Genomic DNA, 70,026 nt, shown 5'->3' on the forward strand with positions numbered 1-70,026 from the left:
TACATTCTGTGGAAAGATCAGTTACTTTTTGCCACAAAGAAGGAATGATTTGATTGTTTCAAATTTGTTGAAATGTTTAAGCCTTCATTGGTCAGATACATTTATTGCATTTACTGATGGAGTGATTCTATCAGAACACACTTCCTTTCACTCTGAGTGGGAGACTTATTCGCGGTCCCCATCTTTTCCCTCAGAGGTAATCAGTTGAGGTCAGATGTTCTCAGTGGTCCGTCTGTCCAGCAGCATCAAACACACCTGGACTCTGCACTTATGGTATGTAAATGTACAAACACCACTGTCAAGCAGAGCTACTCAAGTGACCTTCTGGTCCCAACAGTGTCAGTGCTGTACTCTGTAGACCCCAAGGGTTTTCAGTGGACCACAAAAGATCTGATGGTGTTTCTACTGCACATGTTGACCTTCAACCCTGTTCCAGCTGCTGGAGGAGAACATGATCAGCTTCGTGAGGAAGGAGATGAAGAGAGTCCAGAGGCTCCTGACTACAGATTACCCAGAGAGCTACTGGAGTCAGACTGAGGACGACGAGGTGCTGGTGGGTGAAGATGAAGAGAAGAGGAAGAGCAGCAGGGAGGCGTTTCTGAAGATCACACTGCACCTCCTGAGGAGAATGAAGGAGGAGGAGCTGGCTGATCGTCTGCAGAGCAGTAAGACTGGAGATTCACCTCATCTCTATTTCAAGTATTAGGATTGTCTCTGAAAGCTGGAGACATCTGGACTGGCTTCAGGTCACCTGGGGATGCTTCAGCTCTCATCAGAAAGACTGGTCCACTTTTATTTCGAATATGAGAGAAAAACATCAGTGACTAATAACACATTTTAGATCACCAAACTTGATCTTGTGATTGGCTTAGAGTAGCTGACACTGGACCTGCTTTGTTTGGTTCTGATCAGTTCCAGTTTGTTGTTCATCATGGTTTCATCTACGATTCTTCATCCAAGATGAAGTCATCTGACTGTCTATTTATCCATCTCCTGGAAAGGTTGAGTTTGTGCTTGTTCACAAAGTATTTATCATTTTCTTTCACATGTTCAGCTTTATCTTTTGGCCCTTCAATCATCTCCAGGTCACTCGTTGTAGGTCCACAGCTTCACACCAGTTCAGTTTTACTTATTTGACAAGTGGTTTCTAAGACCTGAATTACAGACAATCACCACAATGACTCTTTCTTCTCCAGGAACTCGTGCTGCTGGGTGTCAACATGAGCTGAAGTGTAGACTGCAGAAGAACTCTCAGTGTATCTTCGAGGGGATCACCAGAGCAGGAAACCCAACTCTTCTCAATGACATCTTCACAGAGCTCTACATGACAGAGGGAGGGGCTGCAGGGGTCAACGATGAACACGAGGTCAGACAGATTGAAGCAGCATCCAGGAAGTCAACCAGACCAGAAACAACCATCAGACGAGAAGACATTTTTAAAGGCTTACCAGGAAGAGATGGACCAATCAGAACAGTGCTGACAAAGGGAGTGGCTGGTATTGGGAAAACAGTCTTGACACAGAAGTTCACTCTGGACTGGGCTGAAGACAAAGCCAACCAGGACATACAGTTCCTGTTTCCATTCACCTTCAGAGAGCTGAATGTGCTGAAAGGGACAAAGTACAGCTTGGTGGAACTTGTTCATCTCTTCTTCACTGAAACCAAAGAAGCAGGAATCTGCCGTTTTGAAGAATATCAGGTTGCCTTCATCTTAGACGGTCTGGATGAGTGTCGACTTCCTCTGGACTTCAACAACAACAAGATCCTGACTGATGTTACAGAGTCCGCCTCAGTGGATGTGCTGCTGACCAATCTCATCAGGGGGAATCTGCTTCCCTCTGCCCGCCTCTGGATCACCACAAGACCTGCAGCGGCCAATCAAATCCCTCCGCAGTGTGTTGGCATGGTGACAGAGGTCAGAGGATTCACAGACCTCCAGAAGGAAGAGTACTTCAGGAAGAGATTCAGAGATGCAGAGCAGGCCCAAAGAGTCATGAAACACATCAAGACCTCCAGAAGTGTCCACATCATGTGCCACATCCCAGTCTTCTGCTGGATCACTGCCACAGTCCTGGAGGACGTGTTGAAGACCAGAGAGGGAGGAGAGCTGCCCAGGACCCTGACTGAGATGTACATCTATTTCCTGGTTGTTCAGGTCAAACTGATGAACACCAAGTTGAATCAACGACCTGCTACAGATCCACACTGGAATCCAAAGAGCGAACGGATGATCTTGTCTTTAGGAAAACTGGCTTTTGAGCAGCTGCAGAAAGGCAACCTGATCTTCTATGAATCAGACCTGACAGAGTGTGACTTGGATATCAGTGCAGCCTCAGTGTACTCAGGAGTGTTCACACAGATCTTTAAAGAGGAGAGAGGACTCTACCAGGACAAGGTGTTCTGCTTTGTCCATCTCAGCGTTCAAGAGTTTCTTGCTGCTCTTCATGTCAATCTGACCTTCTTCAATTCTGGTGTCAATCTGCTCCCTAAAAAACAAACATCAAGGATGTCTAAAGTCTCTAAGAGTCAACTTGAATTAAACTTCTATCAGAATGCTGTGGAGGCGGCATTACAGAGTCCAAATGGACACCTGGATTTGTTCCTTCGTTTCCTCCTTGGTCTTTCACTGAAGACCAATCAGAAACTCCTTGGACTGGTGACTCAGAAAGGACCTCACTCAGGGACCAATCAGAAAACAATTGGATTCATCAAGGAGAAGATCAGTGACAACTTGTCTCCAGAGAAAAACATCAATCTGTTCCACTGTTTGAATGAACTCCGAGATCATTCACTCGTGGAACAGATCCAACAGCAGCTGAGATCAGGATGTCTCTCAGTAGATCATCTTTCTCCTGCTCACTGGTCGGCTCTGGTCTTCATCCTACTCTCATCTGATGAAGATCTGGACGTGTTTGATCTGAAGAAATACTCTGCTTCAGAGGAGGTTCTTCTGAGGTTCATGCCAGTGGTCAAGGCTTCATGTAAATCTCAGTAAGTGGATGAAATGCTGAGTTTGTGAGGAATTTCAGTTTCCTTTTATAAATCCAAATGAATCCAAATATGAATAATCAAAGGCATTTATGTTCCTGGTTGATTCTTTCATAGACTGAGTGGCTGTAACCTGTCAGAGAGAAGTTGTGAACGTCTGTCTTCAGTTCTCAGCTCTCAGTCCTCCAGTCTGAGACACTTGGATCTGAGTAACAATAACCTGTGGGATTCAGGTCTAGAGCAGTTGTCTGCTGGACTGGAGAGTCCACATTGTCACCTGGAGACTCTCAGGTCAGAATAAAATTTGTCTGAAAATGTATAAATTCTTCTTGATGAGGATTTTCCAGTGTCAAATACTTTTTAAAATAAGTTGCCACCAATTTGTAGCTTTATATTCAAGTTATGTTACTCAAAGTGATTCAATGTGTTACCTAAAATTCAATATTTGACTATTATCATGTGAAGTATAATTCTTCATTTATTGTATTTATTCAGACTGAGTGGCTGTAAACTGTCAGAGAGAAGTTGTGAATGTCTGTCTTCAGTTCTCAGCTCTCAGTCCTCCAGTCTGAGACACCTGGATCTGAGTAACAACCAGCTGGAGGATTCAGGGATAAAGCTGCTGTGTGTCGGACTTCAGAGTCCAAATTGTCACCTGGTAACGCTCAGGTAAACATATTGCCATTTGAGAAACTGAAAAAGGTCTTTGTGAAGACTATTATGGTCAATGGAATTGTATTCAAACTTCATATACACTTCTGATTCAAATTTTGCAACCTTAACATTTATAGGTTATACTGAATTTGCTGGTCAGTGATCTTTTTTTTTTTTCAAATGATGGATGGCAAAAGAAATAGAAAACTCTGAGGTCACTATATAGCGTTTTTTTTTACATGACAAAGATTTTTCATGAGATTATTAGCCAGTGTCATATTTTGTTTAAAAAATCTCCAAATTATAATTATATTCAAAGTAACATTACTATAAGGCGATGAAATGAAAATGCTGTCTCTAATTTCTTGAAAGGTTTTGTTGGTGGTTCGCTGGCATGAATCTAACGTTACTAAATAACTTGTTGTACAAACAGCATTTCTCTCAGAGCACATTAGAATCAAGCAAAATGTTCTGGCTACAAAAATTGATCAAAGAAAGCCACATTAAATACACTGGTTCCTCTGCTGCAACTCAACATCTTTTCAGTGGAACTGGCACACTCAGGGAACTCATGCTGATGGAACCCTCTTCCCTTCCTCTTTCTTCTCGTCATAGACTGAGTGGCTGTAACCTGTCAGCGAGAAGTTGTGAACGTCTGTCCTCAGTTCTCAGCTCTCAGTCCTCCAGTCTGACAGAGCTGGATCTGAGTAACAACGACCTGCAGGATTCAGGTGTAAAGCAATTGTCTGCTGGACTGGAGAGTCCACATTGTCACCTGGAAACTCTCAGGTCAGTAAGCATCTGTTTTATTTTAAGACTGCTATATATTTCTCTTATGATTATTCTCGTCACATGATGATCTTCAATGTCTCCTTTCCAGTCTCTCAGGTTGTCTGATCACAGAAGAAGGTTGTTCTTCTCTGGCCTCAGCTCTGAACTCCAACCCGTCCCATCTGAGACAGCTGGACCTGAGCTTCAACCATCCGGGAGACTCAGGAGTGAAGCTGCTGTCTGCTGGACTGGAGGATCCACACTGGAGGCTGGAGACGCTCATGTAAGAATTCAAGAACTTAAATACTGCAGATGCATAAACATAAAACCACAGTTTTCAACAAGAATTAACATAAACATAGAAATATTTGATTTCAGATGTCTGAGAGGTTCTCAGTCATCCAGGTCATGGTGAATTCTTATCAAAATCTTCTTGTTGTGGCAACTGGACTTGAATTTCTTTACTTTAAGATGTTTCACCCTTCATCCCCCTCATCATGCACCCTCTGAACAGCCAGGAAAGATTCACCACCAGAACCCCAGTAACTTCTGCATGAGCCTCAGTTCATGTGTTCCAACAGGTTTCACTCCTTTAACTTTACCTTTTCACACTCCAATCCAGGTAATCCCAGAAAAGTTGCTTTTCTGTCCCAACGAACAGCAGCCACATTAGCATAGAACACCCTTCGACCAAGTTTCGGAGTTTCTGCCGATCACCTCATACATTTAAATAACAAGCCACCATAACCTAGACCACCCAAAACCGTGGCAGTTAAATTTGCAAACTCTCCACAGGTCATTAGAACTGAAGAAGCCTCTCAGATGAAGTGTGAAACATCTTCAAGTGAAGAAATTCAAGTCCAGTAGCCATGTGAGATGCGGTTCTGGAATAGAATTTGCCCCCAATCCTTGAGTTTTACTTACCTGATCTCAATAAAAACACACTGCTGTGTTGATCCCTCACATCAGCAGGTCCAGATATGAAGTCTTTGTTTGCAAAGCTGAAATAGTGACAGCATTTAGGTTTCACCACTCAAAAGGAGAAATCAGTTTTTGAAAAACAGGTGATGAGATTCTTGTGTTTCTTCCTCCAGGGTGGACCATGGTGGAGAGCACAGGTTAAAACCTGGTCTGAGGAAGTGTAAGTGTGGATTTTCTCTTGATTCATGACAATTAAACACAATCAGCTTTGACTGAAACACAGAGCTGATAGTTGAGGGGTTTCGTGGTTCAATCAGGGTTAACAGTAGATGACTGACAACCTGGACATCATGAGACTTTACAGAGAGTCACATCTCAGGGTTTCAAGGAAAATGAATCAAAGAGATGATTCAAATGATTCATTGTTTTTGTGTCTTATATTCTCTATCAGATTGGTGTGAACTCACATTGGACTCAAACACTGCAAGCAGACGTCTGAAACTGTCTGACAACAGGACAGTGAAAGGCGTAGAAGAACAACAACCATATCCTGATCATCCAGAGAGTTTTGACCAGTGGCCTACGTTGCTGTGTAGAAATGGTTTGACTGGTCGCTGTTACTGGGAGGTGGAGTGGAGAGGAAGTGTTTATGTAGCAGTGACTTACCGAGGAATCAGAAGGAAAGGATTGTGGAGGCACATGTTTGAATGGAACGACCAGTCGTGGAGTCTGTTATGCTCTGCCAGTGGTTACGATGTCTGTCACAATAACACAGTGACAACTATCTCGTCCCCTGTTGTCTCTAACAGAGTTGCAGTGTATGTAGACTGTCCTGCTGGCATTCTGTCCTTCTACAGCGTCTCTTCTGACAAACTGATTCACCTCCACACCTTCAACACCACATTTACCCAACCTCTCCATCCTGGGTTTAGAGTCGATTCTGGTTCCTCAGTGTCTCTATGTTGTTTGCAGGAGGGAGAGTCTTCACTCTGAACATCAGTCTTGTGACTCGGCTGTTAGGTCACAACACTCAGTAAGAATGCTGTCTTTTTCGGTATCTCCCTCGACCAGAACACATGCAGTTGTCAAGTTTAGCTGATGTTGTGTTGTATGTATCACTGAAGTGACAAAATTAAGGGCTTCCTTCTTATTTAATTTTAGAAAGTATAAACCATCAACTTCCTGGTAACATTATATCAAAATATTTATTTGAGCATATGTTGATTTTGGCAGTCGTCCAGGGGTTTCTTTTCTTGTATTTTGATAGTGTAAAACAGATTATGATATTGTTTATTCCAGACCACTATAGCACTCTATCAAAGTCAACTGTAGTTAGTGATGGGACGAGCGACACAGGTGCGTCAGCACTGAGCCGAGAGCCCAAGAGTGAAACCCCGTATCGGTGCGTGTATTGATTTAAGAAAGAATCACGTGACCGATACAGGAACTGTATTGTTTGGATGTGCCTCGCCAGAGTGTGTTTAACATGTCGTGGGTTTGTTGGATGGAGTTTTGCGTCATTATGGATCATTCTAAGACGTTTTCCCCAGTGAGGAATAATTTTGATCTTGTGACGCCAAACAAGGTAAATCTTTTTCTCCTTTGAGCATTGTTTACTGTTATATACTATTTTTTACGGTGGCGCATGTAATATTTCTCAGTTCGAGAGATGTACCGTGTGTACAATGACGATCAGCGGGACGTTGGAACGGGTGGTCGCTTTAATGGCAGAGCATATTCCAGAGTGAGAAGTAGAAGAAGTCTAAGAATACGAAGTCTGAGAAGTAGAAGAAGAAGTGGAGTATCGGTTGGGTGATACCGCTTATATAGTATACGTATCATTGACATTAAAGCATCAACATCAGGGGATCAACATTTAAAGCAACAACATATTCCTACGGAATATTACAGCGCATTGCACTCATTTAGTCAGTTGATCAAGTGAATGACCTGTGATACATATGATAGTCAGTTAAAGAGCCTTACAGTTGCTTTATTCATTTTATCTCGTAAAGGCTATCTCTAAGGCTGGGGAGCTGGTGTCTAAGAGGAGAAATTGCCTTGGAGCAAAGACACCAAAAACTTTTGTTCCTCAATAAAAATTCATAAACCAATGCCGTTTTTGTCTTATTTCATATGATTTAACAGTTATGTTAACAAAAATGTGTACATAAGTTAAAAATTGTAACTCTGATTTGTAACTCAAATTTGCTATATTTTACATACTAACTCAGTTTAGCATTTACATAAACAAGGAATTTCTTTACCTGCAATGATTTTATAACTACTGCAGGTGTCACTATTGGGTGACCAACACAGTATCAATACAGAGCTGACACAGTTTGTATAGTGTGTCAATACACTCCTTGAGGTATCATCGTCCCATCACTACCTTTGGGTCCACGGCCATCAGACTTCACTCTGCCATCTATGTATTTGTAGATGTCTTTTGCTATCTTTTAATTGTCTTCTAATTGTCTCTCTATTTATATCCATATTTATTGATACTATAACGGTCACGCTTCTGTGACAAAAGAATTACCCCTACGGGGATCAATAAGATACTTCTTATCTTAACATAGGGTAACTTGACAGAACACGATGACTCTATTTGTCAGGTCACTTGGCTTTTTACACCTGCATACATTCTCGTATCAGTTTCACCCCATTTTTTCTCTCACATGGTCATGAAATCAAGGTGACAAGGAAGTACAGAGGTTGTTGTTAAGTTGTGGAAGCATGGATTTTAAAGTGAAGAGATGCTGAAGGAATCCGCCTCCATCCTGTTGTCTCTCCAGCTTGAGATCAGTCCAACCACCACTCATCGAACCCACAGGTTACACTAATTTCACACCAGATATCAATCGTACAGGTAAGCCAGCATTGTTGGAGGTGAAAGCTATTGAATCTGTCCATGAAGAAATGAACTCTATTTATAAAAATACCTTCATTTTGTCATTTTTGAGGAATTGTCCATTGTTAGCTTAGCAGGTGATTGGTAACTCAAGGTTAGCCATGTTCAGGAGGCAGGGACCGGCACGTTAACTTAGAATCTGAGCTGACTTCCAATGTAGCTCTCTGCTAATCTCTCTTGCAAACTTCAACCGTCTTTGAACACGAACATGTCAAAGGCTGTCTGCCTCTGGTCCTGAGGAAAGGGAATAACTCTGAGAGAAACATCTGAATCAGGTTTGTCTGGTTTTCACGTCACTCAGGAATCACATGAAAATCTAGACACCAAACACTGCAGGATTTGAAGGTATGACTTCATTCCAAGCAGACTCCGGGAGACAGCAGGACCGCAAGGGAGAGAGAGCAGCATTTGGTCTCGACATGACGGAGGAGTTTCTGCAAGTCGACCCGGAGGGAGTTCAGCAGGTGAGAATCCTAGCTGAGAAATCCACAAAATGTCAGAACTCGATCACTTGGATCACATTTTATGATTTTGTGTTTCATTTTGATCTTCGGACTCTGGGGGACGTCCTGGTTCTTCACAGGAAACGTTGTTTTAAAATAGTCTGTTTATTTCGTTAGACGTCTTCGTAAACTACAGCTTGTCAAGGGTTCTTTCTAAGTGTTTTAGTTTAATACTGCGATACTATGAATTACACAATGTGTTTTGGTGCTTCGTGTGATTTTTAAAAGACAGTAATTGTATCCAGCTGATGAATCAGCCATTTCTTACAGAAATAAAAAAAAGACATTTTAACCATGTACTGGTTTTGATTGGTTTGTCATTGAAGACAAATTAAAATCTGCACCTACTAAAGTATAGACGAAGAAATGCCTTCATTGCCACATTGAGTTCTTTTGACCACACAAGGAACAGCACCAGGGAGCAGTTGGGGGTTCAGTGTGTAGCTCAACAACACTTTGACAGGCTAGGAGGAACCGGGAATTGAACCAGGAATGTTCAGGTCCAAGGACGAATGCTCAAACCCCCCTGAACCATGTTGCCTCATATATATATATATATATATATATATATATATATTCTAGGTGCCAGTTTGATAAAATCAAAATATGAATCCAGGAAGTGCCAGAACTGGTGCCACAGCATTCATTCACCCAGCTTAGTTTTGTTTTGACAGGTTGTGATGCAGGACGAAGGTTCTGAAGTATGAACTGTCAAAGTAAAACAGGAAGTGAGGAGAGGAAGAAACAGAGACAGAAGATAACAGATAAAAAAGTGTAACAACAAATAAAATAAAGACTTTGCCATGAATGAGTGTGAGGACAGAGAGGAGGGAGTCCTTCCATCTAAAATCGCTCTGCATGGAGACGATGATGTCCGGACTGAAGCTCAGAGGTGAGAGGATGATCTCCAACTGTCTGTGACGGATCTCCATGTTAGAGCTCATCTTTATTCACCCTCTCACTTTTGTGTTGAAGTCCTGAGCAGCAGCTCAGACCAGGATCTGGACCCAGTTGTTTGTCCCTCAGAAGTGACTGTTCGATGGACTTGCTAATAGACTTCAAAGGTGGACGTTCCACTGATCAAAGGTCAGAATTAAAAACCAAAGACTATCGAAGTCCAGACAAGCAACCGTCTATGTTTGTTCCTGACGTTGTGATAATTTGTTTGTTCAAATGTTTAATTGCTATGAACGTAGATTTTGGTAATTTAATTTTGCATTGCATGTGATTGATGTATTTGTTATTTCTGATCATTTTGTTGCTCATGAATAATATTCTAAGTTTGAGTGAATTTTATCCTGATGTTTCAAGGCAGGTTTTCAAATCACTTTGATCATTTTTTGATGAAGGAGCTTGAATGAGCAAAAATCACTCCACCATCATTATTCATCCTCTGAATCTGGTTGTGCTGAAGCCCCAAGCAGCAGCTCAGACCCGGACCTGGACCTGAACCTGGATCTGGATCTGGATCTGGATCTGGACCCAGTTGTGTGTCCCTCAGAAGTGATTGTTCGATGGAGCGGCCATTAGACTTCAAAGGTGGACGTTCCACTGATCCAAGGTCAGATTGAAAAACCTAAATTGCTCGACCTCCAGACAAACTGCCTTCTATGTTTTGTTCTGTATTCTATGATATGTATATTACTAACTCTGTCATGATCTTATGACTGTTTATCACTCATATTGCAATTTTCAATTTCAAATACATTCAAATTCAAATTCTCCATTTCTGACCAGTTTGCATTTCATCCAATGGATCCGTGTAGAAAACATGACATACTTTACAGGACAGGTCCTTCCCTTTTCATCGCCTGGCGTCCCCTGTTGTCCAGAGAGTGATGTTACATTCTGTGGAAAGATCACTTACTTTTTGCCACAAAGAATGTTTCAAATTTGTTAAAGTGTTTCAGCTTACAGTGGTCAGATACATTTACTGATGGAGTGATTCTATCAGGATGTAGAAGAAGTTAAATTTGTGTCAGACAGTGAGGTGTTAAATCAACATGAGTTTTATGTTTGGGACAATTCGGGAAATGACTCTTACTCTTTTCCTGACTATACATGTAGAGTGATGTTTGGATGGTATGCAGGATATTAGATTGTAATTTTTAAAATTTCTTTCAAATTAAATTTTGAGGTTTATCAATTATGATGATCTTATTCAGCCAAGACTGTACATACCCTTACCTTTATATTTGAGGATATAATTGTAATGCTGGTTTTTCTGTTTTTAGTTGAGACTTACTGGTTCCTCTCAGTAATGGTCAAGTTCAATAAGAGAGTTTAGAATCAAAGATACCTGATCGGAGACAGGATAAAAGATTTGGTCCAGCAGTGCTGACTCTAGATGATCTACCAAAGGGGTTTCAGACAAATCTGTAGCACAAAGACAATGGAATTAAGTCCAAGACTCAGGGAGTCCATTAGAATCGAAAAAAGTCTAATCTCCCAAGGTTCGGGTTCAGAAATAAAATAAGATGTTGCTGAGAAGATGAAACTCAGAACTTTGAAAATAAAAGAATAATGCTGGGAAATCGGATTAGGGGAGAAAAGTCTAAAAAATAGCAAAGTCCAGTTACTATGACAAGATTTTAACACAATACCGTGTTTGATAAAAAAATCCAGGTTTGGCCTTTTACAATAAAAAACAACCTTCGAATGGAAAATAGAACACCATTCAACCTGGATTCATTGTTTTGAGAACACACTTCCTTTCACTCTGAGTGAGAGAATTACTCGTGGTCTCCATCTTTTCCCCTCAGAGGTGATCAGCTGAAGTCAGATGTTCTCAGTGGTCCGTCTGTGTGCGGAGAGGAATGCTTTATTTAACTTCCGAGCCGCTCAGCAGCATCGCAAGCAAGCACGATGCACTGTATACCGGATCTACTTTCATATTTTGTTTTAAAAAGCTGCCCGCACAAGTGGCCCGCATGATATCAAAATAAAGTCGGGTTCATAAGTAAGGCTCGAGTTTATATATTGACGGTCCGACATGAAGAGGTTTGACTCTGTGCCCGGAGCTGACTGGAGCCGATCCAACGCTCCGAGTTCCTCTCCGATGATTGGAAATAAAAGTGTGCGCGTTGTTTAACTATCAGTTGCTCGTGAAAATCCTCGGTAAATGTCGGCCGCGAAGCGTCTTCATGAGTTTGCGCCGTATTATCCACTGCGATCCACTCTATAATTTAGGAATAAAAATGACAGTGTTTTTAGAAACTACCTTCAACTGCAATCGATACATTTTTAGCTATGCTGTGTTTCGGTTTGATTTTAGCGCCTGCACAACTTTTCTGTTTGGGCTGTTTCGATGAACACACAATGGATATCCTGGCAGTAATGGTAGAAAGACACACACAAAGCTCTTTCTCAAGCTTTACAAGCTGGCAGTATTAATGTTTCTTCCAAATGGTGTGACTTTTTTGATTTAGCTACGAGTTCAGCAACAAGGCATCTAGCTTTGAGGGCTCTCTCGTTTACCTTTGTGGTTTTTCTCCCAAAAATTGCCCGCTATTGGATAGCTTCTCACCACACACCAAGCACAGCGGAGTCGGTGCCGTTGCATCCCCGGTGAAAGTGAATCCAAATGAAAGATAGCTTTCACTGTATTGCCTCGAGCTCACCGTCTTTTCTTTTGACGATCTCCATCACTGTCACTCGCTCGTCTTGCTGTGGCATTGTGTCACTGACGTGATGACGTAGCGAGTGGCGTTCCATTTCTTAGGGAGAGTCGCGTCTTATAATCCAGTGCGCCCTGATAATTGTCAACGGCACACCTGACGATCTCTCACGGCGCACTGGTTGAAAATCACCGCTTGACAGGACCTTCCCTTTTCTTCACCTGCCGCCCCCTGCTGTCCAGAGAGTGATGTTACATTCTGTGGAAAGATCAGTTACTTTTTGCCACAAAGAAGGAATGATTTGATTGTTTCAAATTTGTTGAAATGTTTAAGCCTTCATTGGTCAGATACATTTATTGCATTTACTGATGGAGTGATTCTATCAGAACACACTTCCTTTCACTCTGAGTGGGAGACTTATTCGCGGTCCCCATCTTTTCCCCCAGAGGTGATCAGTTGGGGTCAGATGTTCTCAGTGGTCCGTCTGTCCAGCAGCATCAAACACACCTGGACTCTGTACTTATGGTATGTAAATGTACAAACACCACTGTCAAGCAGAGCTACTCAAGTGACCTTCTGGTCCCAACAGTGTCAGTGCTGTACTCTGTAGACCCCAAGGGTTTTCAGTGGACCACAAAAGATCTGATGGTGTTTCTACTGCACATGTTGACCTTCAACCCTGTTCCAGCTGCTGGAGGAGAACATGATCAGCTTCGTGAGGAAGGAGATGAAGAGAGTCCAGAGGCTCCTGACTACAGATTACCCAGAGAGCTACTGGAGTCAGACTGAGGACGACGAGGTGCTGGTGGGTGAAGATGAAGAGAAGAGGAAGAGCAGCAGGGAGGCCTTTCTGAAGATCACACTGCACCTCCTGAGGAGAATGAAGGAGGAGGAGCTGGCTGATCGTCTGCAGAGCAGTAAGACTGGAGATTCACCTCATCTCCATTTCAAGTACTTAGATTGTCGGAATGACTGAACACTGACTTTTTCTTCTCCAGGAACGGTTTCTGAGCATCAACATGAGCTGAAGTGCAGACTGCAGAAGAACTTTCAGTGTGACCTCCAGAAGGAAGAGTACTTCAGGAAGAGATTCAGAGATGCAGAGCAGGCCCAAAGACTCATGAAACACATCAAGACCTCCAGAAGTGTCCACATCATGTGTCACATCCCAGTCTTCTGCTGGATCACTGCCACAGTTCTGGAGGACGTGTTGAAGACCAGAGAGGGAGGAGAGCTGCCCAGGACCCTGACTGAGATGTACATCTATTTCCTGGTTGTTCAGGTCAAACTGATGAACACCAAGTTGAATGAAGGACCTGCTACAGATCCACACTGGAATCCAGAGAGCAAACGGATGATCTTGTCTTTAGGAAGACTCGCTTTTGAGCAGCTGAAGAAAGGCAACCAGATCTTCTATGAATCAGACCTGACAGAGTGTGACTTGGATATCAGTGCAGCCTCAGTGTACTCAGGAGTGTTCACACAGATCTTTAAAGAGGAGAGAGGACTCTACCTGGACAAGGTGTTCTGCTTTGTCCATCTCAGCATTCAAGAGTTTCTCGTTGCTCTTCATGTCCATCTGACCTTCTTAAATTCTGGTGTCAATCTGCTCCCGAAAAAACAAACATCAAGGATGTCTAAAGTTTTTCATAAGAGTTCAGCTCAAACAGACTTCTATCAGAATGCTGTGGAGGCGGCATTACAGAGTCCAAATGGACACCTGGACTTGTTCCTTCGTTTCCTCCTTGGTCTTTCACTGAAGACCAATCAGAAACTCCTTGGATTGATGACTCAGGAAGGACCTCACGCAGGGACCAATCAGGAAACAATTGGATTCATCAAGGAGAAGATCATTGACAACTTGTCTCCAGAGAAATCCATCAATCTGTTCCACTGTTTGAATGAACTCAGAGATCATTCACTCGTGGAACAGATCCAACAGCAGCTGAGATCAGGATGTCTCTCAGTAGATCGTCTTTCTCCTGCTCACTGGTCGGCTCTGGTCTTCATCCTACTCTCATCTGATGAAGATCTGGACGTGTTTGATCTGAAGAAATACTCTGCTTCAGAGGAGGCTCTTCTGATGTTCATGCCAGTGGTCAAGGCTTCAAATAAATCTGAGTAAGTGGATGAAATGCTGAGTTTGTGAAAAATTTCAATTTTCTTTGGCACGTAGTTTGAATCCATGTATGAATAATCAAAGACATTTGCTTTCATTGTTGATTCTTCATAGACTGAGTGACTGTAACCTGACAGAGAGAAGTTGTGAACGTCTGTCTTCAGTTCTCAGCTCTCAGTCCTCCAGTCTGACAGAGCTACATCTGAGTAACAACAACCTGCAAGGTTTCGCTGCCTCTAAATTTGAGAGACCACATTGTCACCTGGAAATTTTCAGTTCAGCCTTTGCTTTTTTAAACAGTGAAAAGGGCTTTTGCAAATAAATACTGTATATGCCATATAATTATATATCAAATTAACTTGCACACCAAGATCAGTGTTTCATATAGTATCTTAAATGACATATGCCAAATGAAAAATAGAATTCATCAAAAAAGGAACAAAGAAATATCAAGCTCTAAATTATACCACATTAAATATAATCAATAGATAAAGGGAACACTGAATGTTCAATGTCTTACTTACAACAATTCCCATAAGTTTAAACAGACTTTTTTTTCAGGTTGAGTGGCTGTAAGCTGTCAAAGAGAAGTTGTAAACGTCTGTCCTCGGTGCTCCAATCTCAGTCCTCCAGTCTGAGAGAGCTGGATCTGAGTAACAACAACCTGCAGAACGCGGGGCCCGAGCTGCTGTCTGCTGGACTGCAGAGTCCATTTTGTCATCTGGAGATTCTCAAGTCAGGATATTGCTTTTGGAAAATGAAAAGTGTTTTTGTGAAGAAATGTATGAGATATTACATTCAAATGCTGCTTACACTACTTATCTAGATTTTCCAACCATATCATTCACGGGTTATTCTGAATTTGCTAGTCAGGATCAGTGATAAGTATTTTTTGAAACAATTTACATTAAAAAAGATTTAGAAACTCTCATAATCATAATATAGCTGTTTTTTTTTCAATGTGATAAATTCTATATTACAGGATTAACCGGTGTCAAATTTTGAAAATCTCCAATTTATATTTTGATATTCAAAGTTACATTTCTTTCAAGGGGTCAAATTAAAATGCTGTCTCTAATTATATTATCATCAACAGGAAAGGGAAAAGTAAAACTAGTATTCTGCAGTCCATTATAATTATTTAAATGATATATCTCTTCAGGTTGAGTGGCTGTAACCTGTCAAAGAGAAGTTGTGAACATCTGTCCTCAGTTCTCAGCTCTCAGTCCTCCAGTCTGAGACACCTGGATCTGAGTCACAATGATCTGCAGGATTCAGGTGTTAAGCAGTTGTCTGCTGGTCTGGAGAGTCCACATTGTCACCTGGAAACCCTCAGGTCAGTATACATGAAGTGCTGCTATGTATTTTACTATGGTTATTGTTGTCACATGATGTTCTTCAATTTCTCCTTCCCAGTCTCTCAGGTTGTCTGATCACAGAAGAAGGTTGTTCTTCTCTGGCCTCAGCTCTGAACTCCAACCCGTCTCATCTGAAAGAACTGGACCTGAGCTTCAACCATCCGGGAGACTCAGGAGTGAAGCTGCTGTCTGCCGGACTGGAGGATCCACACTGGAGGCTGGAGACGCTCAGGTATGAATTCAAGAACTCAAATACTGCAAACGTGTAAACATGAAACTACAGTTCAGGCCATAAGTAGTACAGTAGTACCCTAACAAGAATTTACCAAGAACAGCTGTTCCAGATGTGACGCCTTTGTTTGCAAATCTGAATTAGCGGTTGCATTTAGGTTTCACTGCTCAAAAGTTTTGAAAAATAAGTGATGACATTCTTGTGTTTTTCCCTCCAGGGTGGACCATGGTGGAGAGCACAGGCTAAAACCTGGAATAGAGAAGTGTAAGTGTAGATTTTCTCCTGAGCCATGTATCTAAACACAGAGCTGATAGTTTAGGTGTTTAATGGTTAAACAGTCAATGAAATGCATTATTAGACTTTACAGAATGTCACATCTCAGAATTTCAAGGAAATAAACCATCATATGATTCATACATTCCAGATTGGTGTGAACTCACACCGGACGCAAATACTGCAAGCAGATGTCTGAAACTGTCTGCCAACAACAGGACAGTGACAGCTGTAGAAGAAAAACGACCATATCCCGATCATCCAGAGAGATTTGACCACTGGTCTCTGCTGCTGTGTAGCAATAGTTTTACTGGTCGCAGTTACTGGGAGGTGGAGTGGAGAGGAAGTGTCACTGTAGCAGTGAGTTACAGAGGAATCAGAAGGAAAGGATGTCAGATGGATATGTGGTTTGGATGGAACGACCAGTCGTGGAATCTGTTCTGCTCTTCCAGTGGTTACCAAGTCCGTCACAATAACACAGTAACATCCATCTCCTCCCCTGTTGTCTCTGACAGAGTTGCAGTGTATGTAGATTATCCTGGTGGCATTCTGTCCTTCTACTGCATCTCCCATGACAACCGCGTTCACCTCCACACCTTCTACACCACATTTACCCAACCTCTTCATCCTGGGTTTGGATTCGGTTCTGGTTCCTCAGTGTCTCTATGTTGTTTGCAGGAGGGAGAGTTTTCACTCTGAACATCAGTCTTGTGACTCAGCTGTCAGGTCACAACACTCAGTAAGAATGCTGTTTTTTTTGGTATCTCGACCAGAACACATCCGGTTGTCAAGTTTAGTGCCACAGGGGTGGACTCGGGCAGGGAACCACACCTCAGAGCAGGGATCTGGATTGAAAGCGCTTTATTTGGATTGAACAGCAGGTAGGGTGTCGCTGGTAAGCCCCTGGCCCCGAGACAGAGTTGCACGGGGCAGGGTGACGGCAGGACGGGCCCCGGGCAGGGTCAGATGTTACACCGGCCGGCTGGGTCCGGTCGTAACGGGGTTGGGATCCGGTCATGGCAGGGTAAAAGCTGGGCAGGGTCTGGTGGCTCACCTGGGTCACGGCAGGATCTCAGGCTGGGTCAAGGTCCGGTGGTCCACCAGGGGTTCCCGGTCTACACGCAGGGTCTGGTGGTTCAGAAAATTCAGATTTTTCATTAATATGAAGACTACAAAATTTGTTTTTTGTGATATTTTGAAGTAGTTTTAAAACATGGAATGGAATCTTGGCATTAGTTGAGGACTAATGTACTTTATGTTAAACAGGAGGTCTGAACTATGTTAAAATACCTTACTCAGAGAGGATGCAGATACCCGTGCTAGTGATGGACGTAGCAGTGGACTGTCATCGTGCACAATAACACCAGCTGCAAGCATATGGCATTAATAGGAGATACCTGCAATATGAGTTACTGTGGCAACAGCTATGCATCCTAATGGACATTGTTGAACTCTGACTCCTACTTAGATGTGACCTTCCTGTATGCAATGGACAATTGCTGCATAACGTTAGTGTCATAATGTCAGGGTGCCATTAAATTTTGGAGGGGAGAGTGTGAGAGTAGAAGACTAGACATCCCCCTCCCTTTTTTTGGTATTTAATTTGTTTTATTTCTTCAGTTAGTAACTTGCTCCTTTGCTCTCACTCAACTGTGAGTAGTTTTTGCTGAAACCCGGCCACAGCATTAGTTCAGTGCTGTGTTGGCTAGGGGTGGGCGATACTGGGAATTTTGGTATCAAAATTGCTTGGAAATGTCATGATCATTGAATAAGTGCCCCCCGTCCCCTTGAGTTAGTTTATTATAATTATGATAAACACAGCACAAAGATTTTAGGCAATAAAAATGATTTATTTTTTATTAAATAACTACAATGCAAACTTTAACAGTCATTTACATTGAATCCTCTAGTAGTATTAAAGTGCAGTTCAAAATAAATAGTAAAATATTCTGAAACACGTTAATGTACATGGTTCACAATAAGTTAGAGATTATGAGAGACTCATTTTTGGGGTAATAAATATTACACTAATGAAAATGGTGTTTCTTCTCATTCACTGTATAACTTTTACTTATATCATTACAATTCAGACCAAATAGGAAAGCAGTCACATAAATAACAATATCAATAACATATTCTTCTTCTTCTTTCGGCTTTTCCCTTCCGGGGTCGCCACAGCGAATCAACTTTCTCCATCCAACCCTATTCTCTGTATCCTCCTCTCTCACACCCACTACCTTCATACATATTGTGAACCTTTTATTTTTATCTGATTACTTTAGTAATAGACTAAATCAATTACTTGGGTAAAGGATGGCTGCAGCCCTTAGTAAAACAAGATTTTTTTTCACCTAGGTGAACATATAACCATTGAACCAATCTCCTAAAATTGATACCCAATTGATACCCAATTGCATTGTGAATATGATTCATCTAATCTGTTATTCACTGAATAACAGATTACCTGGGTATCGTTGATTTTTTTTGCCTGAAAAGCCTCTGCCAGAGTACATTGTCTCTGTGTCCGCAGTGGTGTTCTGGCTTGGGGATCCCCCTCCTCCTCCTCCTCCCTCAACTTCTTTGCTTGCAGCTCGTTGCTCTCTGTAGGGTGAGCTTTTTTCATGTTTGTGTAAATTCATGGCGTTACCACTGTAGCGGACCACTTTAGGAGCGAAGTATCGATCCCAGGACAATAGTATCTATAGAATATTGACTGTGGACACAGTAATATTGAACAGTGAACCATATATGTTTACTTGCAATCTGCACATGCGCAGACTCTGTAGGCGGGCTCATGTCTGTTGGTACGAATTGCTATTATCACCTGTGCGCTGCTCTTCTGTAAAATAACTAAGTGCTACTCTAATATCTCCGGTCGCCTTTTTTATACGCAAAACACAACAGTATCGATCCGATCCAAGTACTTGCTTAGTATCGATAATATCGATATTTGGTTCGATCCGCCCACCCGTAATAGCAGTGCTGGCGGGGTTTTTCCCCTCACTCTGTACTGTATATGTCCCATGGCTAACCTGCGTTGATTCCCGGAGCTGAGAAGAAGAAAATAAAGGACGATTCAAACAAGACAAACTTGTGTATTCCTTCCGAAACATGGAAAACGAAGAGGCTGCAAACTTAAACGCAACACGCACACACACACATACACACATATTTATCAACATAGACCTCAACATTCGTGACTCGCTACAATATATATGTGGAACAGTGACGATACACTTCAAGTGTGTGTGTGCGTGTGTGCGAGAGAGAGACAGCGAGATTGGAAGTCTTGGAGCAGCACCTAAACGGAAAAAAAAACCGCGTCATCAAATCGAAAGCGAAAAGTTTTTTTTGTTTGCTTCTCCTCTCCAACAGCTGTGCGCGGACTACCAGTCTCCGGTCTTCTCCGTCTGGTCTCATCTCTCCGGTAAGTGTCTCCCTGCAGGAGGACGTCCTGCGTTTCAAACGCCGTTATGAAGTCGGAACGCTCGAAACTGAGAACAAGCAAAGGGAACTCTTCTACAACTTGTTGTGCCTCTAGATCAGATCTTTTACCTTCTCCAAATGGAACGAAGCATTTATTTCATGATTCGTCTGTGTTTAAATATTCAAGATGTTTTCCTTTCTCATTCTATTTCCCAGGATATTTGGCTTTTCGCTTGAGTCTAAAGGAGATAACATCGAATTCGACCCATCTGGCCTCTGCGTGGCACTGATTGTGGCTCAAGAAAACCTGAGCTGCAAGACTCCTGCAAGTCTGCACACGACACGTCTCAGTGTCAGTCACCACCAAAGAACAAGTAACTTTGCAATGTATTTTTTGCTTCAAAATTTGGAAACGAAATCATTTTTTGATGAAAAAACGTCTGGTGACATTGTTTAAATGATCTTTCTTTTCTTATTTCTATAAAAGCCACAAAAACGATAGCAAAAAAAACCAGTCAAAATTAACAGATTGATTTAATAACCAGAATAGCCACCATTAGCCTTGTAAACATTATACCACCTCTTATACATGCTAAGAATCGATTTTCTAATAAATTCTCGTGACAAATTTTCCCATAGTGACAAGATTTTCCCTTTTAACTCTAAAATTTTTAGGGTTTAATTTAATCAATTCTTTATATTATTCATTTTTAATATTAATTCGTCATGTATTTTTTTTATTGGAACAATTCATTACATATAAAGATTTTTAGAATTTACCTGTTTATCTCCTTTACACTAAAACAGGAAAAACTTGGACTTTGTGTTCATGTGTCATGATTTTACTGGTCCGGCTCCCTTGACATCAAATGAGGCCGTATGTGGCCCCCGAACCCAAATGATTTGGAGACCCCTGTTTTAGACGTTTTTTATTATTATTATTATTATTATTATTATGGCTGCAATGTAATAACAGACTACAACTAGCAGATGGTGGCAAAGCAGGATGAGTCATCTGAGAGAGAGAGAAAAAGATACATGATTCTTCTGTTTTTCTGTTCACTTGCACAATATCAGTGTCCTATCTTATAAATTGAACTTTTAAACATCTATTTATTGCCTGCAGACCCATATTTTTAAGTTGCTCACTTGTCTGGCTCCTTTCTTCAGAAGGATTCTTAGATATTATTTATAAAGGTGGGGAGTTGGTCTTTTATCTGCAAAGGTTTTGGGTGCAGCATGTTGAAATGACAAAGGAATACTGTGTGCATGTTAACTTGCTCCTCGTCCGGACCGAGCAAGAAGTGGTGATTACTTTCATTGGCTCCAGGAGCAAATATCCAGGTCTGGGAGGAGTTTGGAGAGGCCACGGTGAAGGACTCTTGGGTGGGCGAGAGAAAGTTCTAGGAAACTGTCATAAGATGGAGGCAAAAGGAGCAGGGCAAGATGTTTGCAGGTGTGGAAGAACTGTTGAACACAGCTTGGGACATTATTGGGTGGCAGAAGGAGCACTTTGAGTACCTCCTTGAGATGGTCAGAAAGAATCTCAGTAGCTTCTGCACTCCCACAATTATCACAATGACGGATCTGCTGGTGCACATTTGGATGGATGAGGTGGAGGAGAGCAGGTTGGAGGAGCAAAGATTGAAGCTTCTGTGTGTTTCAATGAACTTTAATGGTTATGTGTGTGTGTGTGTGTGTGTGTGTGTGTGTGTGTGTGTGTGTGTGTGTGTGTGTGTGTGTGTGTGTGTTTTGTGTGTGTGTGTGTGTGTGTGTGTGTGTGTGAAGGTCCAGGCTGCCATGGATGAGTGTGGTTACAGGTCCTTCTCAAAAAATTAGCATATTGTGATAAGTTCATTTTCTTCCATAATGTAATGATAAAAATTAAACTTTCATATATTTTAGATTCATTACACACAACTGAAGTAGTTCAAGCCTTTTATTGTTTTAATATTGATGATTTTGGCAAAAAAGTAAAGAAAAACCAAAAATCCCTATCTCAAAAAATTAGCATATGTCATCTGACAGCCCTTGATAAAACACAGTGGACCAACACCAGCAGCTGACATGGCACCCCAGAGCATCTCCGACTGTGGGTACTTGACACTGGACTTCAGGCATTTTGGCATTTCCTTCTCACCAGTCTTCCTCCAGACTCTGGCACCTTGATTTCCGAATGACATGCAAAATTTGCTTTCATCCGAAAAAAGTACTTTGGACCACTGAGCAACAGTACAGCACTGCTTCTCCGTAGCGCAGGTCAGGCGCATATGCCGCTGTTTCTGGTTCAAATGTGGCTTGACATGGGGAATGCGGCACCTGTAGCCCATTTCCTGCACGTGCCTGTGCACGGTGGCTCTGGATGTTTCTACTCCAGACTCAGTCCACTGCTTCCACAGCTCCCCCAAGGTCTGGAATCGGCCCTTCTCCACAATCTCCCTCAGGGCCCGGCCACCTTTTCTGGTTGTGCAGCGTTTACTGCAACACTTTTTCCTTCCCACAGACATCCCACTGAGGTGCCTTGATACAGCACTCTGGGAACAGCCTATTCAGACAGAGATTTCTTTCTGTCAATGATGGCCTTCTGGACAGCGGTCAGGTCGGCAGTCTTACCCATGATTGCGGTTTTGAGTAATGAACCGGGCTGGGAGTTTTTAAAAGCCTCACGAATCTTTTGCGGGTGTTTAGAGTTAATTCGTTGATTCAGATGATTAGGTTAATAGCTCGTTTAGAGTATCTTTTCATGATATGCTAATTTTTTGAGATAGGGATTTTTGGTTTTTCTTTACTTTTTTGCCAAAATCATCAATATTAAAACAATAAAAGGCTTGAACTACTTCAGTTGCATGTAATGAATCTAAAATATATGAAAGTTTAAATTTTATCATTACATTATGGAAAATAATGAACTTTATCACAATATGCAAATTTGTAGAAAGACCTGTACATTACAGTCATTTGGCAGACGCTTTTATCCAAAGCGACTTGGAACAACATTGTCTTCCAGCTCTATATAATTAGTTATCCAACATTGTCGCCCTGATTTAAGACGACCGCCATTGGTACCGATGACCTACAGGGAACCAATGGAAACTGGGCTGCTGTAGGTCGATGAAGGAAAGGAGGAAGGCGTGTTCGGAAGCAGAGAGAGAGGAGGAAACGAAAGAGCCTGGGACTGAGAGTAGGGACTTTGAATATCGGGACTATGACGGGAAAAGGTAGAGAGTTGGGCGACATGATGCAGAGAAGGAAGGTGGATCTACTGTCCAGGAGACAAGGTGGAAAGGTAGTAAGGCTAGAGATGGTCAGAAAATGAGAATTTGTATTTGACATTGAAAACTGCGACATGAGCGATAAACAGTCATTGATCCAAGGACCAGTACCGGTCTGCGACCCAGGGTTTGGGAACCACTGGTCTAGGACAGGGGTGGGAAAATTACGGCCCGTAGGCCACATCCGACCCGTTGGTCTTTTTAATCCGGCCCACCAAAGATTGGTACAGAATTCAGACTTGATGTGAATGAATGATTGAAATATCAGATGAGTCTGATATGTACTGTTAACAAATGAGTTTTTTGTTTTTTTGTTTTTTTATATGTATCGTATCTTGTGCTGACCCAGGCTGTCTGTCAAATTTTAAAAGTCAATGCGGCCACCCAGCCAAAAAGTTTGCCCACACCTGGTCTAGAAACAGTTACAATGATAAAAAGACAGGAGGCAGAGCTCGAGGTTGCAGAGATGAAGATGCTAAGGTTCTCTTTGGAAGTGACCAGGATGGACAGGGACAGGAATGAGTTTATGCTGGAGAGAGCCAACAAAAAAAAAAACCTTTCACTTTCGATGTGATGAAGCTGTTTTTTTCCATTTGCGCGCGGCACTTAGACCTTAGACTTCCTCTCTCGCTCTCTCTCTCGCCCACACAGACACACACACACACACACACACTTGAAGTGTATCGTCGCTATGCCGCATATATATTGTAGCGAGTCACGAATGTTGGGGTTTATATTGATGCTTGTTTTCTGTGTGATAAAACGCTACTAGCGTTTTTATATATATATATATATAGAGAGAGAGAGAGTAGCGTTTATATATATATATATCCGTTTGGGTGCTATATATATATATATATATATATATATATATATATATATATATATATATATATACTGCTCAAAAAAAAAGGGAACACTTGAACAACACAATGTAACATGTAACTCCAAGTCAATCACACTTCTGTGAAATCATAGTGTCCACTCAGGAAGCAACACAGATTCATTTTGACTTGTTTTAAGGACATTACATCAAAGTTGGATCAGCCTGGAGTTTGTTTTTACACTTTAATTTTGAGTGTGATTCCTAATCCAGACCTCCATGGGTTAATACATTTGATTTCCATTGATCATTTTTGTGTGATTTTGTTGTCAGCACATTCAACTGTGTAGAGAGCAAAGTATTTCATGAGAATATTTCATTCATTTAGATTTAGGATGTGTTTTTTAAGTGTTCCCTTTATTTTTTTTAGCAGTGTATATATATATATATATATATATATACACACACATACACACACACACACACACATATATATATATCAACATAGACCTCAACATTCGTGACTCGCTACGATATATACTGTGTGTGGAACGGCGACCATACACTTCAAGTGTGTGTGCGAGAAAGATAGAGAGAGGAAGTCAAGGGGCAGCACCCAAACGGAAAAAACAACTTTGTCAAATTGAAAGTGAAAGGTTTTTTTGTTCGCTTCTCCTTTCCAGCAGTTCGTTTCAACGGCTGTGCGCAGACTACCAGTCTCCGGTCTTCTCCGTCTGGTCTCATCTCTCCGGTAAGTGTCTCCCTGCAGGAGGACGTCCTGCGTTTCAAACGCCGTTATGAAGTAGGAATGCTGGAAACGGAAAACAAGCAGAGGGAACTCTTCTACAACTTGTTGTGCCTCTAGATCAGATCTTTTACCTTCTCCAAATGGAACGAAGCATTTATTTCATGATTCGACTGTGTTTATATAGTCAAGATGTTTTCCTTTCTCATTCTATTTCCAAGGATATTAGGACTTTTGCTTGAGTCTCGAGGAGATAACATCGAATTCGACCCATCTGGATGGATGGCATCACCAGACCTCTGCGTGGCACTGATTGTGGGTAAGAAAAACTATCAAGAAAACCTGAGGTGGGGATTAAAAAAGCCAACAGTCTCTGTTACGGAGCTTCCGCGTTCTGCCCTCCCGTCGTGCACAAACAGGACCAAAGATCAGTTTGTTCATTTACAGACACAGACCAGGGAGAGTGTAGGCCTCATTGAAAATGCACCTTCATGAGGAAACACCGAGACCGATGGGGAGTGACAAACTCTCACACACGCACACGCGCGCGCACACACACCCGAGAAGAGCAGTGGTTCAAGTGACTTGATGAGTGAAAAATTCCATTCTCAAATTAATCATGCTTAAAAAGGCATGGCAGTGATTTTAGATGGTATCAATGCTATTTATTATTATTATTATAGTTGTTGTTATTATTATTATTGCTGAAATGTAATAATAGACAACAACCAGCAGATGGTGGCAAAGCAGGACAAGTCATCTATTTATTGCCTGCAGACCCATATTTTTAAGTTGCTCACTTGTCTGGCTCCTTTCTTCAGAAGGATTCTTAGATATTATTTATAAATGTGGGGAGTTGGTCTTTTATCTGCAAAGGTTTTGGGTGCAGCATGTTGAAATGACAAAGGAATACTGTGTGCATGTTAACTTGCTCCTCGTCCGGACCGAGCAAGAAGTGGTGATTACTGTCATTGGCTCCAGGAGCAAATATCCAGGTCTGGGAGGAGTTTGGAGAGGCCACGGTGAAGGACTCTTGGGTGGGCGAGAGAAGGTTCTGGGAAACTGTCATAAGATGGAGGCAAAAGGAGCCGGGCAAGATGTTTGCATTTGGGACATTATTGGGTGGTAGAAGGAGCACTTTGAGGACCTCCTTGAGATGGTCAGAAAGAATCTCAGTAGCTTCTGCACTCCCGCAATTATCACAGTGACGGATCTGCTGGTGCACATTTGGATGGATGAGGTGGAGGAGAGCAGGTTGGAGGAGCAAAGATTCAAGCTTCTGTGTGTTTCACTGAACTTTAATGATTATGTGTGTTTGTGTGTGTGTTTGCACGCACGTCTAGACTCTACGATGAATGAGTGTGAGCACAGAGAGGGGGAAGTCTCACCATCTAAAATTGTTCTGCATGGAGACGATGATGTCCAGACTGAAGCTCAGAGGTGAGAGGATGATCTCCAACTTTCTGTGACGGATCTCCATGTCAGAGCTCATCATAATTCACCCTCTCACTTCTGTGTGTTGAAGTCCTGAGCAGCAGCTCAGACCTGGACCCGGATCAGGACCCAGTTGTTTGTCCCTCAAAAGTAACCGTTCGATGGACCGGCTAATAGACTTCAAAGATGGACGTTCCACTGATCAAAGGTCAGAATTAAAAACCAAAGAATATCGAAGTCCAGACAAACAAGCTTCTATGTTTGTTCCTGATGTGATAATTTGTTTGTTCAAATGTTTTATTTCTGTGAAAGTTTGGTAATTCAATTTTGCATTGCATGTGATGGATGTATTTGTTATTTCTGATCATTTTGTTGCTCATGAATAATATTCTAAGTTTGAGTGAATTTTATCCTGATGTTTCAAGGCAGGTTTTCAAATCCCTTTGATAATTTTATGATGAAGGAGTTTGAATGAGCAAAAACTCACTCCCCCATCATTATTCATCCTCTGAATCTGGTTGTGCTGAAGCTCCAAGCAGCAGCTCAGACCCAGGCCTGGACCTGGACCTGGACCTGGACCTGGACCTGGACCTGGACCTGGATCTGGATCTAGATCTGGATCTGGACCCAGCTGTGTGTCCCTCAGGAGTGACGGTTTGATGGAGCGAGCAATAGACTTCAAAGGTGGAAGTTCCACTAATCAAAGGTTGGATTTAAAAACCTAAATTGCTCGACCTCCAAACTGCCTTCTATGTTTTGTTCTATATTTTATGATATGTATATTACTAACTCTGTCATGATCTTATGACTGTTTATCGCTCATGTTGCAATTTTCAATTTCAAATACAAATTCTCAGTTTCTGACCAGTTTGCATTTCATCCGATGGATCCGTGTAGAAAATATGACATACGTTACAGCACTGATTTTCAACCTTTTTTGAGCTGCGGCACATTTTTTACATTTAAAAAAACCTGAGGCACACCACCAACCAAAATGACACAAAATGACACTCTGACACAGTATATATAATACATATAGTTAATAATATAGTTTTTAATGTAGTTATACTTCGTGGGAAACCTGGGGCTGTTTCGATGAACACACAATGGATATCCTGGCAGTAATGGTAGAAAGACACACACAAAGCTCTTTCTCAAGCTTTACAAGCTGGCAGTATTAATGTTTCTTCCAAATGGTGTGACTTTTTTGATTTAGCTACGAGTTCAGCAACAAGGCATCTAGCTTTGAGGGCTCTCTCGTTTACCTTTGTGGTTTTTCTCCCAAAAATTGCCCGCTATTGGATAGCTTCTCACCACACACCAAGCACAGCGGAGTCGGTGCCGTTGCATCCCCGGTGAAAGTGAATCCAAATGAAAGATAGCTTTCGCTGTATTGCCTCGAGCTCACCGTCTTTTCTTTTTTCTTTTGACCGTCTCCATCACTGTCACTTGCTCGTCTTGCTGTGGCATTGTGTCACTGACGTGATGATGTAGCGAGTGGCGTTCCATTTCTTAGGGAGAGTCGCGCCTTATAATCCAGTGCGCCCTGATAATTTTCCACGGCACACCTGACGATCTCTCACGGCGCACTGGTTGAAAATCACTGCTTGACAGGACAGGTCCGTCCCTTTTCATCACCTGCCGCCCCCTGTTGTCCAGAGAGTGATGTTACATTCTGTGGAAAGATCAGTTACTTTTTGCCACAAAGAGGGAATGATTTGATTGTTTCAAATTTGTTGAAATGTTTAAGCCTTCATTGGTCAGATACATTTATTGCATTTACTGATGGAGTGATTCTATCAGAACACACTTCCTTTCACTCTGAGTGGGAGACTTATTCGCGGTCCCCATCTTTTCCCCCAGAGGTGATCAGCTGAGGTCAGATGTTCTCAGTGGTCCGTCTGTCCAGCAGCATCAAACACACCTGGACTCTGTACTTATGGTATGTAAATGTACAAACACCACTGTCAAGCAGAGCTGCAGTGGAAAGAATACTCAAGTGGATGCAACGACCAGTTACAGTGACATTCATCTCGTCCCCTGTTGTCTCTAACAGAGTTGCAGTGTATCTAGACTGTCCTGCTGGTATTCTGTCCTTCTACAGCGTCTCTTCTGACAAACTGATTCACCTCCACGCCTTCCGCGCCACATTTACCAAACCTCTTCATCCTGGGTTCAGAGTCGGTTGTGGTTCCTCAGTGTCTCTATGTTGTTTGCAGGAGGGAAGAGTCTTCACTCTGAACATCAGTCTTGTGACTCGGCTGTTAGGTCACAACACTCAGTATGAATGCTGTCTTTTTCGGTATCTCGACCAGAACACATGCGGTTGTCAAGTTTAGCTGATGTTGTGTTGTATGTATCACTGAAGTGACAAAATTGAGGGCTTCCTTCTTATTTAATTTTAGAAAGTATAAACCATCAACTTCCTGGTAACATTATATCAAAATATTCATTTGACCATATGTTGATTTCGACTTTGGTGCTCGTGCAGGGATTTCTTTCCTTCATTTTTTAATAGTGTAATACAAAAGATTATGATATTGTCTATTCTAGACCACTATAGCACTCTATCAAAGTCAACTGTATTGTCAACTGCATACTCAAATCCAGAATTCCCAAAAGAAAGGAACATTTAAAATTGAGCCAGGGAGTGATTTTTGAGAAAACAAACTGTTGCAGTATAAAAAAAAACAAAAAATTGAGAAGAAATTAGACTAAAAAGATTTATTTTAGTGGTGATGCTGATGCTAGCACAAGAGTCTGAGCTTCAAGTCAGGGCAGACTTAACTCTTTCCAGGAGGCGTTAACAACTTTAGTTTTCCTGCTGTCGTCCATGAATTGAAAACCTTGAGTCTGAGGGTTTTACTCCATGACTGTAGATCAGGGGTGTCAAAGTCAAATACACGGAGGGCCAAAAAAACAAATTTGTTACAAGCCGAGGGGCCGGACTAATTCAGTGTGTTTACTAAAACATATTGAACTGACTGAACATAGCCTATTGAACCAAGACCTAAATGTATAAAAGAAATTGCATGCATTATAAACTGAAAATGCAATATCATGCTGCTCAATGATCATATCAATTACTGCTTTCAAATAGTAAAATGAGAAACTAAAAATAAACAAGTCAAATCAGTTGTATTCTTTCTGATGGCTGCTATCTGCAATTAGTCAATTAACTGAAAAATAAATAAATAAAATATAATAAATTAAAATACAAAAATCTATGGCACACAAACAAAACAATACCTTCTTCAAAGAAAAATCACAGGTCTTGTAGAAACAAATTTAAAAATTGAACTGAATTAAAACTAAAAATACGTTCACGCTCCGTGACGCTCACTTGTCTGAGGCTGAGCCTGATACTTGGTGGCGTCTCATCTTTTGTACAAGTTCCATTATGTTCGGGGTCAGGCTCTGAGATGAGGAAATCCTCAGGATTGAGTGAAGGTGGTAATTCAGTAAGACGGCTCCTGTGTGATGTTTTGTTTAGCTTCGTCAAAGAGAACAGTTGTTCACACAGGTTTGTGCTGCCAAACATAGAGAGCGTCCGAGCTGGGGCATTGTGTCGGGGATGAAAACGTGCAAACTCAGGAGCACCCACTCTCATATTTTTCCTTCTGTGTGTCATTGCACTGGAGCTCAATCAACTCCATTTGTAGGTTCGATGGTGCACTTTCCACCTCAACTGCAAAAGGATCGCCGAGCCGTGCAAACCTGCTCTCTTCGGCTTCACAGTCAGCAAATCGGCGTCGGATGTCGGCAAACCGTGCACTCGGGAACACGGCGGTAGAGAGAGTTTCTCTTTCATGGTCTGGCAGCTGTGAAAGTGGCTCAAGTTTTCTATCCGCATCTGCTGCCAAACTTTAGCCACATTAAGACGCGCAGGTTTGCCTTTTACGTCCGTGAACATGTACTCTGCCTCCCACCTGCCTTGAAATCCACTGTTCTCAGTGCCCACCTTTCGGTTAGCCATTTTTGGGGAGGAGGTAGCCGAAATTTGACACCTGCTCTGATTGCTGACGAAGAATGAAACCCAAGCCCGCTCGCTGCACTGCAATGAGTTCACGGGATACCGTTGCATTGTGGGGAATGTAGTATTGGTGCGGCCAAAACACCAGCAGGTTGCTGCGGGCCGGTTCTAATAATAATCAATTTCACCCCAGGAGCCAGAGATAATTTGTTCACGGGCCGGATCCGGCCCGCGGGCCTTGACTTTGACATATGTGTCCTAAATAAATAGGACGTAGTCCATTTTTCTTTGAAAATTCTACACTCTTTATCTACTTTTCTCCGTTTTGATAACAACACTGGCTAATGAGGAAGTAGCGGGGAGGTAGAGAACAGGGTAGAAACAATGTCGTAACAAGTAGCAGATGGCGCGTTGATAACGTCTGCTGATTGGTCCGTCTCAGTGATGCGGCGTGTCTTCTACTCTGACCAAAATAGTGCGCCCGCTAGTGGAAAATTCTTGAATTGCATTTAATTTAAAAAATTACATCCTTGTCTTTTATGCAATTTTTTCACTTTCAAGTTATCCTGCCGGCCTGACCGAACGTCCTTGCAGGCCGGTTCCGGCCCGCGGGCCGCATGTTTGGCACCCCTGCTTTAGACACTGCTTTGTGCCCACGGCCAGAGGTGCATCAGTGTTACAACAACCTCACTGCCTCACCCATTCACATGTGTCATGCCTTAACTCCATTGTCTACTTTTATCCTTGTTGGTCTCACTCAGAGTTGTTCACTCTGCCATATATGTATTTGTAGATGTCTTTTGCTATATTTTAATTGTTTTCAAATTGTCTCCCTATTTATATTTATATTCATATTTATTGATACTACAACTGTCAAGCATCTATGACAAAAGAATTTCCCTATGGGGATCAATAAAGTATAATCTTATCTTAACATAGTAACTTGACAGAACAGGATGAGTCTATTCTTTCTCTAACGTGGTCATGAAACCATGGTGATCGCCAATCCACTGGCACATGTAAAGCACAGTGTCTATGTTTCTGAAGATGTCGTGTGGTTGACTGACTACACAACATCAAAACAAAAACTTGCTCCTTATTGGGAATCTGACCCTCCCTGATCAGAAAGCGAAATCAATCCATGCATTTTAGTTCATTTGTTTAAGCCACAATTTACAAAGTTTATGAAGATTATTGTTTGCACATTCATTTAGATTATCATTTATTTTTTTATGTCCCTGTTGAAATATCAGGATAAGAAATCATTTGAGTCCAGGTACTGACCATGTGTCCTTCCGATTGGTCAGTTGATGGCCAATCGGTAGGACACATGGTCAGTGACAAAGAAGTTAAGCCGTGGAAAGGGGGATTTTAAAGTGAAGTGAAGAGATGCTGAAGAAATCCGCCTCCATCCTGTTGTCTCTCCAGCTTGAGATCAGTCCAACCACCACTCATCAAACCCACAGGTTACACTAATTTCACACCAGATATCAAGCGTGCAGGTAAGCCAGCATTGTTGGAGGCGAAAGCTTTTGAATCTGTCCATGAAGAAATTAACTATTTATAAAAATACCTTCATTTTAGGAATTATCCATTGTTAGCTTAGCAGGTGATTGGAAACTCAAGATGAGCCATGTTCAGGAGGCAGGGACCGCCTCCTGAACATGGAGGAACCTACTCTCATAGAATCTGAACTAACTTCCAACGTAAGTGTCAGGGTTTCACACCTGATCCCGATTTGTAATCGGCACCAGCTGCAGCAGATGCCGCTAATCAAGATCCCTATAAGGGGCAGCGGCACGCTATGCCTGGGGCCGGGGGATTGTTGCTTGCAGAGCCCTGCCACGACCGGACCGCCACCCTGCCTGCCCGACGCCTCTCCCTGGTCGCAGAGTGCCCGACGCCGACCCTACCCCGAGCCTGCATCCCGTCCGGAGTGCCGTCTGCGTCCCGTCCCGTCTGCAGTCCCGCCTGCATCCCGTCCTGCCATTTCAACGCAATAAAAGCGCTTTCAACCCATCCCTGCTCTGAAGTGTGGTTCCCCGCTCGAGTCCGCCCCAGCGGCACGTGACAGAATCCCCCGGCCTACATGGACTCGGGGAACCACACCCACCCAGGCCGGCTCCGTGGGGCGCCAGGAGGTGCCCATTGAGGGGGGGGAAAACAGTCAGGGTTTCACACCTGATCCCGATTTGTAATTGGCGCCAGCTGCAGCAGATGCCGCTAATCAAGATCCCCTATAAGGGGCAGCGGCACGCTATGTGGCTCGCAGAGCCCTGCCACGACCGGACCTCATCACAGCCTGCCCGACACCTCTCCCTGGTCGCAGCCTGCCCGACACCGACCCTACCCCGAGCCTGCAACCCATCCCGTCCTGGTGAGACCCAGCCTCTGCAGTCCCGTCTTCAACCCGTCCGGCCATTTCAACGCAATAAAAGTGCTTTCAACCCATCCCTGCTCTGAAGTGTGGTTCCCCGCTTGAGTCCGCCCAAGTGGCACGTGACAGTAAGTCTCTGCTCGTCTCTCTTGCAAACTTCAACTGTCTTTAAACACAGACATGTCAAAGGCTGTCTCCCTCTGGTCAAGAGGGAAGGGAATAAGTATGAGAGAAACATCTGAATCAGGTTTGTCTGGTTTTCACGTCACTCAGGAATCACATGAAAATCTAGATACCAAACACTGCAGGATTTGAAGGTATGACTTCATTCCAAGAAGACTCCAGGAGACAGCAGGACCGCAAGAGAGAGCAGCATTTGGTCTCGACATGACAGGAGTTTTTGCAAGTCGACCCGGAGGGAGTTCAGCAGGTGAGAATCCTAGCAGAGAAATCTAAAAAAATGTCAGAACATGATCACATTTTGTTTCATTTTGATCTTCGGACTCTGGGGGACGTCCTGGTTCTTCACAGGAAACATTGTTTTAAAATAGTCTGTTTATTTTGTTAGCAGTCTTCGTAAACTACAGCTTGTCAAGGGTTCTTTCTAAGTGTTTTTAGTTTAATACTGTGATACTATGAATTACACAATATGTTTTGGTGCTTAGTGTGTTTTTTTAAAGCACAGTAATTGTATCTGGCTGAATCAGCCATTTCTTACAGAAATAAAATACATTTTGACCATGTACTGGTTTTGATTGGTTTGTCGTTGAAGACAAATTAAAATCTGCCCCTACTAAAGTATAGAAGAAGAAATGCCTTCATTGCCATATTCAGTTCTTTTGACCACACAAGGAACAGCACCAGGGAGCAGTTGGGGGTTCAGTGTGTAGCTCAACAACACTTTGACAGGCTAGGAGGAACCGGGACTCGAACCAGGAATGTTCAGGTCCAAGGACGACTGCTCAAACCCCCCTGAACCATGTTGCCTCATATATATATATATATATATTTTCTAGGTGCCAGTTTGATCAAAATATGAATCCAGGAAGTGCCAGAACTGGTGCCACAGCATTCATTCACCCAGCTTAGTTTTGTTTTGACAGGTTGTGATGCAGGACAAAGGTTCTGAAGTATGAACCGTCAAAATAAAACAGGAAGTGAGGAGAGGAAGAAACAGACAGAAGATAACAGATGAAAAAGTGTAATAACAAATAAAATAAAGACTTTGCCATGAATGAGTGTGAGGACAGAGAGGAGGGAGTCCTTCCATCTAAAATCGCTCTGCATGGAGACGATGATGTCCAGACTGAAGCTCAGAGGTGAGAGGATGATCTCCAACTGTCTGTGACGGATCTCCATGTCAGAGCTCATCATTATTCACCCTCTCACTTCTGTGTGTTGAAGTCCTGAGCAGCAGCTCAGACCTGGACCTGGACCCAGTTGTGTGTCCCTCAGAAGTGACTGTTCGATGGACCGGCCAATATTATTCAAAACTGAATGTTCAACTGATCAAAGGTCAGATTTAAAAACCTAAATTTCTCGACCGCCAGACAAACTGCCTTCTATGTTTTGTTCTATATTCTATGATTTGTATATTAACAACTCTGTCATTATCTTATAACTGTTTATCACTCATGTTGCAATTTTCAATTTCAAATACAAATTCTCCATTTCTGACCAGTTTGCATTTCATCCAATGGATCCGTGTGGAAAATATGACATACTTTACAGGACAGGTCCTCCCCTTTTCGTCACCTGGCGCCCCCTGTTGTCCAGAGAGTGATGTTACATTCTGTGGAAAGATCTCTTACTTTTTGCGACAAAGGAATGATTGTATTGTTGAAATGTTTAAGCTTTCAGTGGTCAGATACATTTATTGTATTTACTGATGGAGTGATTCTATCAGGATGTAGAAGGAAATTTTGTGTCAGACAGTGAGGTGTAGGGATATTAGATTTTTTCAAATTCCATGCAAAAAATTTTCAAATTTCATGCAAATTAAATTTTGTAACACAATTTTGTGGTTCATCAATTATGATCTTATTCGGCCAAGGCTGTACATATCCTTACCTCTCAGTTATTGTCAAGTTCTATAAGAGACTTTAGAATCAAAGATACCTGGTCAGAGATGGAATAAAAGATTTGGTCCAGAAATGCTGGCTCTAGATGATCTACCAAAGGGGTTTCAGACAAATCTGTAGCACAAAGACAATGGAATTAAGTCCCAGACTCAGGGAGTCCATAGGAATCTAAAAAGTCTAATCCACCAAGGTTCAGACCCTAAAAAAGAAGGCAAGAAACCAAGAAGGGAAATAAAATAAGATTTTGCTGAGAACATGAAACTGAGAAAAATGCTGGGAAATTGGATGAGGGGAGAAGTTTTCAAAAAAGCAAAGTCCAGTTATATGACAAGATTTTAACACAATACCATGTTTGATAAATAATCTAGGACAGGCCTTTTACAATAAAAAAAAAAAAAAATTAAATGGAAATGAGAACACCATTTAACCCGGATTCATTGTTCTAAGGACACACTTCCTTTCACACTATGAGAGTCTTATTCGTGGTCTCCATCTTTTCCCCTCAGAGATGATCAGCTGAAGTCAGATGTTCTCAGTGGTCCGTCTGTCCAGCAGCATCAAACACACCTGGACTCTGTACTTATGGTATGTAAATGTACAAACACCACTGTCAAGCAGAGCGACTCAAGTGACCTTCTGGTCCCAACAGTGTCAGTGCTGTACTCTGTAGACCCCAAGGGTTTTCAGTGGACCACAAAAGATCTGGTGGTGTTTCTACTGCTCATGTTCACCTTCAACCCTGTTCCAGCTGCTGGAGGAGAACATGATCAGCTTCGTGAGGAAGGAGATGAAGAGAGTCCAGAGGCTCCTGACTACAGATTACCCAGAGAGCTACTGGAGTCAGACTGAGGATGACGAGGTGCTGGTGGGTGAAGATGAAGAGAAGAGGAAGAGCAGCAGGGAGGCGTTTCTGAAGATCACACTGCACCTCCTGAGGAGAATGAAGGAGGAGGAGCTGGCTGATCGTCTGCAGAGCAGTAAGACTGGAGATTCACCTCATCTCCATTTCAAGTACTTAGATTGTCTGAATGACTTAACACTGACTTTTTCTTCTCCAGGAACGGTTTCTGAGCATCAACATGAGCTGAACTGTAGACTGCAGAAGAACTTTCAGTGTATCTTCGAGGGGATCACCAGAGCAGGAAACCCAACTCTTCTCAATGACATCTTCACAGAGCTCTACATGACAGAGGGAGGGGCTGCAGGGGTCAACGATGAACATGAGGTCAGACAGATTGAAGCAGCATCCAGGAAGTCAACCAGACCAGAAACAACCATCAGACGAGAAGACATTTTTAAAGGCTTACCTGGAAGAGATGGACCAATCAGAACAGTGCTGACAAAGGGAGTGGCTGGTATTGGGAAAACAGTCCTAACACAGAAGTTCACTCTGGACTGGGCTGAAGACAAAGCCAACCAGGACATACAGTTCCTGTTTCCATTCACCTTCAGAGAGCTGAATGTGCTGAAAGGGACAAAGTACAGCTTGGTGGAACTTGTTCATCTCTTCTTCACTGAAACCAAAGAAGCAGGAATCTGCCGTTTTGAAGAATATCAGGTTGCCTTCATCTTAGACGGTCTGGATGAGTGTCGACTTCCTCTGGACTTCAACAACAACAAGATCCTGACTGATGTTACAGAGTCCGCCTCAGTGGATGTGCTGCTGACCAATCTCATCAGGGGGAATCTGCTTCCCTCTGCCCGCCTCTGGATCACCACAAGACCTGCAGCGGCCAATCAAATCCCTCCACAGTGTGTTGACATGCTGACAGAGGTCAGAGGATTCACAGACCTCCAGAAGGAAGAGTACTTCATGAAGAGATTCAGAGATGCAGAGCAGGCCCAAAGGGTCATGAAACACATCAAGACCTCCAGAAGTGTCCACATCATGTGCCACATCCCAGTCTTCTGCTGGATCACTGCCACAGTTCTGGAGGACGTGTTGAAGACCAGAGAGGGAGGAGAGCTGCCCAGGACCCTGACTGAGATGTACATCTATTTCCTGGTTGTTCAGGTCAAACTGATGAACGCCAAGTTGAATCAAGGACCTTCTACAGATCCACACTGGAATCCAAAGAGCGAACGGATGATCTTGTCTTTAGGAAAACTGGCTTTTGAGCAGCTGCAGAAAGGCAACCTGATCTTCTATGAATCAGACCTGACAGAGTGTGACTTGGATATCAGTGCAGCCTCAGTGTACTCAGGAGTGTTCACACAGATCTTTAAAGAGGAGAGAGGACTCTACCAGGACAAGGTGTTCTGCTTTGTCCATCTCAGCGTTCAAGAGTTTCTTGCTGCTCTTCATGTCCATCTGACCTTCTTAAATTCTGGTGTCAATCTGCTCCCTAAAAAACAAACATCAAGGATGTTTAAAGTCTTTCATAAGAGTCCAGGTCGAAACAGACTTCCATCAGAATGCTGTGGAGGCGGCATTACAGAGTCCAAATGGACACCTGGATTTGTTCCTTCGTTTCCTCCTTGGTCTTTCACTGAAGACCAATCAGAAACTCCTTGGATTGGTGACTCAGAAAGAACCTCACTCAGGGACCAATCAGGAAACAATTGGATTCATCAAGGAGAAGATCAGTGACAACTTGTCTCCAGAGAAATCCATCAATCTGTTCCACTGTTTGAATGAACTCAGAGATCATTCACTCGTGGAACAGATCCAACAGCAGCTGAGATCAGGATGTCTCTCAGTAGATCGTCTTTCTCCTGCTCACTGGTCGGCTCTGGTCTTCATCCTACTCTCATCTGATGAAGATCTGGACGTGTTTGATCTGAAGAAATACTCTGCTTCAGAGGAGGCTCTTCTGAGGTTAATGCCAGTGGTCAAGGCTTCAAAGAAATCTAAGTAAGTAAATGAAATGCTGAATTTGTGAAGAATTTCAATTTCCTTTTATACATCCAAATGAATCCAAATATGAATTATCACAGACATTTGTTTTCCTGGTTGATCCTTCATAGACTGAGTGGCTGTAACCTGTCAGAGAGAAGTTGTGAACATCTGTCCTCAGTTCTCAGCTCTCAGTCCTCCAGTCTGAGACACCTGGATCTGAGTAACAACGGCCTGCAGGATTCAGGTCTAGAGCAGTTGTCTGCTGGACTGGAGAGTCCTCATTGTCACCTGGAGATTCTCAGGTCAGAATAAAATTGTCTAAAAATGTATAAAGTATTCTTAATAAGGATTTTCCAGTGTCAAATACTTTTTAAAAAATGTTGTCACAAATTAATAGCTTTACATTCAACTTTCAAGTTACTCAAAATGATTCAATGCGCTATGTAAAATTCAATATTTGACTATTTTTATGTCAAGTATAATTCTTCATTTATTGTATTTATTCAGACTGAGTGGCTGTAACCTGTCAGAGGGAAGTTGTGAACATCTGTCTTCAGTTCTCAGCTCTCAGTCCTCCAGTCTGAGACACCTGGATCTGAGTAACAACCGGCTGGAGGATTCAGGGATAAAGCTGCTGTGTGTCAGACTTCAGAGTCCAAATTGTCTCCTGGTATCTCTCAGGTAAACATATTGCCATTTGAGAAACTGAAAAGGGTCGTTGTGAAGACTATTATGGCAAATGGAATTGTATTCAAACTTCATATACACTTCCGATTCAAATTTTGCAACCTTAACATTTATGGGTTATACTGAATTTGCTGGTCAGTGATCTTTTTTTTTTTTTTTTCAAATGATGGATGGCAAAAGAAATAGAAAACTCTGAGGTCACTATATAGCGTTTTTTTTAAGCTGACAAAGATTTTTCATGAGCTTATTAGCCAGTGTCATATTTTGTTTAAAAAATCTCCAAATAATAATTATATTCAAAGTAACATTACTATAAGGCGATGAAATGAAAATGCTGTCTCTAATTTCTTGAAAGGTTTTGTTGGTGGTTCGCTGGCATGAATCTAACGTTACTAAATAACTTGTTGTACAAACAGCATTTCTCTCAGAGCACATTAGAATCAAGCAAAATGTTCTGGCTACAAAAATTGATCAAAGAAAGCCACGTTAAATACACTGGTTCCTCTGCTGCAACTCAACATCTTTTCAGTAGAACTGACACATTCAGGGAACTCATGCTGATGGAACCCTCTTCCCTTCCTCTTTCGTCTCGTCCCAGAAGCCCGAGTAGATTCACACAAACTGTCATCTGGAAATACCAACTATGGAGTTATTTGACAAGATTAACCAAGGAACGTAGCTGAAACAGGGCTGGGTCCTGGCTGAACAATTTGACAGATATCTTGATAGACTATCATAATCATGTCACCAATGACCTGAGACTGGAATAGCTCAGACAAAAAAGATATTAAAAAAAGTAGTTTAATGTGCCCATCTTGCTCAGGTCCAGGTGCCTGCAGAACAGATCGCTAGATAGACTATCATAATTGTCTCACCAGTGCCCTGAATCTAGTTCATGTTTTTCAGCACAAAATGTAACGCAGTTTGTGCAGGAAAACCATAATTAAAAGAAACGGGAAAACTAACATTCCACAGTCTGGTATAATTATTTAAGTATTTCTTTAGGTTGATGGACTGTAACCTGTCAAAGGGAAGTTGTGAACATCTGTCCTCAGTTCTCAGCTCTCAGTCCTCCAGTCTGACAGAGCTGGATCTGAGTAACAACGACCTGCAGGATTCAGGTGTAAAGCAATTGTCTGCTGGACTGGAGAGTCCTCATTGTCACCTGGAAACCCTCAAGTCAGTAAACACTTTATTTGAAGTATTTATTTTATCTCAAGGCTGCTCTATATTTTTCTATGATTATTCTCGTCACATGATGATCTTCAATGTCTCCTTTCCAGTCTCTCAGGTTGTCTGATCACAGAAGAAGGTTGTTCTTCTCTGGCCTCAGCTCTGAACTCCAACCCGTCCCATCTGAGACAGCTGGACCTGAGCTTCAACCATCCAGGAGACTCAGGAGTGAAGCTGCTGTCTGCTGGACTGGAGGATCCACACTGGAGGCTGGAGACGCTCATGTAAGAATTCCAGAACTTAAATACTGCAGATGCATAAACATAAAACAACAGTTTTCAACAAGAATTAACATAAATATAGAAATATTTGATTTCAGATGTCTGAGAGGTTCTCAGTCATCCAGGTCATGGTGAATTCTTATCAAAATCTTCTTGTTGTGGCAACTGGACTTGAATTTCTTTACTTGAAGATGTTTCACCCTTCATCCACCTCATCATGCACCCTCTGAACAGCCAGGAAAGATTCACCACCAGAACCCCAGTAACTTCTGCATGAGCCTCAGTTCATGTGATCCAACAGGTTTCACTCCTTTAACTTTACCTTTTCACACTTCAGTCCAGGTAATCCCAGAAAAGTTGCTCTTTTGTCCCAACGAATGACACCACCATTAGCATAAGAACCTCCTTAGATGCTCCTTAGATTTTTGTGCCGATCACCTCATCTTCTTCTTCTTCTTCTTTCGGCTTTTCCCGTTTGGGGTCGCCACAGCGAGTCAACTTTCTCCATCTAACCCTATTCTCTGTATCTTCCTCTCTCCTCATACATTTAGATAACAAGCCACAATAACCTAGACCCGCCCAAAACCGTGGCAGTTAAATTTGCAAACTCTCCACAGGTCATTAGCACTGAAGAAGCCTCTTAGATGAAGTGTGAAACATCTTCAAGTGAAGAAATTCAAGTCCAGTAGCCATGTGAGATGCAGTTCTGGAAAAGAATTTGCCCCCAATCCTTGAGTTTTACTTACCTGATCTAAATAAAAACACACTGCTGTGTCGATCCCTCACATCAGCAGGTCCAGATATGAAGTCTTTGTTTGCAAAGCTGAAATAGTGGCTGTATTTAGGTTTTACCGCTAAAAAAGGAGAAAACAAGTATTGAAAAACAGTTGATGAGATTCTTGTGTTTCTTCCTCCAGGGTGGACCATGGTGGAGAGCACAGGTTAAAACCTGGTCTGAGGAAGTGTAAGTGTGGATTTTCTCTTGATTCATGACAATTAAACACAATCAGCTTTGACTGAAACACAGAGCTGATAGTTGAGGTGTTTAGTGGTTAAATCAGGGTTAACAGTAGATGACTGACGACGTGGACATCATGAGACTTTACAGAGAGTCACATCTCAGCGTTTCAGTGAAAATGAATCCAAGAGATGATTCAAATGATTCATTATTTTTGTGTGTTATATTCTCTATCAGATCGGTGTGAACTCCCATTGGACTCAAACACTGCAAACAGACATCTGAAACTGTCTGACAACAGGACAGTGACAGGCGTAGAAGAACAACAACCATATCCTGATCATCCAGAGAGATTTGACCTGTGGCCAATGTTGCTGTGTAGAAATGGTTTGACTGGTCGCTGTTACTGGGAGGTGGAGTGGAGAGGACGTGTTCATGTAGCAGTGACTTACAGAGATATCAGAAGGAAAGGATTTTGGGGGCACATGTTTGGATGCAACGACCAGTCGTGGAGTCTGTTCTGCTCTGCCAGTGGTTACAAAGTCCGTCACAAAAACACAGTGACAACTATCTCGTCCTCTGTTGACTCTAACAGAGTTGCAGTGTATGTAGACTATCCTGCTGGCATTCTGTCCTTCTACAGCGTCTCTTCTGACAAACTGATTCACCTCCACACCTTCCGCGCCACATTTACCGAACCTCTTCATCCTGGGTTCAGAGTCGGTTGTGGTTCCTCAATGTCTCTATGTTGATTGCAGGAGGGAGAGTCTTCACTCTGAACATCGGTCTTGCAACTCGGCTGTTAGGTCACAACACTCAGTAAGAATGCTGTCTTTTTCGGTATCTCCCTCGACCAGAACACATGCGGTTGTCAAGTTTAGCTGATGTTGTGATGTATGTATCACTGAAGTGACAAAATTGAGGGCTTCCTTCTTATTTAATTTTAGAAAGTATAAACCATCAACTTCCTGGTAACATTATATCAAAATATTCATTTGACCATATGTTGATTTCGACTTTGGTGCTCGTGCAGGGATTTCTTTCCTTCATTTTTTAATAGTGTAATACAAAAGATTATGATATTGTTTATTCTAGACCACTATAGCACTCTATCAAAGTCAACTGTATTGTCAATACTGCCATATGTTTCACACATACAAAGGATTGAAACTGTGTTTCTTTAAGACCCACAGTGCATGGGTTATGTTGTGTTCTGTAAGAAAAGAACAAATAGCACCTATATTGTACAAATACGTATAACTTCATTGGATGATGTAACATAATAATGCACAGTTTTTTTATGGTCTAAGTTGAGATGGCTTGTTATGTTGCTATGAAACAAAAAAAATATCTCAACTTGGACCAATCCCCACCTTGAGCAGTTATGTACTTAAAACTCCCCGCAGAGAAGAAATCAAGTCCAGTTTCCTCGATAAGATTTGACAAGGATGAGCCTCGTACCCGTATTACTGATATCCTCCATAGATCTTCTGACCGTTGACATGGAGGTACCTGTAGACATTCCTGCTGGAGCAGCAAAGTGCTGCCATGTGGTTTAACATCACAACAGCAGAGATGAAATTAAGGTGTATCTGAAAGAGAAAATACACGCACTAACAATATAAATGTTTTGGCTGTTTTCCCAATTATTTACCGACATCTCTTTTCCAGTGAAATATTTAACTGAAAGTTACACTGTGCATTTGCCACCATTATTAAACATTTACAGGAACGAATGAACTTGTGACGCTACAGGTTTACTCATGGCATGAACATGGTGCAACTACATACTCAAATCCAGAATTCCCAAAAGAAAGGAACATTTAAAATTGAGCCAGGGAGTGATTTTTGAGAAAACAAACTGTTGCAGTATAACAAAAAAAAAAATTGAGAAGAAATTAGACTAAAAAGATTTATTTTAGTGGTGATGCTGATGCTAGCACAAGAGTCTGAGCTTCAAGTCAGGGCAGACTTAACTCTTTCCAGGAGGCGTAAACAACTTTAGTTTTCCTGCTGTCGTCCATGAATTGAAAACCTTGAGTCTGAGGGTTTTACTCCATGACTGTAGATCAGGGGTGTCAAAGTCAAATACACGGAGGGCCAAAAAAACAAATTTGTTACAAGCCGAGGGGCCGGACTAATTCAGTGTGTTTATTAAAACATATTGAACTGACTGAACATAGCCTATTGAACCAAGACCTAAATGCATACAAGAAATTGCATGCATTATAAACTGAAAATGCAATATCGTGCTGCTCTATGATCATATCAATTACTGCTTTCAAATAGTAAAATGAGAAACTAAAAATAAATAAATAAAATCAGTTGTATTCTTTCTGATGGCTGCTATCTGCAATTAGTCCATTAACTGAAAAATAAATAAATAAAATATAATAAATTAAAATACAAAAATCTATGGCACACAGACAAAACAATACCTTCTTCAAAGAAAAATCACAGGTCTTGTAGAAACAAATTTAAAAATTGAACTGAATTAAAACTAAAAATACGTTCACGCTCCGTGACGCTCACTTGTCTGAGGCTGAGCCTGATACTTGGTGGCGTCTCATCTTTTGTACAAGTTCCATTATGTTCGGGGTCAGGCTCTGAGATGAGGAAATCCTCAGGATTGAGTGAAGGTGGTAATTCAGTAAGACGGCTCCTGTGTGATGTTTTGTTTAGCTTCGTCAAAGAGAACAGTTGTTCACACAGGTTTGTGCTGCCAAACATAGAGAGCGTCCGAGCTGGGGCATTGTGTCGGGGATGAAAACGTGCAAACTCAGCAGCACCCACTCTCATATTTTTCCTTCTGTGTGTCATTGCACTGGAGCTCAATCAACTCCATTTGTAGGTTCGATGGTGCACTTTCCACCTCAACTGCAAAAGGATCGCCGAGCCGTGCAAACCTGCTCTCTTCGGCTTCACAGTCAGCAAATCGGCGTCGGATGTCGGCAAACCGTGCACTCGGGAACACGGCGGTAGAGAGAGTTTCTCTTTCATGGTCTGGCAGCTGTGAAAGTGGCTCAAGTTTTCTATCCGCATCTGCTGCCAAACTTTAGCCACATTAAGACGCGCAGGTTTGCCTTTTACGTCCGTGAACATGTACTCTGCCTCCCACCTGCCTTGAAATCCCCTGTTCTCAGTGCCCACCTTTCGTTTAGCCATTTTTGGGGAGGAGGTAGCCGAAATTTGACACCTGCTCTGACTGCTGACGAAGAATGAAACCGAAGCCCGCTCGCTGCGCTGTAATGAGTTTGCGGGATACCGTTGCATTGTGGGGAATGTAGTATTGGTGCGGCCAAAACACCAGCAGGTTGCTGCGGGCCGGTTCTAATAATAATCAATTTCACCCCAGGAGCCAGAGATAATTTGTTCACGGGCCGGATCCGGCCCGCGGGCCTTGACTTTGACATATGTGTCCTAAATAAATAGGACGTAGTCCATTTTTCTTTGAAAATTCTACACTCTTTATCTACTTTTCTCCGTTTTGATAACAACACTGGCTAATGAGGAAGTAGCGGGGAGGTAGAGAACAGGGTAGAAACAATGTCGTAACAAGTAGCAGATGGCGCGTTGATAACGTCTGCTGATTGGTCCGTCTCAGTGATGCGGCGTGTCTTCTACTCTGACCAAAATAGTGCGCCCGCTAGTGGAAAATTCTTGAATTGCATTTAATTTAAAAAATTACATCCTTGTCTTTTATGCAATTTTTTCACTTTCAAGTTATCCTGCCGGCCTGACCGAACGTCCTTGCAGGCCGGTTCCGGCCCGCGGGCCGCATGTTTGGCACCCCTGCTTTAGACACTGCTTTGTGCCCACGGCCAGAGGTGCATCAGTGTTACAACAACCTCACTGCCTCACCCATTCACATGTGTCATGCCTTAACTCCATTGTCTACTTTTATCCTTGTTGGTCTCACTCAGAGTTGTTCACTCTGCCATATATGTATTTGTAGATGTCTTTTGCTATATTTTAATTGTTTTCAAATTGTCTCCCTATTTATATTTATATTCATATTTATTGATACTACAACTGTCAAGCATCTATGACAAAAGAATTTCCCTATGGGGATCAATAAAGTATAATCTTATCTTAACATAGTAACTTGACAGAACAGGATGAGTCTATTCTTTCTCTAACGTGGTCATGAAACCATGGTGATCGCCAATCCACTGGCACATGTAAAGCACAGTGTCTATGTTTCTGAAGATGTCGTGTGGTTGACTGACTACACAACATCAAAACAAAAACTTGCTCCTTATTGGGAATCTGACCCTCCCTGATCAGAAAGCGAAATCAATCCATGCATTTTAGTTCATTTGTTTAAGCCACAATTTACAAAGTTTATGAAGATTATTGTTTGCACATTCATTTAGATTATCATTTATTTTTTTATGTCCCTGTTGAAATATCAGGATAAGAAATCATTTGAGTCCAGGTACTGACCATGTGTCCTTCCGATTGGTCAGTTGATGGCCAATCGGTAGGACACATGGTCAGTGACAAAGAAGTTAAGCCGTGGAAAGGGGGATTTTAAAGTGAAGTGAAGAGATGCTGAAGAAATCCGCCTCCATCCTGTTGTCTCTCCAGCTTGAGATCAGTCCAACCACCACTCATCAAACCCACAGGTTACACTAATTTCACACCAGATATCAAGCGTGCAGGTAAGCCAGCATTGTTGGAGGCGAAAGCTTTTGAATCTGTCCATGAAGAAATTAACTATTTATAAAAATACCTTCATTTTAGGAATTATCCATTGTTAGCTTAGCAGGTGATTGGAAACTCAAGATGAGCCATGTTCAGGAGGCAGGGACCGCCTCCTAAACATGGAGGAACCTACTCTCATAGAATCTGAACTAACTTCCAACGTAAGTGTCAGGGTTTCACACCTGATCCCGATTTGTAATCGGCGCCAGCTGCAGCAGATGCCGCTAATCAAGATCCCTATAAGGGGCAGCGGCACGCTATGTGGCTCACAGAGCCCTGCCACGACCGGACCTCATCACAGCCTGCCCGACACCTCTCCCTGGTCGCAGCCTGCCCGACACCGACCCTACCCCGAGCCTGCAACCCATCCCGTCCTGGTGAGACCCAGCCTCTGCAGTCCCGTCTTCAACCCGTCCGGCCATTTCAACGCGATAAAAGTGCTTTCAACCCATCCCTGCTCTGAAGTGTGGTTCCCCGCTTGAGTCCGCCCAAGTGGCACGTGACAGTAAGTCTCTGCTCGTCTCTCTTGCAAACTTCAACTGTCTTTAAACACAGACATGTCAAAGGCTGTCTCCCTCTGGTCAAGAGGGAAGGGAATAAGTATGAGAGAAACATCTGAATCAGGTTTGTCTGGTTTTTACGTCACTCAGGAATCACATGAAAATCTAGATACCAAACACTGCAGGATTTGAAGGTATGACTTCATTCCAAGAAGCCTCCAGGAGACAGCAGGACCGCAAGGCAGAGAGAGCAGCATTTGGTCTCGACATGACAGGAGTTTTTGCAAGTCGACCCGGAGGGAGTTCAGCAGGTGAGAATCCTAGCAGAGAAATCTAAAAAAAATGTCAGAACATGATCACATTTTGTTTCATTTTGATCTTCGGACTCTGGGGGACGTCCTGGTTCTTCACAGGAAACGTTGTTTTAAAATAGTCTGTTTATTTTGTTAGCAGTCTTCGTAAACTACAGCTTGTCAAGGGTTCTTTCTAAGTGTTTTTAGTTTAATACTGTGATACTATGAATTACACAATATGTTTTGGTGCTTAGTGTGTTTTTTAAAGCACAGTAATTGTATCCGGCTGAATCAGCCATTTCTTACAGAAATAAAATACATTTTGACCATGTACTGGTTTTGATTGGTTTGTCGTTGAAGACCAATTAAAATCTGCCCCTACTAAAGTATAGAAGAAGAAATGCCTTCATTGCCACATTCAGTTCTTTTGACCACACAAGGAACAGCACCAGGGAGCAGTTGGGGGTTCAGTGTGTAGCTCAACAACACTTTGACAGGCTAGGAGGAACCGGGAATCGAACCAGGAATGTTCAGGTCCAAGGACGACTGCTCAAACCCCCCTGAACCATGTTGCCTCATATATATATATTCTAGGTGCCAGTTTGATAAAATCAAAATATGAATCCAGGAAGTGCCAGAACTGGTGCCACAGCATTCATTCACCCAGCTTAGTTTTGTTTTGACAGGTTGTGATGCAGGACGAAGGTTCTGAAGTATGAACTGTCAAAATAAAACAGGAAGTGAGGAGAGGAAGAAACAGAGACAGAAGATAACAGATGAAAAAGTGTAATAAATAAAATAAAGACCTTGCCATGAATGAGTGTGAGGACAGAGAGGAGGGAGTCCTTCCATCTAAAATCGCTCTGCATGGAGACGATGATGTCGAGACTGAATTTCAGAGGTGAGAGGATGATCTCCAACTGTCTGTGACGGATCTCCATGTCAGAGCTCATCATTATTCACCCTCTCACTTTTGTGTTGTAGTCCTGAGCAGCAGCTCAGACCCGGATCAGGACCCAGTTGTGTGTCCCTCAGAAGTGACTGTTTGATGGCCCGGCCAATATTATTCAAAACTGAATGTTCAACTGATCAAAGGTCAGATTTAAAAACCTAAATTTCTCGACCTCCAGACAAACTGCCTTCTATGTTTTGTTCTATATTCTATGATTTGTATATTAACAACTCTGTCATTATCTTATAACTGTTTATCACTCATGTTGCAATTTTCAATTTCAAATACAAATTCTCCATTTCTGACCAGTTTGCATTTCATCCAATGGATCCGTGTAGAAAACATGACATACTTTACAGGACAGGTCCTTCCCTTTTCGTCACCTGGCGCCCCCTGTTGTCCAGAGTGTGATGTTACATTCTGTGGAAAGATCTCTTACTTTTTGCGACAAAGGAATGATTGTATTGTTTCAAAATTGTTGAAATGTTTAAGCTTTCAGTGGTCAGATACATTTATTGTATTTACTGATGGAGTGATTCTATCAGGATGTAGAAGGAAATTTTGTGTCAGACAGTGAGGTGTAGGGATATTAGATTTTTTCAAATTCCATGCAAAAAATTTTCAAATTTCATGCAAATTAAATTTTGTAACACAATTTTGTGGTTCATCAATTATGATCTGATTCGGCCAAGGCTGTACATATCCTTACCTCTCAGTTATTGTCAAGTTCTATAAGAGACTTTAGAATCAAAGATACCTGGTCAGAGATGGAATAAAAGATTTGGTCCAGAAATGCTGGCTCTAGATGATCTACCAAAGGGGTTTAAGACAATTTTGTAGCACAAAGACAATGGAATTAAGTCCCAGACTCAGGGAGTCCATAGGAATCTAAAAAGTCTAATCCACCAAGGTTCAGACCCTAAAAAAGAAGGCAAGAAACCAAGAAGGGAAATAAAATAAGATTTTGCTGAGAACATGAAACTGAGAAAAATGCTGGGAAATTGGATGAGGGGAGAAGTTTTCAAAAAAGCAAAGTCCAGTTAATATGACAAGATTTTAACACAATACCATGTTTGGTGTATAATCCAGGTCTGGCCTTTTAAAAAAAAACAAACCTTTAAATAGAAATGAGAACACCATTTAACCCGGATTAATTGTTCTAAGGACACACTTCCTTTCACACTATGAGAGTCTTATTCGTGGTCTCCATCTTTTCCCCTCAGAGATGATCAGCTGAAGTCAGATGTTCTCAGTGGTCCGTCTGTCCAGCAGCATCAAACACACCTGGACTCTGTACTTTTGGTATGTAAATGTACAAACACCACTGTCAAGCAGAGCTACTCAAGTGGCCTTCTGGTCCCAACAGTGTCAGTGCTGTACTCTGTAGACCCCAAGGGTTTTCAGTGGACCACAAAAGATCTGATGGTGTTTCTACTGCTCATGTTGACCTTCAACCCTGTTCCAGCTGCTGGAGGAGAACCTGATCAGCCTCGTGAGGAAGGAGATGAAGAGAGTCCAGAGGCTCCTGACTACAGATTACCCAGAGAGCTACTGGAGTCAGACTGAGGACGACGAGGTGCTGGTGGGTGAAGATGAAGAGAAGAGGAAGAGCAGCAGGGAGGCCTTTCTGAAGATCACACTGCACCTCCTGAGGAGAATGAAGGAGGAGGAGCTGGCTGATCGTCTGCAGAGCAGTAAGACTGGAGATTCACCTCATCTCCATTTCAAGTATTTAGATTGTCTCTGAAACCTGGAGACATCTGGACTGGCTTCAGGTCACCTGGGGATGCGTCAGCTCTCATCAGAAAGACTGGTCCACTTTTATTTAGAATATGAGAGAAAAACATCAGTGACTAATAACACATTTTAGAGTCAGTATCCAAACCTGATCTTGTGATTGGCTTAGAGTAGCTGACACTGGACCTGTTTTGTTTGGTTCTGATCAGTTCCAGTTTGTTGTTCATCATGGTTTCATCTGAGATTCTTCATCCAAGAAGAAGTCATCTGACTGTCCATTTATCCATCTCCTGGAAAGGTTGAGTTTCTGCTTGTTCACAAAGTATTCATCAGCTTCTCTCACACATTCAGCTTTATCTTTTGGCCGTTCAATCATCTCCAGGTCACTCGTTGTAGGTCCAGAGCTTCACACCAGTTCAGTTTTTCTGATCAGACAAGTGCTTTCTAAGACCTGAATGGCAGACAATCACCGCACTGACTATTTCTTCTCCAGGAACTCGTGCTGCTGAGTGTCAACATGAGCTGAAGTGCAGACTGCAGAAGAACTTTCAGTGTATCTTCGAGGGGATCACCAGAGCAGGAAACCGAACTCTTCTCAATGACATCTTCACAGAGCTCTACATGACAGAGGGAGGGGCTGCAGGGGTCAACGATGAACATGAGGTCAGACAGATTGAAGCAGCATACAGGAAGTCAACCAGACCAGAAACAACCATCAGACGAGAAGACATTTTTAAAGGCTTACCTGGAAGAGATGGACCAATCAGAACAGTGCTGACAAAGGGAGTGGCTGGTATTGGGAAAACAGTCTTAACACAGAAGTTCACTCTGGACTGGGCTGAAGACAAAACCAACCAGGACATACAGTTCCTGTTTCCATTCACCTTCAGAGAGCTGAATGTGCTGAAAGGGACAAAGTACAGCTTGGTGGAACTTGTTCATCTCTTCTTCACTGAAACCAAAGAAGCAGGAATCTGCCGTTTTGAAGAATATCAGGTTGCCTTCATCTTAGATGGTCTGGATGAGTGTCGACTTCCTCTGGACTTCAACAACAACAAGATCCTGACTGATGTTACAGAGTCCGCCTCAGTGGATGTGCTGCTGACCAATCTCATCAGGGGGAATCTGCTTCCCTCTGCCCGCCTCTGGATCACCACAAGACCTGCAGCGGCCAATCAAATCCCTCCGCAGTGTGTTGGCATGGTGACAGAGGTCAGAGGATTCACAGACCTCCAGAAGGAAGAGTACTTCAGGAAGAGATTCAGAGATGCAGAGCAGGCCCAAAGAGTCATGAAACACATCAAGACCTCCAGAAGTGTCCACATCATGTGCCACATCCCAGTCTTCTGCTGGATCACTGCCACGGTTCTGGAGGACGTGTTGAAGACCAGAGAGGGAGGAGAGCTGCCCAGGACCCTGACTGAGATGTACATCTATTTCCTGGTTGTTCAGGTCAAACTGATGAACACCAAGTTCAATCAAGGACCTTCTACAGATCCACACTGGAATCCAGAGAGCAAACAGATGATCTTGTCTTTAGGAAAACTGGCTTTTGAGCAGCTGCAGAAAGGCAACCTGATCTTCTATGAATCAGACCTGACAGAGTGTGACTTGGATATCAGTGCAGCCTCAGTGTACTCAGGAGTGTTCACACAGATCTTTAGAGAGGAGAGAGGACTCTACCAGGACAAGGTGTTCTGCTTTGTCCATCTCAGCGTTCAAGAGTTTCTTGCTGCTCTTCATGTCCATCTGGCCTTGTTCAATTCTGGTATCAATCTGCTCTCTAAAAAACAAACATCAAGAATATTTAAACTCTTTCACAAGAGTCAATATGAATCAAACTTCTATCAGAATGCTGTGGAGGAGGCATTACAGAGTCCAAATGGACACCTGGATTTGTTCCTTCGTTTCCTCCTTGGTCTTTCACTGAAGACCAATCAGAAACTCCTTGGATTGGTGACTCAGGAAGGACCTCACGCAGGGACCAATCAGGAAATGATTGGATTCATCAAGGAGAAGATCAGTGACAACTTGTCTCCAGAGAAATCCATCAATCTGTTCCACTGTTTGAATGAACTCAGAGATCATTCACTCGTGGAACAGATCCAACAGCAGCTGAGATCAGGATGTCTCTCAGTAGATCATCTTTCTCCTGCTCACTGGTCGGCTCTGGTCTTCATCCTACTCTCATCTGATGAAGATCTGGACGTGTTTGATCTGAAGAAATACTCTGCTTCAGAGGAGGCTCTTCTGAGGTTAATGACAGTGGTCAAGGCTTCAAATAAATCTAAGTAAGTAAATGAAATGCTGAGTTTGTGAAAAATTTCCATTTCCTTTTATACATCCAAATGAATCCAAATATGAATAATCAAAGGCATTTGTTTTCCTGGTTGATTCTTTCATAGACTGAGTGGCTGTAACTTGTCAGAGAGAAGTTGTGAACTTCTGTCTTCAGTTCTCAGCTCTCAGTCCTCCAGTCTGAGACACCTGGATCTGAGTAACAATAACCTGTGGGATTCAGGTCTAGAGCAGTTGTCTGCTGGACTGGAGAGTCCACATTGTCACCTGGAGACTCTCAGGTCAGAATAAAATTTGTCTGAAAATGTATAAAGTATTCTTAATAAAGGTTTTCCAATGTCAAATATGTTTTAAAATAAGTTGTCACGAATTTATAGCTTTATATACAACTCTCAAGTTACTCAAAATGATTCAATGCGCTACGTAAAATTCAATATTTGACTATCAAGTATAATTCTTCATTTATTGTATTTATTCAGACTGAGTGACTGTAACCTGTCAGGGAGAAGTTGTGAACGTCTGTCTTCAGTTCTCAGCTCTCAGTCCTCCAGTCTGAGACACCTGGATCTGAGTAACAATAACCTGTGGGATTCAGGTCTAGAGCAGTTGTCTGCTGGACTGGAGAGTCCTCATTGTCACCTGGAGACTCTCAGGTCAGAATAAAATGTGTCTGAAAATGTATAAAGTATTCTTGATTATGATTTTCCAGTGTCAAATACTTTCTAAAATAGGTTGCCACAAATTTGTAGCTTTCTTTTCAAGTTACTGACTCAAAGTGATTCAACGTGCCATCTAAAATTCAATATTTGACTATTATCATGTGAAGTATTATTATTCATTTATTATATTTATTCAGACTGAATGGCTGTAGACTGTCACTGGGAATTTGTGAACGTCTGTCCTCAGTTCTCAGCTCTCAGTCCTCCAGTCTGAGACACCTGGATCTGAGTTACAACCAGCTGGAGGATTCAGGGATAAAGCTGCTGTGTGTCGGACTTCAGAGTCCCAATTGTCACCCGGAGACTCTCAGGTCAGAATAAAATGTGTCTGAAAATGTATAAAGTATTCTTGATAAGGATTTTCCAATGTCAAATATTTTTTAAAATAAGTTGCCACAAATTTGTAGCTTTATTTTCAAGTTATGTTACTCAAAGTGATTCAATGTGCTACGTAAAATTCAAAATTTTACTATTATCATGTGAAGTATAATTATTCATTTATTGTATTTATTCAGACTGAGTGGCTGTAAACTGTCAGGGAGAAGTTGTGAACGTCTGTCTTCAGTTCTCAGCTCTCAGTCCTCCAGTCTGAGACACCTGGATCTGAGTAACAACCGGCTGGAGGATTCAGGGATAAAGCTGCTGTGTGTCGAACTTCAGAGTCCACATTGTCGCCTGGTAACTCTCAGGTAAACATATTGCTACTTGAGAAACTGAAAAGGGTCTTTGTGAAGACTATTATAGTAAATGGAATTGTATTCAAACTTCATATACACTTCTGATTCAAATTTTGCAACCTTAACATTTATGGGTTATACTGAATTTGCTGGTCAGTGATCTTTTTTTTTTTTTTCAAATGATGGATGGCAAAAGAAATAGAAAACTCTGAGGTCACTATATAGCGTTTTTTTTTTACATGACAAAGATTTTTCATGAGATTATTAGCCAGTGTTATATTTTGTTTAAAAAATCTCCAAATTATAATTATATTCAAAGTAACATTACTACAAGGCGATGAAATGAAAATGCTGTCTCTAATTTCTTGAAAGGTTTTGTTGGTGGTTCGCTGGCATGAATCTAACGTTACTAAATAACTTGTTGTACAAACAGCATTTCTCTCAGAGCACATTAGAATCAAGCAAAATGTTCTGGCTACAAAAATTGATCAAAGAAAGCCACGTTAAATACACTGGTTCCTCTGCTGCAACTCAACATCTTTTCAGTAGAACTGACACATTCAGGGAACTCATGCTGATGGAACCCTCTTCCCTTCCTCTTTCGTCTCGTCCCAGAAGCCCGAGTAGATTCACACAAACTGTCATCTGGAAATACCAACTATGGAGTTATTTGACAAGATTAACCAAGGAACGTAGCTGAAACAGGGCTGGGTCCTGGCTGAACAATTTGACAGATATCTTGATAGACTATCATAATCATGTCACCAATGACCTGAGACTGGAATAGTTCAGACAAAAAAAATATAAAAAAAAGTAGTTTAATGTGCCCATCTTGCTCAGGTCCAGGTGCCTGCAGAACAGATCGCTAGATAGACTATCATAATTGTCTCACCAGTGCCCTGAATCTAGTTCATGTTTTTCAACACAAAATGTAACGCAGTTTGTGCAGGAAAACCATAATTAAAAGAAACGGGAAAACTAACATTCCACAGTCTGGTATAATTATTTAAATATCTCTTCAGGTTGAGTGTCTGTAACCTGTCAAAGGAAAGTTGTGAACATCTGTCTCCAGTTCTCAGCTCTCAGTCCTCCAGTCTGACAGAGCTGGATCTGAGTAACAACGACCTGCAGGATTCAGGTGTAAAGCAATTGTCTGCTGGACTGGAGAGTCCACATTGTCACCTGGAAACCCTCAAGTCAGTAAACATCGGTTTGATCTTAAGACTGCTATATATTTTTCTATGGTTATCGTAGTCACATGATGTTCTTCAATGCCTCCTTTCCAGTCTCTCAGGTTGTCTGATCACAGAAGAAGGTTGTTCTTCTCTGGCCTCAGCTCTGAACTCCAACCCGTCCCATCTGAGACAGCTGGACCTGAGCTTCAACCATCCGGGAGACTCAGGAGTGAAGCTGCTGTCTGCTGGACTGGAGGATCCACACTGGAGGCTGGAGACGCTCAGGTCGGAAATCAAGAACTTAAATACTGAAGATGCATAAACATAAAACCACAGTTTTCAACAAGAATTAACATAAATATAGAAATATTTGATTTCAGATGTCTGAAGAAGTTCTCAGTCATCCAGGTCATGGTGAATTCTTATCAAAATCTTCTTGTTGTGGCAACTGGACTTGAATTTCTTTACTTGAAGATGTGTCACCACTTGTCCACCTCATCATGCACCCTCTGAACAGCCAGGAAAGATTCACCACCAGAACCCCAGTAACTTCTGCATGAGCCTCAGTTCATGTGATCCAACAGGTTTCACTCCTTTAACTTTACCTTTTCACACTCCAATCCAGGTAATCCCAGAAAAGTTGCTCTTGTGTCCCAACGAACGGGAGCCACATGAGCATAGAACACCCTTCGACCAAGTTTCGGAGTTTCTGCCGATCACCTCATACATTTAAGTAACAAGCCACCATAACCTAGACCCGCCCAAAACCGTGGCAGTTAAATTTGCAAACTCTCCACAGGTCATTAGCACTGAAGAAGCCTCTCAGATGAAGTGTGAAACATCTTCAAGTGAAGAAATTCAAGTCCAGGGGCCATGTGAGATGTGGTTCTGGAATAGAATTTGCCCCCAATTCTTGAGTTTTACTTACCTGATCTCAATAAAAACACACTGCTGTGTTGATCCCTCACATCAGCAGGTCCAGATCTGAAGCCTTTGTTTGCAAAGCGGAAATAGTGGCGGTATTTAGGTTTCACCGCTCAAAAGGAGAAAACAAGTACTGAAAAACAGGTGATGAGATTCTTGTGTTTCTTCCTCCAGGGTGGACCATGGTGGAGAGCACAGGTTAAAACCTGGACTGAGGAAGTGTAAGTGTGGATTTTCTCTTGATTCATGACAATTAAACACAATCAGCTTTGACTGAAACACAGAGCTGATAGTTGAGGTGTTTCGTGGTTAAATCAGGGTTAACAGTAGATGACTGACAACGTGGACATCATGAGACTTTACAGAGAGTCACATCTCAGGGTTTCAAGGAAAATGAATCTCACAGATTATTCAAATGATTCATCATTTTTGTGTCTTATATTCTCTATCAGATTGGTGTGAACTCACATTGGACTCAAACACTGCAAGCAGACGTCTGAAGCTGTCTAACAACAGGACAGTGACAGGCGTAGAAGAACAACAACCATATCCTGGTCATCCAGAGAGATTTGACCAGTGGCCTATGTTGCTGTGTAGAAATGGTTTGACTGGTCGCTGTTACTGGGAGGTGGAGTGGAGAGGAAGTGTTTATGTAGCAGTGACTTACAGAGGAATCAGAAGGAAAGGATTGTGGTGGCACATGTTTGAATGGAACCAGCAGTCTTGGAATCTGTTCTGCTCTGCCAGTGGTTACAAAGTCCGTCACAATAACACAGTGACAACTATCTCCTCCCCTGTTGTCTCTAACAGAGTTGCAGTGTATGTAGACTGTCCTGCTGGCATTCTGTCCTTCTACAGCGTCTCCCATGACAAACTGATTCACCTCCACACCTTCCACACCACATTTACCAAACCTCTTTATCCTGGGTTTAGAGTCGGTTCTGGTTCCTCAGTGTCTCTATGTTGTTTGCAGGAGGGAGAGTCTTTAATCTGAACATCAGTCTTGCAACTCAGCTGTTAGGTCCCAAAACTCAGTACGAATGCTGTCTTTTTCGGTATCTCCCTCGACCAGAACACATGCAGTTGTCAAGTTTAGCTGATGTTGTGTTGTATGTATCACTGAAGTGGGCCTCCTTTTATTATTTTCAGAAAGTATAAACCATCAACTTCCTGGTAACATTATATCAAAATATTCATTTGACCATGTGTTGGTTTCTACTTTGGTGCTCGTACAGGGATTTCTTTCCTTCATTTTTTGATAGTGTAATAGAGAAGATTATGATATTGTTTATTCTAGACCACTTTCGCACTCTATCAAAGGCAACTGTATTGTCAATACTGCCATATGTTTCACACATACAAAGGATTGAAACTGTGTTTCTTTAAGACCGACGGTGCATGGGTTATGTTCTGTTATGTTAGAAAAGGGCAAATAGCACCTATATTGTACAAATAAGTATAACTTCATTGGATGATGTAACATAATAATGCACAGTTTTGTTTATGGTCTAAGTTGAGATGGCTTGTTATGTTGCTATGAAACAAAAAAAAAAAGCCATCTCACTTGGACCAATCTCCAACTTGAGCAGTTATGTACTTAAAACTCCCCACAGAGAAGAAATCGAGTCCAGTTGCCTCGATAAGATTTGACAAGGATGAGCCTCGTACCCGCATTACTGAGATCCTCCATAGATCTTCTGACCGTTGTCATGGAGGTACCTGTAGACATTCCTGCTGGAGCAGCAAAGTGCTGCCATGAGGTTTAATATCACAACAGCAGAGATGACAATAAGGTGTATCTGAAAGAGAAAATACACACACAAACAATATAAATGTTTTGGCTGTTTTCCCAATTATTTACCGACTTCTCTTTTCCAGTGAAATATTTAACTGAAAGTTACACTGTGCATCTGCCACCATTATTAAACATATACAGGAACAGATGAACTTGTGACGCTGCATGTCTACTCATGGCAAGAATATGGTCCAACTACATACTCAAATCCAGAATTCCCAAAAGGAATGTTTAACGTTGAGCAAGGGAGTGATTTTTGAGAAAACAAACTCTGTTGCAGTAAAAACAAAACAAAAAAAACATGAGAAGAAATGAGACTAAAAAGATTTATTTTGTTGATGCTGATGCTAGCACAAGAGTCTGAGCTTCAAGTCAGGGCAGACTTAGCTCTTTCCCAGAGGCGTAAACAACTATAGTTTTCCTGCTGTCGTCCATGAATTGAAAACCTTGAGTCTGAGGGTTTTACTCCATGACTGTAGAGGCTCTGGGTTGTCATGGATTCACGAAGCTCCTCCCCTGGACTCTGGTTGCAGCTCTCACCTTGATGCTGCCGTTCATCCCAGACAACTTCATCCATAGCCTGCATGCTGGAAGGTATCACCTTCTGGGTGTCTGGGATTTCAGGCATTTGAGCAGAAGGAGGCATATCCAGTCTTTTCAGGAATGGCAGCATTGTGAGCAACATTCAAGGTACAAACACACAATTTCTTAAGCGTCTTGTGTTCTTTTCTTCCTGATGTTACTGTCACTTGGGATCACCACATCCACCACTATGGCTGTTGTCAGAGCCATGAACTGATTTATGGATAATGATGATAATGAACTGATATTGATTGTTGTATTCTTGTTTTTATTACTATTTTGTCTTGGTTACATTTTATTTTGATAAACTGATTTGTGCTGATGATGCACTCTGCTCCCCTTGATTTTGGAGCTCTTTCAAGAGAAATTTTGGATTTTGACAAGAATTATCCATGACTTGGATGACGGACAATCTCCACAGACAATATTCAACAGTATTTTCTGTGCAAACGTTTACCATATTTTGCGGACCATAAGGTGCAATATCAAGAACGGCTCTATTTTCATACATAAGGCGCACCACATTACAAGGCGCGTGATAAAACATACAGTTTAAAGTGAAACAAAACAGTCAGTTTAGTTGAACTTTATTCATCTCCAGACAAACCCAACCTCCAAAAACTCATTTTGTGGAGATCTTGTGCAGCCGCCCCCCACACACAAACATACATGCACACAACAGAGGGTCACTTAACTTCACCAACATTTTATTGGTCATTTTATTTACAAGTCATTTGTTATAAATAGAACAAATACAAATGCTGCTTGCTTTGCAGACTTGAACAACTTCCCTGACTCTTCAATGTCCGAGCACTCAGTGTGAATTCATTTGTTGATTGTACAAGACATCAGGTTGCAAACAGTACACCACGCCACACTGTCATTGTGTTTCCCCCTTATGAGTTTGTGTAATGGGAGGTGTAGTGGGTTTTATATGTTTGGTTTTTGGAGCAGCTGCTTCTGCCATCTCGCAGGCTGCACTGACTGAACTGACAACTTTGTTCCCCGAGAAAAAAAAATAAAAGCCCGTCCTCACTGAAAGTTTATCGGTTTATTAATTTTATACCATCGCCTCAACTGTCGGGTTTATTTCCTAATAAGGACTTGTTTTACGCACTCTTGGAATTGTGGCACTTGGGGTGCCGGGCCGCGCCCCGGACAAAGCCGCGGGGTGCGTGATCGATTACGCGCGTGGGTGTGAGTGGAAGAGTAAAGAGTTTGGCATCCCCTTGTCATCACGTGATGCGCTCCCGCGGGCGAATTTTAACACTACACGGGTTATCGATCTGCGATGCACCTCTCTTTATACTGCATGTCTGCTTAATAAGATGGGTTTTTTTTATAGCCATAAACTAATTATTGGAGGGTGAGTTTATGAGAGTACAAAGACTAGACATCCCCCTCCCTTTTTTTTGGTATTTAATTTGTTTTATTTCTTGAGTTAGTAACTTGCTCCTTTCCTCTCACTCAGACTGTTAGTGAGCATGTAGTTACCACATGACACCACAGGATGGCGTGTCATCGGCTGTGAGTAGTTTTTGCTGAGACCCGGCCCGCAGCAATGCTTTGGCGGGGGCCGAGTGATGGGAATTCCGGCTCTCTTTAGAGAACCGGCTCTTTCGGCTCAGCTCACTAAAAAGAGCCGGCTCTTCAGATTTTTTTGTTGCTTTAATCGATATATTACCAATAATAATGTGACATTATGCACAAAGTGAATTAATCATTAATAAAAAAAATGTATTATACTACTATATTATAGTAGCCTTTATTTTTTCGCTCTACAGTGAACTTTTAACTAATTTAAACTTTTTTATACTAAGTCAAGCAACACAGAATCCCTGAAAAACACACAACACAACAAAATGTAAATTAAAAATATTTACTTTTCAGTGCAACAACAAATAAACTATGAAATGCAAGAATAAACTTTTAGCTTTATATACGTTACAAATTTAAAGTGAAACAACAGCACAGAATCCCTGAAAAAATGCAAAACAACAAAATATAAATTAAAAATATTAACTCTTCAGTGCTATAAATAAACTAGAAAATACAACAACTTTTAACTATTTACAATTCAACTTTTAACCAATTTAGACTGAAACAACACAGGACCCCTGAAAAACACGCAAAAAATATAAATTAAAATGTGTAAAACAACAAGAAAAAGATCAGCAGTCCCTACTGAAGAATGGCATTTAGAAACACCAAGTGCAGACACAGAGGCGACACCACGCATATTGACCAACCACGTGCGCCTTCAAGAGCAGAAAAGCGTCTCGAAGGGAGCCGGCTCCTGACTGGTGGGGAGCCGGCTCCCGTCGTTCACTTCCAAGAGCCGGATCACAGAGTCGTTACGTTCGCGAACGACACATCACTACACAGCATTAGTGCAGTGCTGTGTCGGTGGCAAAGAGTGTGGACGCTAATAATGTGGCTCATGTCTGTGTTTACAGCGGACGGCAATAAAACCTACACACTTGACTCATCATTGTTCACGTGTGCAACAAATTTGGTGGCCCGTACGGGAATCAGCGGTGCTGCTGATCACAGTGCAGACAAGATGGAGTTGGAGAAACTGCAAGATGAGCTGAGTGAGGTCCTGCTGCAGCTAAGGTTCGACCAACTACGGGAGGTTTGTTTTCTAGCTAAGATCCCCACAGAAAAGCTGAAAAAGAAGCACTCGCTGATCAGAGCTATAAGTGAAACAATAGAAACAGTTACTGAAAAGGAAGATGAGGATGTTTCATGTGTCTTTCTGGAAGGATTAATTAAAAAGGCAAGAGAACTGAAAGAAAGTGATGACCATTCAGATAATGAGGACGGTGTAAGTCAAGGCGCTGTTGCTTTGACCAGTCTGCAGGAGCAGTATGCAGCTTTACAGCTAAGTTTCCAAACTGCAACTAGGAAGTTGGAGGAAGAAATGGCACAGCTGACTCAGAAGATGCTTCCAAAGAACCAGGCCATCGTCCAAGCTTAAACCTCACTGCTTTACCAGCAGTGCAGCCACCTGAACTGACCATCCGCAGAGCGTTTAGGATTGATGGCCAAATTGGAGAACGAGGCCAAAAAGACAAGCTTTCATACTCAAACTTGATTCATCAAATTGAAATAGGACTGAAAAGAAATCACAGTGAAGCTGAAATTATTGAAGCCGTTGTCCGAGCCATCAGTCCTGGTTTAAGCCTTCGTGACATGTTAGAGATCAAAACAGACCTCACACTCCAACAACTTCGCACCATCCTGAGGGGACATTACAAGGAGGACAGTGCGACTGATCTTTATCATCGTCTGATAAATATCACTCAAGAAAGTAATGAGTCCCCACAGAATTTTCTGTTCAGGACGACAGAGCTGAAGGAGAGACTTCTAGCCTCATCCAAAGAGCCAGGTACAGATAAACAGTATAGTGCCGAACTAATACAGAAACAGTTCTTGCGGGCTGTGTCCCCCGACCATTTCAACAGCTGTAGCAGGGATGAGGTGAGGACGTCAGTGGTGCAAATTCCAAAAGCAGACCTAAGACAGGCTCAGCAGGAGGACCCTGTAATCGGTGAAGTGCTTAAGTATGTCACCACCAACCGCTGGCCAAAAAGTGGAAAACAAGCCCGCAATAAGGGGATAGCTGTCTTATTTTGATGAGTAAACCAATCAGGATGCTCTGTGTTTAACTCGCACTATGAACAGGCACACACGCACAGTTCCACACGCACACATAGTCTCTCTCACTCTCAGTCGTGTGTGACAGCGGACACCTGAAGTGAGTGTGAAGTTGGAAGAATGTTGTCTTCCAGCTCTACATAATTACTGTTCCAACATTGTCTGACATTGTGGTTTTGAGATACATCTTGTGATGCAGATTCTTGGACACATCATCAGTGATAGTACCTGGGGTCACAGGGGGTTTTGGGTCTTTCAACTTCAGACCCCCTCACCCAGGCGACCCAGCCGGGGGTGATCAGTTCCCGACCTGTGTCCAAGAAGCGCTCCTCCACGCTTTGTCCCTCTGGATCCAGGGCCATCTGGATGCCTTCTCAGCGGCCTCTGACGCTGAACAGATGGCTCTCCTTTTGCGTGCCCCTGTGACGCCCAGGAGACTGTAGGCCCTGCAGAGAGACCTCCCCGCAAAGCCCCTTCCCCCGACTTCAATGGGCAAGCATTGTGCATGCCGCCCCCTGTTGCGGCAGTCTTCCACCAGCTCAGCATACTTTTCTTTCTTTCTTCTGCTGGCTTCCTCCATTCTCTCCTCCCAGGGCACAGTCAGCTCTAACAGGATGACCTGCTTGGAGGACTCTGAATGTAAGACGATGTCTGGTCTTAGGCGGGTTTCTATAATGTCCTCAGGGAACCTAAGCTGTTTGCAGAGGTCCGCCCTTAGCCGCCAGTCCTTCGCAGTTCCCAGAAGTCCTGTTTGGGTCTTTGGAAGGGGAGGAGGTTGCTCCCCGGCTCTGATGAATGTCACGCCCTGCCTCTGTGGCTGGAAGCGCTTGCTGTGGTCAATGGCAGAGTGGATGGACTCAGCAATTGCCTTAAGCACCTGGTCATGGCGCCAACGATAGCGACCTTCTACAAGTGCTTTCGGACAGCAGCTGAGGATGTGCTCCAGAGTTCCTCTTCCCTGGCACAATGTGCATGATGGCGTTTCAACCTTGCCCCAAAGGAAGAGGTTTGACGGGCAGGGCAAGACATCATAGACCGACTGAATGAGGAATTTTATGCGGAGTGGTTCAGCCCTCCACAACTCCGTCCACGAGATCTTCCTGTCCATGACTTCCTCCCATCTAGTCCATGCACCTTGCTGCCTTAGCCCAACCCACTGGCTCGCACGCTGCTCTTCGACACCAGCCCGCACCTCGAATTGGACCTGGTCCCGCCTTTCCTTGCCCTTGCGCTTCCTGCGGTGCGTAGTCGGAATAGTTCCCAGGCCTGCCCGACCAGTTGCCACGGACCCCACAAGCTCCTTGTGGAACAACCGAGCTTCTGCCTGGTCCACCGCCTCTTGCGCCTTCCATCTTCTGCCTGTCCTCACCACGATGCCGGCTTGAGCAACCTTTGGGTCCTTCGATTCGATTCTATATTCAACCAAGGACCGACTTTAATACAAAGTCCCCGTGTCAGGGACTTCGTCCCTGTGTCAGGGACTCTCTCTCACACGCACTTCAAGTGGGGGAAAAATTCTGTTCTCAAATTAATAATGCCTAATGCCTTTTACATAGCATAGACCAGTGGTTCCCAAACTACCGCCTGGGGGCCGGATACGGCCCACCTCCACATTTTGCCTGGCCCCTGAACAATACCAGAGATGCATTATGATTTTTTTTTTCAGTCTGGCCACGTAATCGTGACTTGTACATGCATAGAACGTAACATTCTATCCCACCCTTCTGCAGTCTGTGCCTTATCTGAAACCCCTCCCTCAAAAAAAAAAAAAATCCTGGACAAAACACTGTCAAATAACACGGAATAACGGCAAAAAGATTAGGTAAGAGAAAAATAGATTCAGAATGCAGGGTGTTTAACCTGGTAGGTGTTTTTAACTTGGGAGGTGTTGGTATCAGTTGGCTTTCATGGCCTGCTTGCTTTCGGGTTTTCACAGTGAATTTGATATGAGAGAGCTGCAAACAGTTGTGTCTACAAGAAAGTTAATGTTCCTTGGTCTTTTTATCTGTGAAAACTTGAAAAGGGTTATTTGGTTATTATTTATTTTATAAATAGTGTTATTTATTTCATAAATAATGTTATTATTTCTGGAAAACAATAAATGTTTCCATTTAGACACCTCTGCGACCGTCACACTTTTTGTTACAAACTGGCCCGGCCCCCCGTCAGAGAAGGGAAAAGTTATTTGGCCCTATCGGAAAAAGTTTGGGTACCCCTGGTATAGACGCTGTTTATTATTATTATTATTGCTATTATTTATGATTATGGCTGCAAAGAATCAAAACCAAGATTAGGTGAGATTTAAATGTCTTTTTCCTATAAGTATTATTGAAAAAGTCCAAACACCTTTTTGGAGTGTGTGTGTGTGTGTGTGTGTGTGTGTGTGTGCGTGGGTGCGTATGTGTGTGTGTGTGTGTGTGTTTGAAAGCTCGAGTCCTTAAATGAGTTTAAGGTCCAAAAAGAGGATTAAGCTGGCATGACATTTCTGTCAGTCATTACATGCATGTTGTTGTTGAAGATACAGTTTGTGTGCGCGCCTGTGTGAGAATGCTGAAGGCCAAACAACATTTTAGGATTCAAGGAACTTTTATTGTCATACCAACACAGCTTATGTGGTATTTAAATCTGTACAAGTGTCTTGTTCGAGCAAAAAAAAGAAAAAAAATCAAATGAAGACCAAAAAAGGGAAAAACATGAGCAAAAAGTGAACATGTAAACAAGTAAGAGGGACAATTTAGTAAGGCTGCACTAAATTTACCTGTGAAGGAAAGAGGGTAGTTTTGTGTTATTGCACCTGTTATAGTGAAATATTGCAACTTGATTGTTTACAGTCTCTGTAGTGCAGGTCGAGAGAGAGAGAGAGAGAGAGAGAGGCTGTATGTGTGTGTGAGAGAGAGAGAGAGAGCGAGTGTGTATGTGTGTTTATTGCTCTGAATGCTCCTCAACCCCTGGCCTGACAGGAGCGTCTGAAACGGTCCGTGTGTGAGAAGTGTGGCGTCCTCCATGATGCGTAGTGCTCTACCTCTGCATCGTGATGTGTAAAGGTCTGAGGTGGTGGGAAGGCTGATCTTCACCCAGTGGTAGAAGCTCTTCAGGACCAGGCTCCTAAGTCCTCCTCTCCGCAGCTCCCTGAGTAAGTAGAGGCGCTGGTTGGCCTTCCTGACCACCCAGGAAGTGTTTGTGTGCATACCCAGGCACCTGCAGGTGGAGACGGTTTCCGCAGCTACTCCTTCGATGTGCAGGGGAGGGGAGGGCGCTTTTCGCTTCTGAAATCCACAACCATCTCCTTCGTTTTCTTTGCATTGATGCCAGCGGTGGGCTGTCAGGGCCTGCAAACCCTTCTCTGTTGGCTTAAAAAAAATGTCTGAATCACAAACGTTAATTATATTTTGTCCATGAATACATATCAAATAATTCCAAATGGTCTGTTCACTTCCTTTCATAGCTTTTCTCCTGGTTGTCACCTCCAGACATGCATTTTCATATTAAAGCATTTAACCAATCACATATCAGTCATAATCTGTTGCCAGGCAGGGTTAAAGTCAAAGGAATGTGCCTGGGGGGGCTGCACAATCGGTTCTGAAAGCCCTTTACGCAAAAACACTACAACTTCCGAGAAACTACAACTTCCGGTCTTCAAGTGTGTGTGCGTGAGAGAGAGAGAGAGAGAGAGAGAGAGAGAGAGAGAGAGAGAGAGAGAGAGAGAGAGAGAGAGAGAGAGAGAGAGAGAGAGAGAGAGAGAGAGAGATAGACACTGACTCGGAGCAGCAGCCAAACGGAAAAAAACGCTTAAGCAAAACGAAAGTGAAAGGCTTCTTCTTTGCTGGCTCTCTCCAGCATTTCGTTTCAACGGCTGGTAGTCGTTTGCGCGGACTACCAGTCTCCGGTCTTCTCCGTCTGGTCTCATCTCTCCGGTAAGTGTCTCCCTGCAGGAGGACGTCCTGCGTTTCAAACGCCGTTATGAAGTAGGAATGCTGGAAACTGAGAACAAGCAGAGGGAACTCTTCTACAACTTGTTGTGCCTCTAGATCAGATCTTTTACCTTCTCCAAATGGAACGAAGCATTTATTTCATGATTCGACTGTGTTTATATACTCAAGATGTTTTCCTTTCTCATTCTATTTCCCAGGATATTTGGCCTTTTGCTTGAGTCTCGAGGAGATAACATCGAATTCGACCCATCTGGCATCACCAGACCTCTGCGTGGCACTGATTGTGGGTAAGAAAAAGGATCAAGAAAACCTGAGGTGGGGATTAAAAAAGCCAACAGTCTCTGTTACGGAGCTTCCACGTTCTGCCCTCCCGTCGTGCACAAACAGGACCAAAGATCAGTTTGTCCATTTACAGACACAGACCAGGGAGAGTGTAGGCCTCATTGAAAATGCACCTTCATGAGGAAACACCGAGACCGATGGGGAGTGGCAAACTCTCACACACGCACCCGCACACACACACACGCACACACAAGCACACACACACACCCGAGGAGAGCAGTTGTTCAAGTGAATTGATGAGTGAAAAATTCCATTCTCAAATTAATAATGCTTAAAAAGGCATGGCAGGGATTTTAGATGGTATCAATGCTGTTTATTATTATTATAATCATTATTATTATTATCGTTATTATTATTATTGCTGGAATGTAGTAATAGACAAAACCAGCAGATGGTGGCAAAGCAGGACAAGTCATCTATTTATTGCCTGCAGACCCATATTTTTAAGTTGCTCACTTGTCTGGCTCCTTTCTTCAGAAGGATTCTTAGATATTATTTATAAAGGTGGGGAGTTGGTCTTTTATCTGCAAAGGTTTTGGGTGCAGCATGTTGAAATGACAAAGGAATACTGTGTGCATGTTAACTTGCTCCCAGTCCGGACCGAGCAAGAAGTGGTGATTACTTTCATTGGCTCCAGGAGCAAATATCCAGGTCTGGGAGGAGTTTGGAGAGGCCACGGTGAAGGACACTTGGGTGGGCGAGAGAAGGTTCTGGGAAACTGTCATAAGATGCAGGCAAAAGGAGCAGGGCAAGATGTTTGCAGGTGTGGAAGAACTGTTGAACACAGCTTGGGACATTATTGGGCGGCAGAAGAGCACTTTGAGGACCTCCTTGAGATGGTCAGAAAGAATCTCAGTAGCTTCTGCACTCACACAACTATCACAGTGACGGATCTGCTGGTGCACATTTGGATGGATGAGGTGGAGGAGAGCAGGTTGGAGGAGCAAAGATTGAAGCTTCTGTGTGTTTCAGTGAACTTTAATGGTTATGTGTGTTTGTGTGTGTGTGTGCACACACATCTAGACTCTACGATGAATGAGTGTGAGCACAGAGAGGGGGAAGTCCCACCATCTAAAAGCGTTCTGCATGGAGACGATGATGTCCAGACTGAAGCTCAGAGGTGAGAGGATGATCTCCAACTGTCTGTGACGGATCTCCATGTCAGAGCTCATCATTATTCACCCTCTCACTTCTGTGTGTTGAAGTCCTGAGCAGCAGCTCAGACCTGGACCTGGACCAAGTTTTGTGTGCCTCAGAAGTGACTGTTCGATGGACTGGCCAATAGACTTCAAAGGTGGACGTTCCACTGATCAAAGGTCAGATATAAAAACCAAAGAATATCGAAGTCCAGACAAACAACCTTCTATGTTTGATCCCGATGTAATGATAATTTGTTTGTTCAAATGTTTTATTGCTGTGAACGTAGATTTTGGTAATTTAATTTTGCATTGCATATGATTGATGTATTTGTTATTTCTGATCATTTTGTTGCTCATGAATAATATTCTAAGTTTGAGTGAATTTTATCCTGATGTTTCAAGGCCGGTTTTCAAATCATTTTGATCATTTTATGATGACTGAGCTTGAATGAGCAAAAGTCACTCCACCATCATTATTCATCCTCTGAATCTGGTTGTGCTGAAGCCCCAAGCAGCAGCTCAAACCCAGGCCTGGAGCTGGACCTGGATCTGGATCTGGACCTGGACCCATCTGTCTGTCCCTCAGAAGTGACTGTTCGATGGACCGGCCAATATTCTTCAAAGGTGGACGTTCCACTGATCAAAGGTCAGATCTAAAAACCTAAATTTCTCGACCTCCAGACAAACTGCCTTCTATGTTTTGTTCTGTATTCTATGATATGTATATTACTAACTCTGTCATGATCTTATGACTGTTTATCGCTCATGTTGTAATATTCAATTTCAAATACATTCAAATTCAAATTCTCAGTTTCTGACCAGTTTGCATTTCATCCAATGGATCCGTGTAGAAAACATGACATACTTTACAGGACAGGTCCTTCCCTTTTCGTCACCTGGCACTTCCTGTTGTCCAGAGAGTGGTGTTACATTCTGTGGAAAGATCAGTTACTTTCTGCCACAAAGAATGTTTTAAATTTGTGAAAGTGTTTAAGCTTTCAGTGGTCAGACACATTTATTGCATTTACTGATGGAGTGATTCTATCAGGATGTAGGAGAAGTAAAATTTGTGTCAATCAGACAGTGAGGTGTAAGGATATTAGATTGCAGGATTGTAATCTTTTTTCAAATTTCATGCAATTTTTTTTCAAATTTCATGCAAATTAAATTTTGTAACACAATTTTGTGGTTCATCAACTATGATGTTCTTATTCAGCCAAGGCTGTACATATCCTTACCTCTCAGTTATTGTCAAGTTCTATGAAAGAGTTTAGAATCAAAGATACCTGGTCAGAGATGGAATAAAAGATTTGGTCCAGAAATGCTGGCTCTAGATGATCTACCAAAGGGGTTTAAGACAAATCTGTAGCACAAACAAATGACATTAAGTCCCAGACTCAGGGAGTCCATAGGAATCTAAAAAGTCTAATCCACCCAAGGTTCAGACCCTAAAAAAGAAGGCAAGAAACCAAGAAGGGAAATAAAATAAGATTTTGCTGAGAACATGAAACTGAGACAAATACTGGGAAATCGGATGAGGGGAGAAGTCTTCAAAATGGCAAAGTCCAGTTAATATGCTAAGATTTTAACACAATACCGTGTTTGATAAATAATCCAAGTTTGGCCTTTTACAATAAAAAAAAACTTTAAATGGAAATGAGAACACCATTTAACCCGGATTCATTGTTCTAAGAACACACTTCCTTTCACACTATGAGAGTCTTATTCGTGGTCTCCATCTTTTCCCCTCAGAGGTGATCAGCTGAAGTCAGATGTTCTCAGTGGATCTGGACCTGGACCCAGTTGTTTGTCCCTCAGAAGTGACTGTTCGATGGACTGGCCAATAGACTTCAAACGTGGACGTTCCACTGATCGAAGGTCAGATTTAAAAACCAAAGAATATCGAAGTCCAGACAAACAACCTTCTATGTTTGATCCTGATGTAATGATAATTTGTTTGTTCAAATGTTTTATTGCTGTGAACGTAGATTTTGGTAATTTAATTTTGCATTGCATATGATTGATGTATTTGTTATTTCTGATCATTTTGTTGCTCATGAATAATATTCTAAGTTTGAGTGAATTTTATCTTGATGTTTCAAGGCCGGTTTTCAAATCATTTTGATCATTTTATGATGACTGAGCTTGAATGAGCAAAAGTCACTCCACCATCATTATTCATCCTCTGAATCTGGTTGTGCTGAAGCCCCAAGCAGCAGCTCAAACACAGACCTGGATCTGGACCCAGTTGTTTGTCCCTCAGAAGTGACCGTTCGATGGAGCGGCAATTAGACTTCGAAGGTGGACGTTCCACTGATCAAAGGTCAGATTTAAAAACCTAAATTGCTCGACCTCCAGACAAACTGCCTTCTATGTTTTGTTCTATATTCTATGATATGTATATTACTAACTCTGTCATGATCTTATGACTGTTTATCACTCATGTTGCAATTTTCAATTTCAAATGCAATTTCCGACTGTTAGAGAGTAACTCTAATTCGGACGAGTCTAAGTTGAAGCCTGTAAAGAGGAGACTGAGGTTATCACAAGAAATAACACAGACAAGTGACAGAACTTTTATTGCATGAAAGTGTATTGGTGTTGTTGACAATATCGTATACAGGGAGAGGGTAATCCCTGTTTATATTCAGGTGGGTAGGTTCCTATTCAGGGGGTAGGTTCCCATTTGCTTTGCAGTCATTTGGCAGACGCTTTCATCCAAAGCGACTTACAGTGGAGGAGCCTTGGATTGAACCCAGAACCTCATGCATACGCTCTACCATTGAGCTGCAGCACCTTTATGCTGATATGAATTTTCGATCATGGGTGTAGGTTCCTGTTTAAGGACAAAGGCCATTTGTGCTCACACGTCTGGCTGTCTTCATGTGAGTAGTCGAAATAACATAGTGATGAATATAGAGAGAAAACTCTAACACCGACCAATTTGCATTTCATCCAATGGATCCGTGTAGAAAAATATGACATACGTTACAGGACAGGTCCTGCCCTTTTCGTCACCTGGCGCCCCCTGTTGTCCAGAGAGTGATGTTACATTCTGTGGAAAGATTAGTTACATTTGGCACAAAGAATGTTTCAAATTGGTTGAAGTGTTTAAGCCTTCAGTGGTTAGATTTGAGAACACACTTCCTTTCACTCTGTGAGAGTCTTATTCGTGGTCTCCATCTTTTCCCCTCAGAGGTGATCAGCTGGAGTCAGATGTTCTCAGTGGTCCGTCTGTCCAGCAGCATCAAACACACCTGGACTCTGTACTTATGGTATGTAAATGTACAAACACCACTGTCAAGCAGAGCTACTCAAGTGACCTTCTGGTCCCAACAGTGTCAGTGCTGTACTCTGTAGACCCCAAGGGTTTTCAGTGGACCACAAAAGATCTGATGGTTTTTCTACTGCTCATGTTGACCTTCAACCCTGTTCCAGCTGCTGGAGGAGAACATGATCAGCTTCGTGAGGAAGGAGATGAAGACAGTCCAGAGGCTCCTGACTACAGATTACCCAGAGAGCTGCTGGAGTCAGACTGAGGACGACGAGGTGCTGGTGGGTGAAGATGAAGAGAAGAGGAAGAGCAGCAGGGAGGCCTTTCTGAAGATCACACTGCACCTCCTGAGGAGAATGAAGGAGGAGGAGCTGGCTGATCGTCTGCAGAGCAGTAAGACTGGAGATTCACCTCATCTCCATTTCAAGTATTTAGATTGTCTCTGAAACCTGGAGACATCTGGACTGGCTTCAGGTCACCTGGGGACGCGTCAGCTCTCATCAGAAAGACTGGTCCACTTTTATTTAGAATATGAGAGAAAAACATCAGTGACTAATAACACATTTTAGAGTCAGTATCCAAACCTGATCTTGTGATTGGCTTAGAGTAGCTGACACTGGACCTGTTTGGTTTGGTTCTGATCAGTTCCAGTTTGTTGTTCATCATGGTTTCATCTGAGATTCTTCATCCAAGATGAAGTCATCTGACTGTCCATTTATCCATCTCCTGGAAAGGTTGAGTCTCTGCTTGTTCACAAAGTATTTATTAGCTTTTGTCACACATTCAGCTTTATCTTTTGGCCTTTCAATCATCTCCAGGTCATCTCCTTGGCCCAGAGCTTCAGTTCAGTTTTCCTTATAATAATAATAATAATAATACATACGATTTGTATAGCGCTTTT

At 42.4% G+C, this 70,026-nt stretch overlaps 6 protein-coding genes across 8 annotated transcripts; all 6 read left to right on the forward strand.

The window, feature by feature from the left end:
* Positions 1-270: 270 nt before the first annotated feature.
* On the forward strand, positions 271-19,681 carry LOC147227007 (protein NLRC3-like). The gene is made up of 10 exons (XM_086159979.1): positions 271-354; positions 437-557; positions 1,197-2,991; positions 3,106-3,274; positions 3,524-3,646; positions 4,283-4,431; positions 4,523-4,696; positions 15,904-16,077; positions 16,295-16,341; positions 16,502-19,681. Exons 1-10 carry the CDS (start codon positions 271-273, stop codon positions 17,047-17,049), a joined length of 3,384 nt encoding a protein of 1,127 aa, XP_086016105.1. The 3' UTR covers positions 17,050-19,681.
* Positions 5,394-7,445, forward strand: LOC147227008 (stonustoxin subunit alpha-like). Its single transcript, XM_086159956.1, has 3 exons — positions 5,394-5,398; positions 5,508-5,554; positions 5,786-7,445. The coding sequence occupies exons 1-3, from the start codon at positions 5,394-5,396 to the stop codon at positions 6,325-6,327; spliced, it is 594 nt and encodes a 197-aa protein (XP_086016082.1). The 3' UTR covers positions 6,328-7,445.
* Positions 9,619-14,493, forward strand: LOC147227009 (NLR family CARD domain-containing protein 3-like). The gene is made up of 4 exons (XM_086159957.1): positions 9,619-9,643; positions 10,166-10,254; positions 13,057-13,177; positions 13,367-14,493. The coding sequence occupies exons 1-4, from the start codon at positions 9,619-9,621 to the stop codon at positions 14,491-14,493; spliced, it is 1,362 nt and encodes a 453-aa protein (XP_086016083.1).
* A 32-nt stretch (positions 19,682-19,713) lies between the features above and the next one.
* LOC147227010 (uncharacterized) lies at positions 19,714-28,283 on the forward strand. 3 transcript variants are annotated; one of them, XM_086158954.1, is made up of 8 exons: positions 19,714-19,777; positions 19,993-20,150; positions 24,555-24,622; positions 24,838-26,056; positions 26,142-26,258; positions 26,580-26,756; positions 27,914-27,992; positions 28,107-28,283. In XM_086158954.1, exons 4-8 carry the CDS (start codon positions 25,773-25,775, stop codon positions 28,164-28,166), a joined length of 717 nt encoding a protein of 238 aa, XP_086015080.1. In that variant the 5' UTR covers positions 19,714-19,777; positions 19,993-20,150; positions 24,555-24,622; positions 24,838-25,772; the 3' UTR covers positions 28,167-28,283. The 3 variants fall into 3 exon arrangements, with proteins under 3 accessions (XP_086015080.1, XP_086015081.1, XP_086015079.1); XM_086158955.1 differs by having other exon boundaries at positions 24,838-24,935; positions 25,960-26,056; positions 27,914-28,283; XM_086158953.1 differs by having other exon boundaries at positions 27,914-28,283.
* Positions 28,284-35,403: 7,120 nt separating this feature from the next.
* LOC147227011 (NLR family CARD domain-containing protein 3-like) lies at positions 35,404-45,461 on the forward strand. Its single transcript, XM_086158952.1, has 7 exons — positions 35,404-35,458; positions 35,540-36,855; positions 36,896-37,335; positions 37,449-37,622; positions 39,291-39,464; positions 40,379-40,425; positions 40,657-45,461. Exons 1-7 carry the CDS (start codon positions 35,422-35,424, stop codon positions 41,169-41,171), a joined length of 2,703 nt encoding a protein of 900 aa, XP_086015078.1. The 5' UTR covers positions 35,404-35,421; the 3' UTR covers positions 41,172-45,461.
* On the forward strand, positions 45,345-57,874 carry LOC147227012 (uncharacterized). Its single transcript, XM_086159980.1, has 11 exons — positions 45,345-45,503; positions 48,337-48,565; positions 49,102-50,351; positions 50,460-50,899; positions 51,014-51,187; positions 51,386-51,559; positions 52,141-52,314; positions 53,325-53,498; positions 53,589-53,762; positions 54,576-54,622; positions 54,854-57,874. Exons 1-11 carry the CDS (start codon positions 45,345-45,347, stop codon positions 55,393-55,395), a joined length of 3,537 nt encoding a protein of 1,178 aa, XP_086016106.1. The 3' UTR covers positions 55,396-57,874.
* The last annotated feature ends 12,152 nt before the right edge of the window (positions 57,875-70,026 follow it).

This window comes from Fistularia commersonii, chromosome 14 (assembly GCF_037954325.1).
Source record: "Fistularia commersonii isolate RoL2024-O1a breed Wild chromosome 14, RoL_Fcom_v1.0, whole genome shotgun sequence".
NCBI lineage: Eukaryota > Metazoa > Chordata > Actinopteri > Syngnathiformes > Fistulariidae > Fistularia > Fistularia commersonii.

Excerpts from the sequence above, each read along its gene's own strand:
- LOC147227007 (XM_086159979.1), top strand. The coding sequence starts at position 271 with ATGGTATGTAAATGTACAAACACCACTGTCAAGCAGAGCTACTCAAGT. Across the intron at positions 2,992-3,105 it reads AAGGCTTCATGTAAATCTCA|ACTGAGTGGCTGTAACCTGT; the intron begins GTAAGTGGATGA and ends ATTCTTTCATAG. Across the intron at positions 16,078-16,294 it reads TGGAGGCTGGAGACGCTCAG|GGTGGACCATGGTGGAGAGC; the intron begins GTATGAATTCAA and ends TTTTCCCTCCAG.
- LOC147227011 (XM_086158952.1), top strand. The coding sequence starts at position 35,422 with ATGAAGGAGGAGGAGCTGGCTGATCGTCTGCAGAGCA. Across the intron at positions 35,459-35,539 it reads GGCTGATCGTCTGCAGAGCA|GAACGGTTTCTGAGCATCAA; the intron begins GTAAGACTGGAG and ends TTTCTTCTCCAG. Across the intron at positions 37,623-39,290 it reads TGTCACCTGGAGATTCTCAG|TCTCTCAGGTTGTCTGATCA; the intron begins GTCAGAATAAAA and ends TCTCCTTTCCAG.
- LOC147227010 (XM_086158953.1), top strand. The coding sequence starts at position 25,773 with ATGGTCAGAAAGAATCTCAGTAGCTTCTGCACTCCCGCAATTATCACA. Across the intron at positions 26,057-26,141 it reads GTCCAGACTGAAGCTCAGAG|TCCTGAGCAGCAGCTCAGAC; the intron begins GTGAGAGGATGA and ends TGTGTGTTGAAG. Across the intron at positions 26,757-27,913 it reads GGAAGTTCCACTAATCAAAG|AGGTGATCAGCTGAGGTCAG; the intron begins GTTGGATTTAAA and ends CTTTTCCCCCAG.
- LOC147227008 (XM_086159956.1), top strand. Across the intron at positions 5,555-5,785 it reads AAAACCTGGTCTGAGGAAGT|ATTGGTGTGAACTCACATTG; the intron begins GTAAGTGTGGAT and ends ATTCTCTATCAG.
- LOC147227009 (XM_086159957.1), top strand. The coding sequence starts at position 9,619 with ATGATGTCCGGACTGAAGCTCAGAG. Across the intron at positions 10,255-13,056 it reads CAGTTGTGTGTCCCTCAGAA|CTGCTGGAGGAGAACATGAT; the intron begins GTGATTGTTCGA and ends ACCCTGTTCCAG. Across the intron at positions 13,178-13,366 it reads GGACGACGAGGTGCTGGTGG|GAACGGTTTCTGAGCATCAA; the intron begins GTGAAGATGAAG and ends TTTCTTCTCCAG.
- LOC147227012 (XM_086159980.1), top strand. The coding sequence starts at position 45,345 with ATGCCGCTAATCAAGATCCCTATAAGGGGCAGCGGCACGCTATGTGGC. Across the intron at positions 51,560-52,140 it reads TGTCACCTGGAGACTCTCAG|ACTGAGTGGCTGTAAACTGT; the intron begins GTCAGAATAAAA and ends GTATTTATTCAG. Across the intron at positions 53,763-54,575 it reads TGGAGGCTGGAGACGCTCAG|GGTGGACCATGGTGGAGAGC; the intron begins GTCGGAAATCAA and ends TTCTTCCTCCAG.